The sequence below is a fragment of the Leucoraja erinacea genome, chromosome 23, assembly GCF_028641065.1.
Source record: "Leucoraja erinacea ecotype New England chromosome 23, Leri_hhj_1, whole genome shotgun sequence".
Taxonomy (NCBI): domain Eukaryota; kingdom Metazoa; phylum Chordata; class Chondrichthyes; order Rajiformes; family Rajidae; genus Leucoraja; species Leucoraja erinaceus.
The window spans coordinates 16919844-16991932 of record NC_073399.1 but is presented as its reverse complement, the minus strand read 5'-3'; the positions used below and the strand labels follow the sequence as shown (position 1 = coordinate 16991932).

Genomic DNA, 72089 nt, shown 5'->3' with positions numbered 1-72089 from the left:
AATATGGATAGGTGGCGTTTCAAGCCATGACCCTTCTTCAGATGTGAATGTTTTAAATCTGAAATACAAGCAGAAAGTGGTGGAAGTGTTTGGTAGGTCAGGCACCATCTGTGGAGAGTAGGGTTAATGTTTCACATCAATGAGGTACCATTGGACCTGACCTGCTGACTATTGACAACATTTTACACATTCACTACGCAGTTACGTATCTCTGATGTCAAAAACAAATAATATCATTATCACATTTGTAATCAGGGGAGCACCATAGCACTTTGGGAAATTTCACCAGGAAGAGCTGTTATTTTCTCCTGAATTATTGTTGGGATCTGGCTGAAGGGACATTGCAACTCCAAAGTACCTTAGCTAAATAATTTCCTACTTCTTGGGCAGTATTTGTGAAAAACGAAACAGAGTTCTGAATCGCGAACTGGACCAGAAACACAAACCGTTTCTCTCTCCAGCAAATGCTACCTGACCTGCTGGGTCATCCTTGACTTCACAAGTTAGCTCATGCTGCTCCAGCGGTGTTTGTTTTATGCCTCAGAGTTTCTGAACTAAGGAAAGGAAATACATCATCCTGCTCCTGATTAGCTTTGTGTAGTTCATTTTGGCAGCAGGGATTTCTGATATAACTTGGTCAGGAGAAACTAAAAATACAGGAAACTGAGTATCCCTGCAAGAAAGAAGTTCATATCTGATGAGGAAACTTCATAATTTCAAAGATGGCATTTTTAAATTCCTACATAAAATGGGATGGTTAGCAAAACACTGACCTAATAGGAAATAATCTACGGACCAAACAGAAAATAATTTGCAGAGCTTCTGGGAATGTTCTACAAAGAACCTGCACAGAATTAATCGGCTGAATGACCAAAAAATATCCCATAGCAAACAATAAAATTATTTCTTAAATGTAAACTTTAATGGTTTCTTAGAGATTATGGACCTTCCAAGATATTCAATTACTCTTCAGGTTAATTTTACAGTATTGCAAATGCTCTTCTTAAACATTAAATGTTATTCAAATGTAAATACAAAGATGCAATTAAACTGGAAAGAGTGCAGAGAGAATTTATGAAGATATTGCCAAGACTTGAGGCCCTGAGCTATGGGGAGAGGTTGAGCAACCTAGGACTTTATTCTTTGGATCACTAGGGACTAAGAGGTGATCTTAGAGACAAGTATAACATCATGAAGGGGAATAGATACGGTGAATATGTATCTGGACTTTCAAAAAGCCTTTAATGTATCTGGACTTTCAAAAAGTATTTGATAAGGTCCCACATAAGAGATTAGTGTGCATAATTAGAGCACATGGTATTGGTGCTAGGGTATTGATAGAGAACTGGTTGGCAGACAGGAAGCAAAGAGTAGGAATTAACGGGTCCTTTCAGAATGGCAGGCAGTGACTAATGGGGTGCTGCAAGGCTCAATGCTGGGACCCCAGTTATTTACAATATATATTAACGATTTAGATGAGGGAATTAAATGTAACATCTCCATGTTTGTAGATGACACAAAGCAGGGTGGCAGTGTGATCTGCGAATAGGATGCTATGAGGCTACAAGGTGACATGGATAGGTTGAGTGAGCAGATGCATGGCAGATGCAGTATAATGTGGATAAATGTGAGGTTATCCACTTTGGTGACAAGAACAGGAAGGCAAATTATTATCTACATGGTGTCAGATTAGGAAAAGGGGAGGTGCAACGAGACCTGGGTGCCCTTGTACATGAGTCACTGAAAGTAAGCACACAGGTACAGCAGGCAATGAAGAAAGCTAATGGCATGTTGGCCTTCATTGCGAGAGGATTTGAATTTAGGAGCAAGGAGGTCCTTTTGCAGTTGTACAGGGCCCTGGTGAGACTGCACCTGGAGTATTGTGTGCAGATTTGGTCTCCTAATTAGAGGAAGGACATTATTGCTATTGAGGGAGTGCAGCGTAGGTTCATCAGGTTAATTCCCGGGATGGAGAGACTGACATGTGATGAAAGAATGAGTCGACTGGGCTTGTATTCACTAGCATTTTGAAGCATGAGAGGGGATCTTATAGATAGAAACATAAAACTCTTAAAGGATTAGACAGGCTAGATGCAGGAAAAATGTTCTCGATGTTGGGGGAGTCCAGAACCAGGGTTCACAGTTTAAGAATAAGGGGTAGGCCATTTAGGACTGAAATGAGAAGGAAAAAAAAAATCATCCAGCAAGTTGTGAATCTGTGGAACTCTGCCCCAGAAGGCAGTGGAGGCCAATTCACTGGATGATTTCAAGAGAGAGTGAGATTTAGCTCTTAGGGCTGAAGGAATCAAGTATATGGGGAAAAAGCAGAAACGGAATACTGATATTGGCTGATGAGCCATGATCATATTGAATGGCTGACTCAAAGGGCCAAATGGACCTATTTTCTATGTTGCTATGAATACATACGGTCTTTTATCCAGGGTAAGGGAAACTAGAGGGCATACATTTAAAGTGAGAGGGGAAAGGTTTAACAGGAGCCTGAAAGGCAACTGTGGTAGGTATATGGAACGAGCTGCCAAGGAAGTAGTTAAGGCAGGTACAATAACAGCATTTAAAAGACATTTAGACAGGTACATAGATAAGAAAAGTTCAGAAGAATATGGGCCAAAAAGGAGATAAAGAAGACTAGCTTAGTTGGGGTGTCTTAGTTGGCATAGGCAATATAGCTGAAGATCCTATTTCTTTGCTGTTTGTCTTTATGAGTAATAGTTTTCAGTTAAAGTGATTCAGCACTCCACCATCACTAAAAATATTAATGTATATCAAGAGGAGAATAATCAGAATATTCTTCTATTTTGCCAAATGTGATTTTCTCTTGTTCATTTAACCATTTATTTTCAAAGACAGATTCCAATTTGAATCATTTCCTACCTTTTCACCATGGAGTGTAAATGAAGGTGGGGTTGCCAATGAATTAATCTTGTCATTTGCATTCAAGACATTCATGGCATTTCTGAGATTTTTCCTAACCTTTGAAACGAGGACTTCTTCATTTTCTTAACAATTATTCTCTTGCACGGAATTAGCTGCTTACCTTTGACCTGATTCTACTTACTTTTGATTTGCATTGTCCATACATTCTCCTCACATAAAGTTGTGAGTTTTGAAACATTACTTCTTTAACATGTAAAATTTTCCAAATCAACAACAGATTGGAATAATAAGTAGAATCTCCATTAGGCAACAGGAATGTAACTAAAACTCCCATGAGAGGTAAACCTAAACTAAATCTCCAAAGTGGAAATTCTTTTTCATTATTTTTAATTACCACAAAAATGTGGGCTTCCCCTCGTATTTTTGCACTTCACATATACAGCACTCTCACTTCTGCTTCATTTTTTTAATTGAAATTACATTTGTCACTGACATTCAGAGGTACTAATTTAGCATAAAAACAAACTGTTAGAGGAACCCAGTTGGCCAAGCAACATCTGATGGAATTTTTAAAACATTCAAAATAAAATGTTATTCCAATTAAAAAATAAATATGAAACATAAGCCATACAAAAGTTCCCACATGACTCAGCTCCTCAAAGTTCAGTAGCAAAAATAACCAAGACCATGGACATCCCCAAAAGAGCCTTCACATTGACTGCGGCAAGCTTCAGTGTGCCCGTCAGCATGTACCCCTGCAGTCTAGAATGGAGGGAAATGGACAATCAATGAGACGAGTCAAGACTCTTCCTCTGGATTGAAAGAGTGGAGGGGAGATAGTCAGTATAAAATGGTGAGAGGGGGTGGGGCAGGTCCTGGCAGCCGATAGTTGGATCCAGGTGAGGAGCTGTGGATTGTGGATTGAGTCAGGTGGTGGAGAAAGGAGTGGAGCTAACTACAGAGATGTGATTGGTGGAGGTTACCTTAGGCTGCAGATGATGAAATCCAATGGAAAAGTAGTAATTGTGGGAGGATCTGGAGGGACAGAGGGATCAAAGGGGGAGGTTATCTGAAAATAGAGAATTTAATGTACATGCCATTGGGATGTAGATTACCAAGATGGAATAGCGTGATGTTCCTTTAGTTTGGGTTTGGCTTCACCTTAGTAGAGGAAGAAGCCAAGGACAGACATGTCAGTGAGAAAATGGGGAGGGTAATTAATAGTTTGCAACTCGGAGCTCCAGGATAACTTAATGCTAATTTAGCTTGATGCTTGCTGGCCTTAAATTTTCTTTGTATGGGCATGTGCCCACACCACGATGTTGGATTAATATTGGTATTTGGGGATAAAGCAGAGCCAGGGGATGACTAGGAATCTGTATCTAAATACTAGCCCCTTAGTCAAATAACTAGTTACATTAATTCCTAATAAAACAAGAATTGCATTTTCATACAATTTTATTCAATGGCATTTATAAATGTTCAAAATGCAATTAATGTTTCATTTGGAATTAATGTAGCTCTATATATTTGACTAAGGGGCAAGTGTTTAGCTATTCTTTGACTACGATTATACCACAAATATCAATATTAATCCAAGATGGAGTACAGGAAGGAGATATAAAACTTAGTAACATGGTGTTAGAACAATAGTGTTGGATAAAACACTATCCAAATTGTGAGTCTGTGGAATTCTCTGCCTCAGAGGGGCGGTGGCTGGTTCTCTGGATACTTTCAAGCGAGAGCTAGATAGGGCTCTTAAAGATAGTGGAGTCAGGAGATATGGGGAGAAGGCAGAAACGGGGTACTGATTGGGGATGATCAGCCATGTACACAATGAATGGTGGTGCTGGCTCAAAGGGCCGAATGGCCTACTCCTGCATCTATTGTCATAATGCTATCCAGTCAGTAGATTGTGTATATACACGATAAAGGGAATAACGTTTAGTGCAAGATAAAGTTTAGTAAAGTCCAAATAGTCCAAGAGCCTCTAATGAATTAAATAGTCGATCAGGATCGCTATCCAGTTGGTGACAGGATGGTTCAGTTGCTTGATAACAGCTGGGAAGAAATTGCCTCTGAATCTGGAGGTATGCATTTTCACACTTCTGTTCCTCTTGCCTGATGGGAGAGGGGAGAAGATGGTAGTGTCCACGGTGAGACTTGTCCATGATTACGCTGGTGGCTTTGCCGAGGCAGTGTGAAATGTAGTTGGAGTCAATGGAAGGGAGGTTGGTTTGCCTGATGGTCTGGACTGCGCCCACAATTCTCTGCAATTTCTTATGGTCTTGGATGGAGCCATTTCCCAAGCCATGCTGTGGTGCATCTCGATAAAGGGAATATCTTGCCTTAACAAATCTCAAAAAATACCGATCAATTTGTGTAAATTGCATTATTACGCAACTCTAAATTTACAATACGAGTCATTGTTTGCATGATGTTTTATAGATTTATAACAATTATTTAAAAATCAACTTTTCCAACCACAATATCAATTCACAATTAATGATTGACTGTAACAACTAAAATCTCATTTGCTTTTTTGATGCATGTTAAAGATCTCCTATGATGGTAAGTTCTACCAGTGTCCCAGATGCACAGTCACTGGCTATTCATCTGATTATTGTCAGCGGACTTGAGGGATTGGTATCGACATGGATTGAGAACTGATTATTGACAGCAAGCAAAGAGTGGAATAAACAGATCTTTTTCATGTTGGCGTGTTGTCACATTTGGTGGAGACAGAGCTCGGGGCTTGAGCCCCAGCTATTCACAATTTATATCTATGATCTTGCTGAAAAGATTAAATGCGTAGGTCCAAGTTTTCTGATGATACTAAACTTGGTGTGATTGCGAATACAGAGGAAGATGTAAAGAGGCTTTGAGAAATATGGACAAGCTAAATTACACATTGGGAATATGGCAGATGTAATAGAGAATGGAAAATTGTGAGGTCAGAGAATCATATTGTCATACAGCAAGGAAACAGGCCCTGCGGCCCAACTTGCCCATGCTATCCAGCATGCCCAATTTACATTAATCCCACCTGCCTGCGTTTGACCCATAACCTATCGTGTCCATTTACCTGTCCAAATGTTTCTTAAACGTTGTGATAGTACTTGGCTCAACCAGCTTCTCTGGCAGCTAGTTTAATATATCTCCCACCTTTGTGTAAAATAGTTGCCCCTCAGGTTCTTATTAATTCTTTCCCCCTCATCTTAAACCTATGACCCCTGGGTCTTGGCCAAGTGGGTCATCTACTGTGGGTTAGAAAAGACAGTCTTTATTAAACACTGAGCAAATGGATCATGTTGATGTTCAAAAGAACTATTTGTAATTTTATTCTAGTGAATGAAGACCAATATGCAGGTGTAGCAGATCATTAGGAGGACAAATAGTATGTCAGTCTTTAACATGAGAGTGTTTGAACTCAGGAGTCAAGTCAAGTCAAGTCAAGTTGATTCGTCACATACACATACGAGATGTGCAGTGAAATGAAAAGTGGCAATGCTCGCGGACTTTGTGCTAAAAGACAAACAAACAAACAACCAAACAAACTACAAACAGACAAACAACAAACAACAACAGAATGGAACAGAATTCTAAGGAATTCTTTTTGCAGTGGTATAGAGCCTTGGTGGCAATACACCAGGCAGACTGAACAGTTTTGCTCTCCTTATCTAAGAAGGAATGCATTTGCAATGCAGAGAGTGCAGTGAAGACTCATTATATTGCTTGCAGAGATGTTGGGTTGGCCTTAGGTATAGAAGGAGAGATTGAATAGATATGGTAAGTATTTTTTTAGAATTTAGAAGAATGCGAGGAATTCTCATACAAACATATAAAAAGGGTTTGACAGATTAGATGCAGGGAAGATATCTCCTTAGCCACAAGTGTAAACCAAGGAGGAGAGATAAAGAACTACAGATGTTTGTTTACCAAAATAGACACAAAGTGCTAGAGCAAAGGGCCTGTCCCACTTGGCCGTCATTTGCGCCTCATTTACGCGTCATATGTAAAATAGGTTGACAAGTCGTGACTTGTGGTGGTATCGTGCGGCAGGATTTCGTAGAGTAACAAAATCCTCGCACGCCACCTGCGTGACGTATCGCGTACGCACACTGACGCATTGGGCACGCACGCTGACGCATTGGGTACGCACGCTGATGTATTGGCGTTGCACGCTGGTGTCCCGACGTCTCACGTGGTGATGCATGGTTACGTCACCATGCGTCGCCGCATAGTATTCTAATGGCGCCACGCGCACCAGACGGCATGATGACGCGTGATTTGCTCACGACATCGCACGCAAGGACGCGTCAACCTATTTTACATATGACGCGTAAATGAGGCGCACATGACGGCCATGGGACAGGCCCTTAACTGCATGGGTCACTCAGCATCTGTAAAACATGAATAGGTGATATTTTAGGATGGGATCCAAGGAGGCACAGTTTGAGAATAGGGGGAAAGCTATTAACGAATGTGATGAGGGGAAAATTCTTCATTAAGATTATGATGCACCCTTGGAACTTTCTCCCATGGATAGCTGAAAAGGTTCAGTCATTGAATTTATTCAATATGGAGAATGATGGATTTCTGGATGTTAGTGCTGAGGTAGAAGATGAGCCATGACATTGATGAATGGCAGAGCCGACTCGATGGCCTGGATGACCTACTTCTATACCTATTGTTTTATTATCTTATGCCTGCAATATTATTTCACCATTGAGAACATATTAAAGTAAATCCTTGTATATTACATGCCAATGACATGTTTAGAATAAGCTGGTACTTCAATTTACCTAATGACTCATGGAAATTATTTGCATTGGACATTCAGATTATTTCAAATGTATATATATAAACAAGTATTTCTCACACTTTTGAATAAATTTGAATAATGTATAGGGCATGAACAGAATGAAAAATAAACCAATCTTAGTTGCGTGAAACTCTAACATGAATAAAAACAACTGATGAAATATTGTCTTTTGCAGCATTGTACAGAAGTGATGGATTAAATGCCATATAAATATACCACCAAGCTTTGCATTTCAAGTTCAAGTTGGTTTATTGTCATGTGGCCCTGATGGGACAATGAAATTCTTGCTTTGCTTCAGCATTTACATACAAAATCATGCTAAAGATCAGTTTTGAGGATTTTAACAGGTTGTATCTCAGCTTGGTATGAGAATTGCTCTGCTCTTAACCTCTTGAAACTGCAGAGAGTGAGTGGTGAATACAGCCCAGTCCATCATAGGCTTGTCACTTCCTTCCATCCAGTCCATCTTCACGTTGTGTTGCACTAAGAAGGCTAGAAGCATTGTCAAGGATGTCTGCCATCGTGCCCATTCCGTTATCCCTCTTCTACCTTCTGAAAGAAGATACGAGATACTTGAACATAAGAGATTAGCGTGCAAAATTAGAACACATAGTATTGGGGGTAGGGTATTGACATGGATAGAGAACTGGATGGCAGACAGGAAACAAAGGGTAGGAATTAACGGGTCTTTTTCAAAATGTCAGGCAGTGATTAGTGGTGTGCCGCAAGTCAGACCAGGGACCCCAGTTCTTAACAATATATATCAATGATTTAGACGAGGGAATTAAATGTAACATCTCCAAGTTTGCAGATGACCCAAAGCTGGGTGACAGTGTGAGCTGCGAGGAGGATGCTATGAGGCTGTAGGGTACGTTGGGTGAGTGGGAAGATGCATGGCAGATGCAGTATCATGTACATAAATGTGAGGTTATCCATTTTGGTGGCAAGAACAGGAAGGCAAATTATTATTTGATTGGTGTCAGATTAGGAAAAGGGGAGGTGCAACGAGATCTGGGTGTCCTTGTATATCAGTCACTGAAAGTAAGCACGCAGGTATAGCAGGCAGTGAAGAAAGCATGTTGGCCTTCATGGCGAGAGGATTCGAGTTTAGGAGCAAGGAGGTCCTATTGCAGTTGTACAGGGCCCTGGTGAGACTGCACCTGGAGCATTGTGTGTAGATTTGGTCTCCTAATTTGAAGAAGGACATTATTGCTATTGATGGAGTATGGTGTAGATTCACCAGGTTAATTCCTGGATGGCAGGACTGACATATGATGAAAGAATGGGTCGAGTGGCTTGTATGCACTGGAATTTAGAAGCATGAGAGGGGATCTTATAGAAACATATAATATTCTTAAAGGATTGGACAGGCTAGATGCAGGAAAAATGTTCCCGATGTTGGGGGAGTCCAGAACCAGGGGTCACAGTTTAAATATAAGGGGTAGGCCATTTGAGAAGGTTGTTGGCTGCAAGGGCCAGGAAGCAAGCGGGTAAGATCACAGGGCTGCCAACATTGGTTGAGAGTTGGGAGAGACAAAGCCCGAAGGACCGTGGCGACCGAGGGGGGGGGCTTTAAATTGGATTAGCTATGAATAAGGTTAGGCTAAATTACATTCCACAGTAGAGCCAGGCTCTGATCAACAGGTGCAGCACGTGAATGATCTTCATAGTATATTCATGTATGGAAATCAGATATATAATCAAACACTTGGCCCATGTTGACCAACCTGGGTCTCACTGCACACATGGTACTACTCCTGACCCTAACTCCAGTTGCATACCTTCTCTCATTCCTGACCCTGAGTCCAGCCTTACACCTGGTCCCCTATTCTACCCTGATCATAGCTGCTTACCTGCTTAGGTTCCCAGTGCTGAACACTCCCATTGTCCCAGCTTTGACTGCACACCTAGTACTATTCCAGACCTTGACTCTGGATGCACACTTGGCCTTGCTCCAAGTCCCTCTGCACTGACAATATATCTGGCCCACACATAAAGCCCCATATCTGACCCCCTGGACTTAACCTACTATGTTCAAGTCCACAGGTGCTTATCCAATGAGTAATCTTTTATGGGGCACTTCACACCCAATGGATTCCTTGTTATCTGACATGCTAGTTACTTTGTCAAAGAAGTCGTCAATTGGTTGAACACAATTTCTCATTCATAAAATTATACTCACTCAGCTGTATAAGTATTCTGTTACCATTTCCTTCATTTTCCTAACAAACTGCCCTGAAGTTATTTTCAACCCCAATATTTTCAGTGTTTTGCTGTTTTCCTCTCGGCTGGGACTTTTCCGAAATGCACAGTCCAATAATTATATATTTATGCAATATTATGCTATTAAATGTGATTTTGAGAGTACATAATATTTTCTGTGGTATTCATAACATAACCATGATAAAAAGATCTTTGTTTTGATTGCACCTACCAACATGCATACATTAATATAACACAGTTAATATGTACCAAGGGCAAATTTTTGTTCCAATGCTCCCCATTCCCAATTACTTTTACATTGAAGTGATTGAAATCCAAGTGAAGTTTAAATGGCATCAGAAAAATAAAACCTCCGGAATGGATGATATTCATTACATGGTTGGTTGGAGTCAGTATCAGCACAATTACTATATTAAACTTTGAATCTTCAGATGTCTTGGTTCAAGCTAAAACTAAAGACAAATAATAACATCCTCACACATTCCCCTGCAAATATCTCTCACTCCTTTAAAGTATGCCCCTTCTTTGAACAAGCTCTTAAACATCGCATCTGAATGAGTTTCCATCTGATTACACTCCTTGAGGATGTTCATCTGCATGTTCAATTAATAAAGCAATGAGATGGGGACATTTCTATTCAACCTGTCAAAGGAATTTGGGGAGGGGGAGGGTTTAAAAATAGTCAGTGAGGTAAACAAACATAATAGTTGTGTGGCAAATAACAATAGTACTACTTTCCCCCAACTGAAGGAAATAATGAGTTATTGGGGCTGTACGTTGTGACAGACAGCCTGACACCTTGCATGTCATTTTAATATTACATTTATCCCATCCCCCTGGATATTCCGGACTAATAAATTAAGTTTTTGTCAACTAATTACAAATCAGGCTAATTACAAATCAATAGCATTAGCCAACTTCGAAACACGAAGCGCTGAGCATTGGGATCCAGACATCACGGACAACTGGCCTCAGTTCCCCGCTCACATCTCGCAGTGCTCTCTGTCTGGACCAGGGGCCACGGAGTATTTTTGAAAGTGGGGAGACTGAGCGATCACTGATCACTGGCCTTGGGGGTACCCAGTGAGGGAGTGGAGCAACCAAGTGGGGGGAGCGACATTTTGAAATTTGATGTATTAAAATCATGTTTTAGTGCATTGTAGAAGTATGATTTCAATGTTTTTGGTTTGAAGTATTTTTAAGAGGTAACTTTTTAAGGGGCAACTTTTTCCACACAAAAGGTGGTGGGTGTATGGAACAAGCTGCCAGAGGAGGTAGTTGAGGCAGGGACTTTCCCAACATTTAAGAAACAGTTAGACTGATACATGGATAGGACAGGTTTGGAGGGATATGGACCAAAAGCAGGTAATGTAGCTGGAACATGTTGGCGGGTGTGGACAAGTTGCGCCAAAGGGCCTCACAGTGCATCACTCTATGACTCATTATACCTCCACCATGCATGAATGCTTCAAATAAAGTGGTCGAGTTTTATTGTCATATAGAAACATAGTAAATAGGTGCAGGAATAGGCCATTCGGCCCTTCGAGCCAGCACTGCCATTCAATGTGATCATTGCTGTTCATTTAAAATAAGTACCTCTTTCCTGTTTTTTTCCCCATATCCCTTGATTTTGCTAACCCCAAGAGCTACATGTAACTCTCTCTTGAAAATATCCAGTGAATTGGCCTCCACTGCCTTCTGTGGCAGAGAATTCCACAGATTCACAACTTTCTGCGTGAGGAAAGTTTGTCCTCATCTCAGTCCTAACTGGCCTACCCTTTATTCTTAAACTGTGACCCCTGGTTCTGAACTCCCCCAACATCGGGAACATTTTTCCTGCAGTTACATTAAGTGAAAGTCTAGCAGGCAAGCAGGATGCTTTCTCCAACCACCCCCATTTGAAGGCCACTATCTTCCACCGTTTCTACCCAGTGCTTGGTACTTACTTCCAGCAGCCACTGGTTGTCCTCCAGGATGCACCGAGCTGCAGTCTGATCCACGCCGGTCACCTGGGTAAATTCGGCACAGAGACTCTCACGGCAACGGCGCAACTCTTCCGGCGCCTCCGACGGCCCGGGACTCTTGCACTGTGGCTGCTCCATGGCCGGAGCTGCAGCAAGCGATTCGCCAGCCCGATAAACACTCGCCAGCCCCGGCTCCCCATCCGCATCTGTCTCCACCGCTGCCATATGCTTCCATCCCTCCCTCAGCCCCGGCTCTCCAACACCCGCGGCCCATGCAGTTGATATGAGTTTTGACATTTTTGTTGATCACAGAATTTCTCATGGCAGAGCGTGAGAATTTTGTGATCAGCGTGAGAGCGTGAGAATTTGGCCAAATGCGTGATTCTCACGCTCAATGCGTGAGAGTTGGCAGCCCTGAGATCATCTCTGACCCCTCTCACCCTGCCCACAAACTCTTTGAAGCACCTCCCTCTGGAAGGCAACTCTGGACTGTCAAAGCCGCCACAGCCAGACATAAAAACAGCTTTTTTCCACGAACTGTAGCTCTACTCTATAACCAAAACTCTGTAACCTCCTTTAGCTCTGGTATCTTATTTCATTCACATCTATAAACTATAATGTTTTATTATTATTGTTTAATGGTTTATGTGTCATTCTGAATTGTTACTGTATGTCATGTTCTTATTTGTGAGCGGAGCACCAAGGCAAATTCCTTGTATGTGCACATAATTGGTCAATAAACTTATTCATTCATGAAGAAAAATAATTTCACCCAGAGAGTTGTGAATCTGTGGAATTCTCTGCCCCAGCAGGCCAATTCACTGGATGTTTTCAAGAGAGTTAGATTTAGCTCTTAGGGCCAAAGGAATCAAGGGATATGGGGAAAAAGCAGGAACGGGGTACTGATTTTAGATGATCAGCCATGATCATATTGAATGGCGGTGCTGGCTTGAAGGGCCGAACGGCCTACTCTTGCACCTATTTTTTAATGTTTCTATGAAAGCCCAGTCATCCAGGCATAGAATAATTTCCTCCCACTGCTATCAGACTCCTGAACCAGTCATCTCTTTCACACCACCATCACAAAGTTGTCACATACTTTTATTCTTAACTCTACCTCATTCAGTTATTTTATTGTACTTTGATATTCTTTTTCAGTTTGCACCAAATGTTTTGCACCACCGTACTGTTTTACCCTCACTTTTGTTGCATTTTTCATTACTGTATGTGTACTGTTTACCCTGGGAATTCATGTGAACAAGGAATTTCATTGCAACCTGGTGTATATGACAATAAACAAATCTGGTTTTCGCTTCAACCAATTTGTTTTGGGAACCTCTGGGCAAACAAAGGAACCAGCAATCATTCTGTTCAACCAGGGAACATAAACGCAACACAGATTTGAAATGAAATTATACATGGGATAGATTTTTTTTTTTGGATAACCAAGAAATACATTGACGTTTGCCCATGACTGCCTCCGTGTAAACTGTCCATCTTTTTTTTGTCCCTCAGTGACCTTGTTGGAGTGTGGCATTGGTTCGGCACCATAATCCTCCAGGATAATTGTCACACTTCCGAGTTGTAGCATAGATGGGTCTCCGTGAATTGCTTTGAGGTGCAGGGACCAGAATGTTTTTTGCACATGAGGGATGGGATCTGGTGGCGGACTTCAGTTCTGCAGAGGGTGTCAAACAGTACTTTGCAGCATCGATTGGAATACTCAGGAGGAATAAATGCAGCAGGTAGCGACAGAAAATAACTCTCCACTTTCATTCGCTCATATGGCACCACGGTAAAGTTGCTGCCTCACAGCGCCAGAGACCCGCGTTTTATCCTGACTAGGGTGCTTGCTGTCTGTATAGAGTTTGTATGTTCTCTCCCTGACTGCGTAGGTTTGCTCCGGGTCCTCCGGTTTCTTTCCACATTCCAATGATGTACGGGTGTGTAAGTTTATTGGCTTTTGTAAATTGTCCCTCGTGTGTAGGATAGTGTTAGTGTACGGGGATCGCTGGTCGGTGCAGACGCGAAGTGCCAATGTTTCTGCACTGTATCTCTAAACTAAAGAAACTAGGCTTTCTTTCTGTTCAGATCATAAATAATTTGGTATCCTAGAACAATTCACTTTGCAATTATTTGTTCAGAGCTAAATAATATTTCAAAAATGGATCAGGGAAAATAAACAGAAAATAATAAAATTGGATTAGAAACTGAGGAAGATCATTCCAAAAAAATTTTAAGAAAATGTAATGCAAATAATTTTGTTACACATTACAAATGTGATATTTTAACAATTCATATAATGATATAAATAGTGAAAATCATCCAATGCTATTAATGTTAAACGATTGTAAAAAGATTGTAAAGGTTGGTTATAAATTGAGCACTTTAGCTTTAAATTCCTGTTGCTGCACATTTCCAAGTAATTAACTTTCTGCAATTTCTCCAGTGAGAGAGAGTTGTAACTAATGGAACATGGGAGATCTTTTAGGAGTTTGTCTGGGATATATTTCTGCTGAGATGTCTGGAAAGATTTAGTCCTTAGTGCAGGACTAGAAAGGTAGGAAAAAGTAAAAGTCTATCGAGAAGCCCTAACTTATGAGTATATTTTCTTCTTGTATACGAAGGTGACAAAGAAGATTTTTTTTCCTGCCACCTGGAAATAAGAGGTGCCACACAGCATAAATGTATTACAATTAAGGGTGGGAATAGGTAAAGAATTTTTGTAAAGTTCTATTCATATGAACTAAACAAAACTACTAACTGGAGCCTGAAGAAAGGTCCCAACATGAAACATCACCTATCCTCCTCCAGAGATGCTACCTGACCCGTTGAGATAATCCAGCACTTTGTGTTTTACTCAAGATTCCAGCATTTGTAGTTCCTTTTGTCTATCAATTATCTTTCTCAATTCTTTTTATTTGTCAAGAGCATTGATTGGTATCCATTCCCCAACAAGAGCCAATTGTCATCAGGAGACAGTAGTTTTCCATCAGAGTTCTGTCAGAAGATAGATACAACCTTTAATTTCTTTTGATAAGGGTTTCTAATTACTAAGGTATCAGGAGACAAGCTCGTTTATGTTGGTTAGATTTGTTTTCATGTCCTGTAGCTTTTTGATTGTACTATCTCTAAAATTGATTAGGTAATAGATGCCTGGCTGCAGAAGGGAAGCTAAGTAAAGAAGAGTGCAGTGTGTAAGCAAAACTAATGACATGAGACTCGGTATGAAATAATCATTAGAAACCAATCCACCAAGGCTAGCAGTGTAGCATACATTCCGACACAACCGAAACTTAACCTGCGCTGTTAGTAAAATAGGAACGTGACTAGGAAATCAGAGACTGACCACTACTTTAAAGAGATTAAACACAACAGTAAGTCATGGATTCCTTAAGTAGATATAATGCTTGCTGCACTGCAGAAAAACCTGCAAAATTATACTGCGTTTACCACAAATTCTTAAATCAATGCTCTTATAGGGCAACACAGTGGCACAGTTGGAGTTGCTGCCTTAGAGCGCCCTAGACGTGGGGTTGGTTCTGTCTACGGGTGCTATCTGTACAGAATTTGCACGTTCTCCCTGTGAACACCCAGGTTTTCTCTGGGTGCTCCGGTTTCCTTCCACATTCCAAAGATGTGTAGGTTTGTAGGTTGATTGGCTTGTGTAAATTGTCCTTAGTGTGTAGGATAGAACTGGTGTACAGGTGATCATTGGGAGGGCCTGTTTGCACGCTATATCTCTCAACTAAACTAAACTAAAATATCATTAAAAACAGACATTTTATTGAAAGACGTAAATCATGATATCTTTAATTTTTTTAGCATTATTTTTTCTGCATCCAGTTACTATCTGACTGAGATGGCAGGACAATAATTGTTCAAAGACCTCAACATTCAACAAGCTAATTGGAAATGTGTCCACAGAGGGTAACCAGGACAGCGCAGAGGATCATTGGCTGCCCTCTCCCCTCCCTGATAGACATCTACACCTCCCGCTGCCTTAGCAGGGCAAAGAAGATCATCAAAGACAGCTCCCATCCTGCGTTTGGACTGTTCGACCTGCTGCCCTCTGGAAGGCGCTATAGGTGCATCAAATCCAGGACAAACAGACTCAGGAATAGTTGCTTTCCGAGAATTATATCTACTATAAATTCAAATTCACACATGCACTGACTACACCGCCCAACACGGACTTCCATCTGTATATATGTATATATGTATGTAGCGCCGCAGAATTTGTGTACCTATTCCCCCCCCCATCTCCCTTCTGTTTTTTGTTTTTTCTGTTTCTTGTTTTTTGTGCTAAATTGTATGTATGCACTGAGTACGAGCAGCTTTCAGTTTCACTGTACATGTATAGTGACAATAAATAAATGGCATATCACATGTGTGATCTATGGCAATTTAGTCTCAATTCTCTTTATTTCTTTCCAGGTGGGAAAACCGATATTTTTTTCAGCAAACCAAGAAATGAAACACCACCTTTTGATTAAGCAAATAACATTATTTTTATATTAATGCCCATTAAATTACTACTTCACCCACGTACTGATGCAGCCAACGTCATGAATGATTAAATGAGGAAACCTCATTCTGGAAACCTCTTCCGCACCCGTCACCACACCCTTCCTGTGAGGGGGTGACCAGAACCACAGACATACACACACACACCTAACACACAGTTAACAATGGGCTGTTTTCTTTATCATTGTTACTTTTTTGCATATATTTCATTCATTTCCTCTATATTTCTCCATATCATCGTGCATATCTCTCATTTCCCTTTCAAGTCCAAGTTCACATTTATTGCCACATGCACCAATAAAGGTACTGTTGAATTTGACTTACCATGCAGCCATACAATCAAAAGAGCACAATATACAATAGAATATAACATGAACATCCACCACAGTGCAATTAACATTCTTCATTGAGGTGGAAGGCAGTAACTTTGTCAGTCCTCGTCCCTTGTTCATCCATGGTCAGGGCCATGAACCATCCGCAGTCGCTGCTACAGATGGCCTGATGTACAGGCACTCTCATCGGGACGCTTGAAACTCCGACATCGGGACGGGCGGACACTCCGCGGCTTGGAGGTCCCGAATCGGCCGCTTCCTATTGGAGATCGGAGCTTCATGATGTTATAGGCCGCAGGCTTGCGGTCGGAGCTCTTAAAGTCCACACCGCGCCCGCGGCTAGAAGCTCCGCAGACCACGGCTTCAGGATGTCGTAGTCTGCGGGCCAGCGATCGGAGCACTTCTTCTGGCGACCCCCGGCAAGGGATCGCCCGGCTCCGCGATGGAAAGTCCGCGCTGTAGAAGGGTCTCAACCCGAAATGTCACCTATTCCTTTTCTCCAGAGATGCTGACTGACCCACTGAGTTACTCCAGCTCTTTGTGTCTATTTTTGATTTAAACCAGCATCTGCAGTTCCTTCCTACACAATATTCCAAATGCAGCCTAACCAAACTGCAACATAACTTCCTGACTCTTATACACAATGCCCCGAATGAAAGCAAGCATACTATATGCCTTCATTACCAATCTGTCTACTTATGTTGATGCTGCCTATTACACGGCATCTGACTGACAGTGCTCTGTGGCCTCGGTAGATCACCATCAATACTTTCTGGCCACTAAAGTTGTAAAACCTGAGGCAGGTGCATAGGCAAACAAGATCAAAGCTAAAATGTCCCTGGCAAAGCAGGAATTTTAATGACAAATGCTATGCCCTGACTCAGTTCTGATGAAAGGTCTCAGATCTGAAAAATTAACTCTTTCTCTTTCCATGGATGCTGGGTTTTCTGGATTTTCAGTTTTTATTTCTAGGCCTTAGTTTGTCAATGTGTTTCCTATCTTACATTTGAAATCACTCTCCTCTCCTAAACCAGCAGTGTGTCAAGGCTTTGAGTTAATCACTTGGATTGGATAAATATTACTTAATTTTAGACTAAACAATTAATTGTATCAGAATTCCTTCCACTCTTCTTTCCCCCAAAACTGATCCAATTGCTGTTTGAAAACAAATATGGATGCGTGCCTCAATTAACTTTCGTTTCAGCACCATTTTCTGGGTACTTGTTCAATAACAATAGCATAAATCTTGGAGTGCAAAATAACATTAATGTACCCACAATTAACATGATTTTTACTTGCAACATATAAGTCATGGCAATATTCCTTTGGGTTAAAAAGTTGTGTGAATTGCAGAAACATGGCAGGTACAAATTAGTTTTGGCCCCTCTCCAGGACCAAACTAAATGACATGCTGCAAGAAGTCTGTGGCCCGAAGCAACTAAAGAAATGAACCTTTTAACATTTTTTTAAATTGAGGGCCAATCAAAAAGAGACAAAAGCAAAAAAAATGAAGTTGCTGTAAATCTGAAAGAAAAAAATAATTGGAATGAACAGGTCAGCCAGCATTTGTGAAGTGTCAGAGTTAATGTTTCAGGCCTTCTGATGATATGTCTTTGACCTGAAATGTTATCTCTGTTTCTCTATCCACAGATACTGCATGACAACACCCACTGAATGCTTCCAATATGTTCTGTGTTTATATCAGTTGGTCTTTCATCCATTGGCAGGTTTCCAAAAGTCCTTGATAACAGCTCTGTCTGTCGCCTTGCTGATATACTCCTTGGGGTGGACAAATGGGGGAAGGGAGAGGGCTGGTGACATTGAACACTGCTATCAGAGGTGCCAGATATTGGGTGCATGCTGCAACTTCCGGCTCTGTAATAAAGTGGATGGAGAAGGTCTTGACAGGAGACAGATACTACTGAAGTAAGAGTGATCCTACTCAAATCTGAACCGATCTGTACTTTGGCCTGCTACTTAATGCTAACCAATTCTGCTCAGATATCCGCTGAAGCATAACAAACAGGATGAATCCATTTTTATGCTGACTGGCTGTATAGAATCACAAAATGTCTGGAGCACAGATTGAAGCCATTTGGCCCATTGAGGCAGTGCAGGCTGTATATAAAGCCAGCTCGGCCAATTCCACGTGACACCATGTTTTTGAAAATCCTTTCCTTTTGAAATGCTACTATTGATGTTGCCATCACTACCACATCTGGCAGTGCATTCCAGAACCTATCAGTCATTCCTGGCTCATTTGCCAAACATCTTCATTCTATCCACCCAGGTTCTTGGCTTCTCTGATAAATCAAAGAGTTTCTCTCCTTCTCGTCTAGTCTAATCATATCCTTTCTGATTTTAAACACTTCTGTCATGTCTCCTCGAAACCGCTTTTCTAAGCAGAACAAAGCTGGCTTGTCCAGCAACTCCCATCCTCACCCCTGGAATCATTTTGGTTCTGATCTCTACTGAACCTTCTCCATAGCTTACCCATCTTTGTGACGGCACTGTGGCACAACGGTAGAATTGGTGTCTTACAGAGCCAGGGACCAAGGTTCAATCCTGACTATGGGTGCTGTCTGCTCAGAGTTTGTACATTCTCCCTGTGACTGCCGGGTTCTCTCCGGGTGCTCCAGTTCCTGCTGTAATCTGATAACAAAGGGAATAAAGCTGTTCCTGTATCTGGTTATACATACTTTTAAGCTTTTGTATCTTCTGCCATTGAGAGCCAGGAGAAGAGGAAATGACCAGGATGAAAAAGTCCTTGATTATGTTGGCTGCATTCTCGATGCAGTGTGAAGTGCAGATGAAGATGATGGTGGGAAGGCTGGTTTGCATGATGGTCTAGCTCTAGGCTACATCCACAACTCTCTGCAGTATTTTATGGCCTTGGGCAGAGCTCGAAGGGCCAAATGGCCTCCTCTTGCACCTATTGTCTATGTTCCCAAACCAGGCTGTGGTGCAATCTGATAGTATGCTATTACAGTGCATCTGTAGAAGTTGGTAAGAGATGTTGAAGACTTGCCAAACTTCCTTAGTTTCTTGAGCATGTAGAGGCATTGGTGTGCTTTCTTGGCCTTGGATTCAAAGTAGTTAGACAGATTGTTGGTGATGTTTATGCCTAGAAACCTGAAGCTCTTGTTCATTTCCACTTTGGCACCATTGATGCTGATTGGGGCATGTACTCTATCATCTATATTACTAAAAGTCTGTTCTTGGCCGGTTTTGGCCATCTGTGCTGCGATTTCCGAGAGAACGCCGCCACCTACGGCCGTCATTTTTGGCCACCTCGCTCAGACCCTCCTCCGCCGTATGTGTGCCGAGGATTTTTCCCGTCGATGAAAAATGACAGAGATATTAATGTTTTTACAAAATTCCCCATTCTCTCTGCTGCCCCCGCTGGCGGCAGGGGGGAGGGACTATAAAACCAGGAAGTGGTGTTCCCCAATCAGTCTATTCAAGATGGAGTAAGGCAGAGGGTCACGTTTCTCTGAGCTGTGAATAACATTGAACACATGTCTACTCAAATGTAAGTGCCCTTAGTGGTTCTAAAACGCTTGCAGAATGTGTCTATTGGTTCTAAAATGTTTGCAAAAAGTGTCTCTTTTGGTTCTACAATGCTTGCAGAATGTGTCTCTTTTGGTTCTAAAATGGTTTTTAGGTTCTCCCCCCCCCCCTTTCTTCTCCCCCCCCCCCCCCCCCCCCCCCCCCCCCCCCCCTCTCCTCCCCCCCCCTCCCCCTCTCTCCCTCTCCCCCCCCCTTCTCCCCCCTCTCTCCCCCTCTCTCCTCCCCCCCTCTTCTCCTCCCCCCTCTTCTCCCCCCCCTCTGCTCCCTCCTCTCCCCCCCCTCTTCTCAAAAAATGTTTATTGGTTCCAAAATGTTTGCAAAAAAGTGGTCTTTTTGGTTCCCCCCCCCTCTTCTTCCCCCTCTCCTCTCTTCCCCCTCTCCTCTCCCCCCCCCTCTCCTCTCCCACCCCCTCTCCTCTCCCCCCCCTCCCCTCCCCCACCATTCCTCCCCTAACCCCCGTCCCCTCCACACACCCCTACCCCCTTCCCTCCACCCTCCCCACACACCCCTCCCCTCTCAGCACCCCCCCCTCTCTCTCCCCCTCAGTCTCACCCTCTCTCTCTCCTCCACTCCTGCCCCACCTTTCCCCTCACCCACCCTCCCTCTTCTCCTCTCCACCCCCTCCCTCCCTCTCCTGCCCCCTCTCTCTGTCTCTCTCTCTGTCCCTTCTCTCTCTGCCCTCACTCTCTCACTCCCCCCCCCCCCCCCCCCCTACCCTGGGAGGCTGGAGTTAATGTGTACCATGACCAGGCTCTCAAAACGTCATGATGGTGGGTGTCAGAGCCACTGGCCAGTAGTCTTTAAGGCACTCTACCTTACTTTTATTTGGCATCGGGATGATTGTGGACAGAATGAGAGGTTAAAAATGTCTGTGACTACCTCGACCAGTTTGTCCGCACAGATCCTGAGGACATGACCAGGAACTCCATCCAGGCCAGTGGTTTTCGATGGGTTCACCATCAGGAAGGTTGATCTGACACCTACAACGACAAGAGTGACTGAGGGTGCAGGCACATCCGAGGCTATCGGGGCAGATGACGACATTCCACCAACATTCTGTTCAAAGTGAGCATGGAATGCATTTTACTTGTCTGAAAGGGACCCGTTATCACCAGAGAAACTGCCCAACTTCAGTATGTAGCCGTGTGGTAAGCAATCCTTGCCCCATCAATAGGTGGCTGTGCGGTTATTTATTTCTGTTAGATTAAACATTTATGGATACTAAGGCTTGAGGAACCTGGTAAAATCACCTGTAGAAGTGACTGGGTCTGTCTACTTGACTAATTTGGTCTAATGCAGTCTAATTGGGAAGCTTACAACCCAGTGGTACGAATATTGATTTCACTGATTTCTCACTCATTAACCCTTGTATTCCCTCGCTCCCCGTCACTCCCCACCTTATTCGTCCTGCTAGTTTCACTGTTCATATCCTTTCATTATCACCTCTAATTTCCCTCTTTCCTGACTCTCAGTCTGAAGAAGGGTCTCGACCCGAAATGTCGCCTATTCCATTTCTCCAGAGATGCTGCCTGAGTTACTCCTGCATTTTGTGTCTATCTCCAGTCTACTTGAATTTTGTTTCAGCAGAATTGTTCTACACTGTAACTGCATGAGGGATGTTTTGACCATATAAATAACATTTAGCTTGAGCCTTCATCATCATTGAATGATGGTTTAAGTTGTGAATATTACCACTCATGTTAAAATTAGTGCAAAATCACCACTCATGATTAAAGCTGGTGCAAAATCTCATCAGAGACTAATTTTTCTGGTTGCACTATCATTGTGATCATTTTCGCAAACTGCCACCTGACAGACAACATGAGTGTAAATGAAAAACTTGCACGCAAACTAAAATGATAAACAGTTATTAAAGTTAACTATCGCAGAAATGTGCTCAGAATTGATTAACGCTGCCTTAACGCAACTTTCATCTACTCAACACTTTTTCTGGAATTGTGCCGACAAATTGCAAGCCCATATGTTTTTAGTCAATGGCCACTAAGCATGTTTGGAATTACTTTACTTTCATTTTGAAGTATTTGGTGCTTTTAAGTTTTTCTTTGTTTAAAAAAAAAAGAAGTTATATAGGTTTTCAAATGTTTCTGAATTTCTGAAATGTTCAGTTTATTTTAGCACTTTTACTGCTTTCATAGGATGTGATGTAGCCATTTTTATTTTTATTTTTTTTCGGGAGCAGGTACTCTTTTGCCACGTGTGGTCCTTATTACTGACCAGAAAGCTGTATTATTGAGCAAGGCCGGATCTGTGAGGAAAAGTCCCAGTGAGTCTCATGTGAAAGTTAAAAAACAAACATTATAAATAAATGCACATTTCTTTTTTGATGTAAAATCCTGGGCCGTTTGAACATAGAATAGCACTGTGTTGGACATGCCCATCAGCCCATGATGTCTATGCCAAGCTATACTAATCTACTCTGCCTGCACCCGATCCATATCCTTCCATATCCTGGTGTCTATCCAAAAGCCAACCAAACTCCACTATTTGATATGCCTCCCCCACTACCGTAGGCAAACCATTGTAGACATCCAGTTCTTTCTCTGTCAAAAGCTTAACCCGCACATCTCCCATAAACTTTTCTCCTCTCACCTTAAAGCTCCACCCTGGGAAAAATGTTCTGACTGTACAGTACATTTATATACTTGAGGCAGGTCTCCCTTCAGCCTCCAATGCTCTAGAGAAAATAATCAATGTTTGAATAGTTTCAATAGCCTGATTAGCAAATAAACTGCCTGGTGTAATTTTATACTACGCGGAACAGGCTCAACCTAAATTAATTTCTAGTGCTTTGAAAAGTTAAAATCAGCTGGAGTTACATGGCTGAAAGCTCTCTGTTGTTCTTTCCTGCAGGTTGAGGTGGATGGGAAAGATGCAGGTGTGATTGATGTATTTTATGGATGAATTATTCCTAAAGGCTCAGAGCTGGCCACATTATCAAAGTTGATGTAGTTGCTTCAGTAGAGCTTTGGAGAATATATTAATTGCTTACAAATCATAACAGATTACCCAGATTAACTAAATTAGGTTACAGGTTAAAAGTGGGAAAGACTCATTGTCACACGTTATACAGCATGGAAACAGGTCCCTTAGCCCAACACGTCCATGATGACCAATATGCTCATCTAAACTAGTTCCATATGCCCGTATTTGGCCCATAGCCCTCTAAACCTTTCTTATCCATGTACCTGCCCAAGTGTCCTTTAAATGCTGTTATTGTGCCTGACTCAACTACTTCCTGTGGCAATAGACACAAAAAGCTGCAGTAACTCAGCAGGACAGGCAGCAGAAGGAATGGGTGAAGTTTCGGGTCAAAATCTTTCTTCAGACTGGTTTGGGATAAGGGAAACGAGAGATATAGATGGTGATTTGGAGAGATAAAGAACAATGAATGAAAGATGCTGGTTTACACCGAAGAGAGACAGAAAATGCTGGAGTAACTCAGTGGGCCAGAATGTTTTTACAGCATTCACGATAGGCCACGGATTCTTAATTTGGGTTTGCACAGTAATAGAAACATAGAAACATGGAAATTAGGTGCAGGAGTAGGCCATTCGGCCCTTCGAGCCTGCACCGCCATTCAATATGATCATGGCTGATCAACTCAGTATCCCGTACCTGCCTTCTCTCCATACCCTCTGATCCCCTTAGCCACAAGGGCCACATCTAACTCCCTTTTAAATATAGCCAATTAACTGGCCTCGACTACCCTCTGTGGCAGAGAGTTCCAGAAATTCACCACTCTCTGTGTGAAAAAAGTTCTTCTCATCTCAGTTTTAAAGGATTCCCCCCTTATCCTTAAGCTGTGACCCCTTGTCCTGGACTTCCCCAACACTGGGTGCAATCTTCCTGCATCTAGCCTGTCCAACCCCTTAAGATTTTGGAACCTGTTGCGTATTACTCTTCGAAGGCAGGCAGAGAATCTGCTATGGTGTACATGGAAACATAAAGCATTGTCACCAGGCGCATGGTAGCAGTGTCTAGATGCACACTGCACCCATTCACCAGCCGGAGTCTAGTTTTATAGCTGAGTTCATAGTCATAACATCATGCAGTGATACAGCATAGAAACAGGCCCCTTGGCCCAATTTGTTCACACCTGCCAACATGTCCCAGCTACATTAGTCCCACCTGCCCGTGTTTGGTCCGTATCCTTCCAAACCTGTCCTCTCCATGTACCTGTCTAATTCTTTCTTAAACGTTGGGATAGTCCCTGCCCTACCTACCTCCTCTGGCAGCTTGTTCCATGCACCCAACACCCTTTATGTGAAAAGGTTTCCCCTCAGATTCCTATTAAATATTTTCTCCTTTGCCTTAAACCTGTCCTCTGTCCTTGATTCACCTACTCTGGGCAAGAGACTCTGTGCTTCTACCAGATCTATTCCTCTCATTATTTTATATACCTCTATAAGATTATTCCCTCATCCTGCTGTGTTCCAAGGAATAGAGTCCCAGCCTACTCAACCAGCTCCCTATAGCTCAGACCTTCTGGGCCTGGCAACATTCTGGTGTGTACCCTTTCCAGCCTCATCTTCATTTAGTAATGTTTTATTTTGCCGGGAAAGGAGATAACTGAAGGTAGAGACAGGACAGATGGAGGAAGGTGTTTTGGAATACCACAGGATAAACGGATTAAGACTGAGAAATCGAGGCTCTGAGTTAATTGCAAAGAAGCTTACACTATAACAGAAGCCGGCTGTAGATGACCCGCTGAGAAGGAATCAGAGACCCGGGTAACTCTACCCTCCAGCACAAGAGAAAGAGGACACCAAGCCAACTCTACTGCAGGTAAACGCTATCGTATTTCATCCAAGTTTACACGCTGAAAAAACTGCGCAATAATTCAGAGGGACGGGTAGCCGGTGAGCAAGGTTTGAGAGATGTACTCTGGAGGCTGGAGGTGCCTGTATCTAAAGGTGATCTGAGAGAAGAAAGGACTTTCCAGTCAACCGCATTGAGTCTGAAGAGATATATCCACTGGGACTCAAGGGGAGCGAAGGAAACGTACAAAGGACCACTGTTTGACATAAACCTTCCTTTCGTCGCACTGTCGGGCGCTGCTATTAATGACAGAGCGCTGGCAGTCTATTAAAATTCGTTTGTATAATCCTCGACGTGCAGACTTCAGCAGGCGAGACAAGCAATTTACTTCCCACCAAAAAAAAAAAAATCGACTTGCACAAAAACAGATCTTGAAATCCTAAAGCTTTGAGAATATTTAAATTATTTGCTGAGGTGCTTTTTTTTTGTTAATCGCTATTAAAGGCTTTATAGCGGATAGTGGGAGAGCTAAATGACTGGACATTTAAGCCAACGTCACTGGATGCGTGTGTAGTGTTTGGATGTTTTGTTTTGGCAAGTTTTTGGACCTCTTTAAGTCTTCAAGGAGCAGATCCACACAAAACAAGTGCTTGTATTGTTTCTGAGAACAGCTGGAAGAGCGGGTTGAAGTTCCCCCTGCAAGTTGGAAAAAATAAGTTGAAAGGAAAGAGATGCCCACTAACGGAACCCACCAAGCTTTAAAGATCCAATTTGGACTAATCAACTACAACAACAAATACCTGACGGCAGAAGCGTTTGGTTTCAAGGTGAATGCATCAGGCGCCAGCCTAAAGAAAAAACAGATCTGGACGTTGGAGCAAGACGATGGCAAAAACTCCGTGGTCTTTCTCAGGAGTCACCTTGGGCGCTACCTGTTGGCTAACAAGGATGGCAACGTGTCATGTGAAGCCGAGAAGCCAGACGATGACTGTAGGTTCACGGTCATTGCACATGGCGACGGCAGGTGGACCTTGCAATCTGAACCCCACAAGCGCTACTTTGGTGGAACCGAAGACCATCTCTCGTGTTTTGCCCAGAACATCACCGAGTCTGAATTCTGGTCTATTCACCTGGCCAGCCATCCCCAGGCGAACCTGTTAAGCGTCAATCGGAAAAGATACGCCCATCTCTCGATGCAAGAGGACGAGCTATCCGCTGATAGCAACATTCCCTGGGGGGTGGATGCTCTCATCACCCTGATCTATCAAGATAAGAAGTACAGCATCCAGACCTGCGACAACAGGTTTCTCCGTACCGATGGGAAGCTAGTTAACAAGCGAGATTTGGACACTAGCTACACCTTGGAATTTAAAGCTGGGAAAATCGCCTTCAAGGACCACGAGGGGAAATATCTGAGTGCAATGGGGCCGATTGGCACTCTGAGGTCGGGAAGAAACTCCAAGCCTGGCAAGGATGATCTCTTCGATTTGGAGCAGAGTCACCCCCAAGTGGTTTTACAGGCTTGCAATGACCGCCTGGTATCAATCAGACAAGGTGAGATGCATGTAGAAACAAGGAACTGCAGATGCCGGTTTATACCAGAGATAAAGTACTGGTGTAACTCAGTGGGTCGGGGGATTGAAGGGGTAGGTGGCAGTGAAGAGCTGGAGGGAGTTGAGAAAAAGACCAGGACCATTCAGGGCCAGCAACAAATTACCTCAGGCAGGGTGGAGCTCTTAGTAGGCCCATTGTTGGCTCGGGAAGGTATGATCTCAAGAGGAATATAATATGGTGAATTGTGCAACTGGTTAAGCAATTAGGGTGGAGGAGGGGGGCAGGCAGGGGAGTGTTATTAGAAGCTACTAAAAATTAGAGAATTCAATGGTCATACCAGGTACACAAAAAAGCTGGAGAAACTCAGCGGGTGCAGCAGCATCTATGGAGCGAAGGAAATAGGCAACGTTTCGGGCCGAAACCGTTTGGTTGTAAGCTACCCAAGCAAAATGTGAGGTGCTGTTTCTCCAATTTATGTGTGGCATCAATCTAGCAATGGCGGTGGCCCAGGACAGGATGGTCAGTATAGGAAATGGGTGGGTAGGGGAGTTGAAATGCTTGGCAACCGGGAGACTCGGCGGACTGAGCGGGAAAATGTGAGATCTTTCACTGGTTTACTTGGACAAAGTTAAAACCACATCTTTCAAAACATAATTAATAGTACAGCACAGGTGCGGGTTATTCGGCCCACAATGACCAGAATATTATTCTTGTTACGAAATCATCAAAACTTGTACTGCTAAAGTTAGTTTACTTCCTAAGCAATTGTTGTAGTGTGTCAGGAGAAACCAGCAAATTCATATTCTGATGCAAGAGTCATAGAGTGTGGATACAATGTGGAAACAGCCCTTTGGCCCAACTTGCCCACACCCGCCGACATGTCTCAGCTACACTAGTCCCACTTACCCGGGTTTGGTCCATATTCCTCCAAACCTGTTCTATTTATGTACCTGTGAACTGTGCGGAGGTGTCGGGCGAAGCGATCGCCAAGCCTGCGCTTGGTCTCAACGATGAAGAGCAGTTGACACCTAGACACCGAGGTGTCAACTGCTCTACATCGGTGAGACCAAGCACAGGCTTGGCGATCGCTTCGCCCAACACCTCCGCATAGTTCACATTAACCAACCTGATCTCCCGGTGGCTCAGCAATTCAACTCCCCCTCCCATTCCAAATCCGACCTTTCTGTCCTGGGCCTCCTCCGTGGCCAGAGTGAGTCCCACCGCAAATTGGAGGAGCAGCACCTCATATTTTGCTTGGTTAGTTTACACCCCAGCGGTTTGAACATTGACTTCTCCAATTTCGGGTAGTCCTTGCTTTCTCCTTCCTTCCCCTCCCCTTTCCATCTCTCCCACAGCCCACTGTCTCCACCTCTTCCTTTCTTCTTCCCGCCCCCACCCCACCATCAGTCTGAAGAAGGGTCTCGACCCGAAACATCACCTATTCCTTCGCTCCATGGATGCTGCCTCACCCGCTGAGTTTCTCCAGCATTTTTGTCTACCTTTGATTCTTCCAGCATCTGCAGTTCTTTCCTAAACCATCCAGTGAACAGAAGCTTTCTAAAATATATTAGAAGTAGTTTCGCAAAGCACACATGCAATTAAATATTAAATTCAATTCATAAATCTGTATACAATTCCTAGAAATGAGTGGAGACATTTTATCCATATATATTTCAATAATTATTCATCTCTAGTCAATTGTAAAAGGATCTCTAGATAGTTTTGTTGCTTTTCACTATCAGTTTTGGACATTTCCAAGGTTACCTCATGAAGACAAGCGCAGATTTCAGATTAATCCTACAAATTACACCAGTTACAAGAATAAGTCAAGGTGCAATTTCCAGACTTTTAGTAATAGTTGTTCCAAATATTTTCTGTTATGGCATTTATAAAACTCTTTGCAATGAGGAGTTTAATGCCTTGAATTCATCCCAGGTTGGCAGGAACAACCCCCTGAGTTGGGAATTAAGACAGCTTTTGGACTCAGGCAGGAGGCTTAAGGAACTGAAGAGTAGTCCGTATGGTACTTGATTTTCATGTGCCATTCAGTAAGATCATGGGTTCTTTGCACTCATTCACCAAATCTTCTGATTGCTTTAGTTTTCAAAAATCTTGAGAGAAAGTGCCATTCTGGGAGTTAATGCAGGGTGATATTCACCATATGTCTTGCTGATTGATACTTAATCTGAGAGTGTGTAGGAAGGAACTGCAGATGTTGGTTTAAACCGAAGATAGACATAACATGCTGGAGTAACTCAGTGGGACAGGCAGCATCTCTGGAGAGAAGGAATGGGTGACGTTTCGGGTTGAGACCCTTCTTCAGACTAGTCAGGGGAAAGGCAAACAAGAGATATAGACAGTGATGTAGAGAGGTATAGAACAAATGAATGAAAGATCTGCAGAAAAGTAACTATGATAAAGGAAACTTGCCATTGTTTGCTAGGTGAGAACGGGAACCTGGTGCAATCTGGGTGGGGGACGGATGGTGAGAAAGGGAGTGCAGGGGTTACTTGAAGTTAGAGAAATCAATATTCATAACACTGGGTTGTAACCTGCCCAAGCGAAATATGAGATGCTGTTGGAGTACTTAATTCTGATACATCTGGGCAAAGGAGAAATGGTTGTATATTCCAAGCAGTGAAATCCTTCACATTCCTACATATTTTTCACTTTAGTTTATGCCTGCGAATTAAATTAAACAGAGTGTGGAATTGGTGGACTTATTTCTCTATTCACTTTCAAGATACTGTTTTTCTAAATAGCTTAATTACAGTAAAACCCAATGCTGCCCTTGTGTTAACATCAGGAATGACTGCAGTGAGACAGCAAATGTAGCATCCTTTCTATCTTTCTGTCATTCTGCATGCAGAACTGCTTTTAGGTTAAGGGTAAGCCAGTGATACATGTGTTGATTCCCAGTTTCTTGTTCACAGCAATAAATTATAGTTGACTGGTGCAGAGAATGGATTAGTGGAGCTTTGTGTAATAAAACAGGCATTTAAATCGTCTTCATAAATTTGACTTTTTACAGTCAGAGCAATTTTCCCAGGGTGGAAATAAATGTCAAAGCCTCAAGGGCATAACCGTAAGTTGAGGGAGGCAAAGTCTAAAGGCAATGTGCAAGCAAGTTCTTTACACAGAGAGTGGTGGATGCCTGGAAGACCCAAGGCTCATCGGACCGTGGAACCTGGCCGAAGGCTTGGCGGGCCACCGTACCGGGAGCACGCTAGAAGGCTCGGTGGACCAAGGTACCGGGACAAGCAATGAACATGTCTCTGCTCCCTTCAAACTACTTTGATCCTGTTGCATCAACAATCCAAATGATCTGAAATTAAATTTTCGTGTAGAGCAGATCTGAACCTCTTCAGTTTCAGGAGACATCTCTCGCAGTCAACTAAATGTCGGACAACAATTACTAACAAGAAGAATCCCTATCATAATTATTTTTACCCATTTTTCCATCTAGTCTGCATCTTTATTATCAAATCTAACCTTATTGTTTGCAATTTTATAGTTTACGGAATTCATGAAAAAAATTGTAGACTTTAAAGATCTAGAAGGGTCGAAGCTGAGTTGGCCCACCCTCTCCGCACCGACCAACGATCACCCCATTTAACGCTAGCACTATCCTACACACTAGAGACAATTTATAGTTTTACCGAATAACCTGTACGTCTTTGGAGTGTGAGAGGAAACTGGAGCGCCCGTATAAAATCCACGCGCCAAATAGCACGCATAAACAAACCCTCCATCCTTCTGTCGATTTCACAGATGTACCACAGTCCCTTCTGTACGTCTCGCCCCTGCGTTCCTTCGCTGCTACACTGTGCTTTTATAGCACTTGTATTTAAAAACTGTTTTAGTATATCTTTCTTGTCCTTGTAAATTTGTACCGTGCTCCCCTGATGGCAACAGTTCAAACAGGACAAAATCCATTTTGTTAGCAAAAAGACACTCTGGGATTTTTTGGTGCAGCGGGAACTGTGTAAGTCCTCCAAGGTAAGGAGAGGGCAGCCGACAATCCTCTGGGCGTTGTCCTAAAGGGTCGAAGCTGAGTTGGCCCACCCTCTCCGCACCGACCAACGATCACCCCATACGCTAGCACTATCCTACACACTAGGGACAATTTATAATTTTACCGAATAACCTGTACGTCTTTGGAGTGTGAGAGGAAACCGGAGCGCCCGTAGAAAATCCATGCGGCCACAGGGAGAACGTACAAACTCCATACAGACAACATCCGCAGTCAAGATCGAACCCGGGTCTCTGACGCTGTAAGGCAGCAACTCTACTGCTGACCACTGTGCTGCCCAACACTTGTATTTACAAAGAATTTAATTATATCTTTCAGAAAGATTTCAAAGTGCTCCCCACACTATCACATATCTTGCAGACACAAAATCCATTTTGTTAGCAAAAAGACATCTTGGACAGGAATATAATTAATTGGCTTTTTATAGGTTCATTTCAGGAGGTCTCATTATGTATCGTAAAAAACACTTGTTTTCTTTCTTTCCGATAGTGCCTTTGGGTCTTCGGGTTTTATAGAGGGCAGCTCCAGCAGTGCAGCACTTCATACTTAAGGGCCTATCCCACTTGCATGTCCTTGGCATGCTAATTACGCGACCTCATGGTCGCGTTGAGGCACGACGGTCCCACGAAGGTCGCGCGCGACCTCATTCGATCGCACAGTGTCTGGACCGCGTGACGTCATTTGAAGATGGATGCAAAATGTAGGAGTAACTCAGCGGGACCGGCAGCATCTCTGGAGAGAAGCAATGGGTGATGTTTTGGGTCGAGACCCTTCTTCAGTCTGAAAGAAGGGTCTTGACCCGAAACATCATCCATTCCTTCTCTCCCGAAATGCTGCCGGTCCTGCTGAGTTACTCCAGCATTTTGTGTCTATCTTCAATTTTCTTGGCCCATACTGGGATTAGAAAAACACACATAGTCCGGACCACAAATTTAGTCCCAGGCCGAGTTCAGCGAGTTCACCAAATGCTTCTCACTGCTGTGGAAGGCAAAATCTTAAAGTCTCTGGCTCTTCCCTCTTTGTTCTCCCTCTGCGCCGAGGCGACGGTTCAAACTCCGCGGGTGGTCGCTGCCTCGCCACAGCTCCGAGGCCGAGTCGGGTCTCCGCTCCCCGCTTCTCAGTGGGACCGGCCATACGATGCTCGCGCGCCTCAACGCGACCACGAGATCGCGTAATCTGCTTGCCAAGGACCCGTAAGTGGGACAGGCCCTTTGCAGCAATGATGTTAAATGGGCCTAGTGGATGTTTTCCTGGGTTGTATCACCTTGTGGAATCCACAACCATCTGGGCAAAGAGGCAATTGCTTCAAACTGAATAGATTATCACTTCTTATTCCATTTCCACAATGACGGAGATCATTGAGGCAAGTACCATTGCAACATTTGAGAAACATTTAGAGAGGTACATGTATAGGATAATTTCAGAGGGATATAGGCCAGGTAGGCAGGTGGGAATAATGTAGATGAGACATATTGGTTGGTGTGGGCAAGTCTGTTTCTACGCTGTATGCCTGTGACTTTATGACTCAATGGAGATCGAAAACTGTTATGAACAATCACAAATCACTTAAAGGACAATAAGCTAATTGGCTCAAGAGAGAAAAACAGCACAAAATGGGACCACAGGTATTCTTCTGGCTATGACAAGGAAAGCATTGAATGTGCCTACATAGATCCATATTCCCAGATGTAAGAGACTCAGATAGCACCAGCATCTTGTCCCACTGCCTTCGTATTCTCTTTGGATGGACTTGTGAACATGTCATTTTTTCTTTGGCATCTGACAGAACAGGTAGACTGTCAGAAACGTTCTCCCTGGACGGAGATGTCAAAGACTAGAGGGCATAGCTTTAAGGTGAAAGGGCAGGGTTTTTTTTTTTAACACAGGGTATCTGGTAGGTGCCTGGAATGTGATGCCTGGGTGGTGGTGGAGGCTGATACAATAGTTACGTGGAAGAGGGTTTGAGATATGCAGGGAATGGAGGGGTATGGGTCATGTGCAGGCAGAAGGAGGCTGGCTTAACTTGCCATCATGTTAGCACTGGCATTGTGGGCCAAAGGGCCTGTTCCTATGCCGTACTGTTCTACGTATTATGTTAACATTTCTTAGAATAAAGGGGAGGCCATTTAAGACTGAGGTGAGAAAAAATGTTTTCACCCAGAGAGTTGTGAATTTGTGGAATTCCTTGCCACAAAGGGCAGTGGAGGCCAAATCACTGGATGGATTTAAGAGAGAGTTAGATAGAGCTCTAGGGGCTAGTGGAATCAACGGATATGGGGTGAAGGCAGATACGGGTCTGCCATGATCGCAATGAATGGCGGTGCTGGCTCGAAAGGCTGAATTACCTCCTCCTGCACCTATTTTCTATGTTTCTATGTTTCTATGTAACAAGTGGGAAATTGGCCACATGCATTTAACCAAGGAATAATTAGGTAGACTGGACCTATAATCATCTAATGTAGTTTTGTCCCTATGTATTATGTTCCTATATTCTTTACATAAATGAGCCTTTTATGTTGCAAAAGCCCAGTGCTTTCCATCTATCGATGTTATGACCCAACCCAAAGAATACTGATGTCTTGATTTTCATTCTGAAATTCATTCAGCAATATCTAGCTGTTGAATTCTTGCATAACTGAAAATTTCATCCTTAATTAAATACTCTTAAAATATTCCCTACCACAGTCTTTAAGCTAACAGGTTAAGCTAATATTATTAGGTCTGAATCAGCGAGACCAAGTGTAGACCATGTGGCCGTTTTGTCGAACATTTGCTCTTAGTCCACCAAAGCCGACCAGAGATCCCAGTTGCTAACTGGTTTAGCTCCCCTCCCCATTCTCGCACTGATCTTTCTGTCCTTAGCCTCTTTCACTGACAGAGTGAGGCTACACATAAACTGGAAGAGCAGCACCTCAAATTTCACCTGGATAGACGACAACCCAACAGCACGAATATTGAATGCTCCAATTTTGTAAACCCTCCTGACTTCCTCTTCTTACCCCCCCATTCCCCTCCCCTCATGCACTGGTACGCACACATTTCTCCCACCATCCCCATCACCCTCGGGCTCCTCCTCCTCCTTTTTCCTTTCTTCTCCCCGCCACCCCCCATCAGTCTGAAGAAGGGTTTCAGCCCAAAACTTTATCTATTTCCTTCGCTCCATGGATGCTGCTGCGCCCGCTGAGTTTCTCCAGCATTTTTGTGTACCTTCGATTTTCCAGCATCTGCAGTTCCTTCTTAAACACCCATCACCCTGTTCTTTTCTCTCCTCCTTTCACGCCCTCCACCCCATTTCACTCCGTACTTTGCCATTCTCTGTGTTACTCTCTCTGTGACTGTGTGGGTTTCCTCTGGTTTCCTCCCACAACAGCCATGATCACAATGAATGGCGGTGCTGGCTCGAAGGGCCGAATGGCCTCCTCCTGCATCTATTTTCTATGTTTCTATCCCGAAGACGTGCGGGTCTGTAGGTTAATTGGGCTCTGTAAAATTTCCCCCAATGTGTCGGGAGTGGATGAGAAAGTGGGACAACATAGAGCTAGTATGAACGGGAGATTGATGGTTGATGTGGATTCGATGGGCTGAAGGGCCTGTTTCCATGCTGGATCTCTAAACTAAACTAAGACAAAAATACCTCAGGATTTGTTTTATATCCAAAAGTATTTATTAAAAACAAATAAGAAACCTTAAAGGCTCATTGGCTCTGCATCACTATTGTCTTTTAGAGATATTTGTAAAAAATATCTTTTGATGTTTGTAAAAATATATATTCTCATGCACATTGAATTTTCTCTCATTCTATTCTTAATTTTCATATTTTCCTTTTTGATATAGTGTTGGTAGGTTATATATCAATTTTAATTGGCTTATGTCTTTATTCATCCAGGACATTCTACACCAATTTTTTATCTCTTTAATTTGTTTCTTGAAATATGCTTACAAGTACTGTCACCATCTCTTTGCTAAAAAAAATAATCCCATTTGTTTTTGATTGTTCCTTAAATTTACTGTGCCCAATTCACCCTTTACTATCTTTGCTCTCATTCTATCTGATATTCTATATTTTGTACAGATTATTTACTTCCCATTTGAATCTTAAACCTTATCAAATGAATTCATTAACCTGATTAATCAAAATCACTCTTTAAAAAGTTCACTCCTAATCATCCATCTGATTTGCTTCATTAAATTCAGCAAAGTCTTTGCCCAAAAAAAGTCTCCACTTTGCTCAAGGTTTAGCCAGTAATGCCCTGTCCCAACTTTAGTCAGACCTTCCACTACCTGCAACCTCTGGAAAACACCTTCAACTAGCATCGCAACCGGCCTTGACTGAAAAATTACCGATTTTTAAAACGGCAACCTATATTTAGTCGCGGCTGGTTTTGAATTTTTTTAAATAATCGCCAGAACATAAAAGAAGCGGAAACCACTTTCGACCATTAGGGAGACTGACAAAAACCTCCGGGAACTGCACGGAAACCTTGGGTGGGGCGCAAAGTCTCCAAAGGTTTCCGTTCAGGTTTCCTAAGTGGGACAGGGGCATAACATGCCACAAGCTACTGATCCCTGACAAAGTTGTCAGAGTTTATTATTTCTGCAGTTACCAATTTCTAAATTTGAAAATGAGACAAAACGCAATGAACTGTGAGGAGGGTGTACTACAATGGCAGCACAGCAGGAGAGTTTATGCCTTACAGCGGCAAAGACCCGGATTTGATCCTGACTATGGATGCTGTCTGTACGGAGTTTGGATGTTCTTCCTGTGACCTGGGTGGGTTTTCCCCAGGTGCGCCAGTTTTCTCCCACGTCCCAAAGATGTGCAGGTTTGAAGGTTAATTGGCTTCTGTAAAAATTGTCCCTATGGTGTAGGATAGAACTATTGTACGGGGATTGCTGATCGGCACCGACTTGGGGGACCAAAGGGCCTGTTTCCTAAAATATCTCGAAAATTAAAACTATTGTACACTGAGGAGAAACGGACAGACAGGTGGAATGCATGACTCATGAAATGTAAAGTAAAAAAATGCAAATTTGTTACATCTTGGTAGGAAAAAGAAGTGGCAGAGCAACATAAAAATGATTCGGCAAAAAAGAAATCTGAGGATGTATGTGTGTAAATGTTTGCAAGCGGCAAGGTACTTTGAGAAATAAGTTATAAATAGTATATGGACTCTCAGCTTTATAAGCAGCAGCATGAAGCACAAAACGTAAAAACTCTTGGTTCAAACATACCTGTATTTATATCCATTAGGAAAGATATGAATGCCTTGTGAATGTGCACTCACGTGTTACAAAGATACACTGGCAAATTTGACGTTTTTCTCCATGGAACAGAGGAAGTTGAGAAGGGATCTGATAGATAAAATCCTGAATGGTCTAGACATAGAGAAGATAAAGAAAAAGCTGTTCCCATTGTAGAAGGGGCAAGAACCATAGAACGAAAAGACAAAAATGTGAAGAAGATTTGATGTGTAGGAAGGAATTGCAGGTGTTGGAAACAACTGCAGATGCTGGTTTAAATCGAAGATAGACACAAAATGCTGGAGTAACTCAGCGGGTCAGGCAACCTCTTTGGAGAGAAGGAATGGGTGACATTTCGGGACGAGACCCATCTTCAGACTCATTCCAACCATTCTGAAGAAGGGTCTCGACCCGAAACGTTTAGACATTGGCGATACAGTGTTGAAACGGACCCCACAGCCCACCGAGTCCACGCCGACCAGCGACTAACACAAGATCATTTACAGTTTTACCTACAGATAGCACCCGTAGTCAGTGTCAAACACGGGTCTTTGACGGTGTAAGGCAACAACTCTATCGCTACACCACTGTGCCGCTCTTAAGCTTACATAAGTTTATAAAATTACGAAGAGTATAGATAGCTTAGGTAGTTAGAGTTTTTTTGAACAAGAGGGCAGAAGTTTAAGATAAGATGGGAAGAAATTTAAAGAAGATGGTAATTTTTTCACTCAAGAGAGTGGTGAATATCTGGAACAAGCTGCCAGAGGAGGTGGTGGAAGCAACTACAATTACGATGTTTGAAAGATGTTTAGTCTTGGGTAGGAAAGGCATTGAGAGACAAGGGTCTAATGCAGATAAATGGGATAAGCATGGAGGGCATCACATTCAGCGGGTACAAGATGGGCAGACAAGGACCTATTTCTGTGCTGTACAGTTCTATGATTCTATTGTCAACACTAGTCAACGTGCAAATTCATAGTGCGTATATGAGATTCAAACTTGCAATATTTAACCGATTTATGCTCTTTATAAAATATCAAGGACAATGATTATTTTTGCGGCCTGTATGTGTCTGAACAATAACATCTCATCTAATGTGGTACAAAAGCAGGGCTCAAGCACTGTGCAATTATTTTAGTACAACTGGGAAACTCAAGGAAAACAATCAGCTTTTCCTGCTAACACTCCTAAACTCTTCCTCACAATCCTGAAATAGTTACGCTAAGAAAATATTAGAAAACCTGGGTGAACAAGCCTGTGAGCACAAACAGTTCTTTGTAAAATACATAGCAACACCCTGCTGGGTCACCTTACACTGAATAATTTATCAGTTTATCTACTTGATAAAAACTATTCACATTCCCAAAGAGGGAGTCAGCAATTAAACAGTGGCTGATATGAAGCTCAATATGTATCTGCCCTCTATGAACCCTTCAGCCTATTCATTGCAGAAGTCTCAATCTTAACCATTTTGATAACCTAATTTTTGTCAGTGTGAGACCAAATGCAAACAGCACCTCATGTTTCACTTTGGCAACTCAGTACCCAGTGGTATGAATATTGATTTCTCTGACTTCAAGTAACCCTTACATTCCCTCTCCCTCCTCTCTCCCCCACCTAAGTCGTTGTTCTAGCTTCAAAGTCGTCTTGTTGAGTCTCATTGTCTGTAACTCGTTTTCACCAAGCCCACAACTAACAATGGCCTTTCCTTTACCGTCATTACTTCTTTCCATATCTTTCACTAATTTCTTCTATATCTCTCGTTTCCCTTTGTCTGAAGAAAGGTCAGTCTGAAGACAGGCCTCAACCCGAAACGTAACCAATTCCTTTTCTCCAGAGATGCTGCCTGACTCGCTGAGTTACCTCAGCTTTTTGCGTTTATCCTTGGTACAAAAGCCCCATTTGGGTGAGAGAATTTTGTACAATCTGACCACTATTCTTTGACAATATGAACATAAGGAATAGGACCAGGGATAGACCATAAGAGCCATGGACCTGTTTGGCTTTTCAATAACATCATTCTGACTGATCTTAGTCAAGTCAAGTCAAGTCAAGTCAAGTTTATTTGTCACATACACATACGAGATGTGCAGTGAAATGAAAGTGGCAATGCTCGCGGACTTTTGTGCAAAAGACAAACAACAAAACAACCAAACAAATTACAAACACAATCATAACACACATATTCTTTTACATAATAAACAATAGAAGGAAAAACGTTCTGTAGAGTTAGTCCCTGGTGAGATGGGCGTTTACAGTCCGAATTGCCTCTGGGAAGAAACTCCTTCTCAACCTCTCCGTTCTCACTGCATGGCAATGGAGTCGTTTGCCTGACCGTAGCGGCTGGAACAGTCCGTTGCAGGGGTGGAAGAGGTCTTTCATGATTTTGTTTGCTCTGGAGTTGCACCTCCTGTTGTATAGTTCCTGCAGTGGGGTGAGTGAAGTTCCCATTGTGCGTTCGGCCGAACGCACTACTTTCTGCAGAGCCTTCTTGTCCTTGGCAGAGCAATTCCCAAACCAGATGGTAATGTTCCCGGACAAGATGCTTTCCACCGCCGCTGCGTAGAGGCACTGGAGGATCCTCGGAGACACTCTGAATTTCCTCAATTGCCTGAGGTGGTAAAGGCGCTGCCTTGCCTTACTCACGAGTGCTGAGGCGTGTGATGACCATGTCATATCCTCAGAGATGTGGACTCCCAGATATTTAAAACAGTTCACCCTATCCACAGGATCCCCATTTATACTCAATGGAGTGTACGTCCTCGGATGATGTGCCCTCCTAAAGTCCATGATCAGCTCCTTTGTTTTTTTGATGTTCAAGAGGAGGCTGTTCTCCTGGCACCAGAGTGCTAGATCAGCCACCTCCTCCCGGTAGGCCTTCTCATCATTGTCTGAGATCAGGCCCACCACCACAGTGTCATCAGCAAACTTAATTATTGAATTGGAGCTGAACCTAGCCACACAGTCATGTGTGTACAGGGAGTACAATAGGGGGCTGAGGACGCAACCCTGGGGCGATCCTGTGCTCAGGGTGAGGGACTTCGATGTATTCCCTCCCATCTTGACTACCTGGGGCCTGGCGGTGAGAAAGTCCAGGACCCAGGCACACAGGGAGGTGTTGAGCCCCAATTCCCGTAGCTTCCCGGCCAGTCTGGTGGGGACTATCGTGTTGAAGGCTGAACTGTAGTCTATGAACAGCATCTCACGTAGCCCCCCTTCTGGCTGTCCAGATGGGAGAGAGCGGTGTGCAAGACTTGGGAGACCGCATCGTCCGTGGACCTGTTCGGACGGTATGCAAACTGCAACGGATCCATGTTCCGAGGGAGGAAGGCGCAGATGTGATTCTTCACCAGCCTCTCAAAGCATTTCATGACTACCGAGGTAAGGGCCACCTGACGGTAGTCATTCAGGCAGGCTGAATGACTACCGTCATATATTGACCTTCAATTTTCTTCTTTTCCTTCTTATATTGACCTTCAATTTTCTGTTGGCTTCGGATACATTTGATTCCCGTGTTGATTTACAAATCTATCTCAGCGTTAGGTACATTCAATGTCTACAATGTACTTTGTCCACCAGGGACACCATACGATTGGCAACCCTGCAAATAGTCTGTTTGTTTTTTCGTCTTTTTTTTAATTTGTTAGTGTTCGTGTAAATGTTCTCCAGTTTGTTTTATGTGGGGGGAGGGGGAGGGGGAGGGGAATCTTTTTTTTTCAGTTTCCTACCTTGCCGGAGATGTGATTAATTTTCGGATGGCATTCTCCGTTCGTTCTGCGGCCTACCATTGATGGAGCTGGAGGCTTTATCATGGCATGGACCTACATCGGAGTCGATCCCTTGCCTGGAATCGCTCCGACCGCAGCCTGCCGACTTTACGTCGGGAGCTCACAGTCTCGGGAGAGGCTGTGGATGTCGGGAGCTCCAATGTCGCAGAAGGTTCAACCAGCCCCGACGCGAGGTTTGATCGTCCGGCGCGGAGGAGCTGACATCCGGATTCCTGATGCAGGAGCAGATTGCCTCGATGCGGAGGGCCCTTAAATGAACAACCTCATTTTGGATAGGAACTGCGGATGCTGGTTTATACTGAAAATAGACACAAAATGCTGGAGTAATTCAGCGGGTCAGGCAGCATCTCTGGAGAAAAGGAATAGGTGACATTTTGGGTCAGACCCTTAGAAACATAGAAACATAGAAAATAGGTGCAGGAGGAGGCCATTTGGCTCTTCGAGCAAGCACCGCCATTCATTGCGATCATGGCTGATCGTCCCCAATTAATAACCCGTGCCTGCCTTCTCCCCATATCCCTTGATTCCACTAGGCCCTAGAGCTCTAACTCTCTCTTAAATCCATCCAGTGATTGCCCTCTGTGGCAGGGAATTCCACAAATTCACAACTCTCTGGGTGAAAAAGTTTTTTCTCACCTCAGTCTTAAATGGCCTCCCCTTTATTCAAAGACTGTGGCCCCTGGTTCTGGACTCGGCCAACATTGGGAACATTTTTCCTGCATCTAGCTTGTCCAGTCATTTTATAATTTTATATGCTTCTATAAGATATCCCCTCATCCTTCTAAACTCCAGTGAATACAAGCCCAGTCTTTTCAATCTTTCCTCATATGACAGTCCTACCATCCCAGGGATCAATCTCGTGAACCTACGCTGCACTGCCTCAATCACAAGGATGTCCTTCCTCAAATTAGGAGACCAAAACTGTACGCAATACTCCAGATGTGGTCTTACCAGAGCCCTATACAACTGCAAAAGAACCTCTCTACTCCTATACTGAAATCCTCGTGTTATGAAGGCCAACATTCCATTAGCTTTCTTCACTGCCTGCTGTACCTGCACGCCAACCTTCAGTGACTGGTGTACAAGGACGCCCAGGTCTTGCTGTACCTCACCCTTGCCTAACCTAACCCCATTGAGATAATAATATGCCCCCTTGTTTTTGCCACCAAAGTGGATAACTTCATATTTATCTATATTATACTGCCACGCATCTGCCACCCTTCTTCAGACTGAGTACAAACTTCATTTATGCAACCTGGCTAAGATCAAAATACATTGCCAGTGTAGCTAATGTTGTTCCCGTGTTTAATGCTAGGGATAATTTACAAACTTTACCAAAGCCAATTAACCTACAAACAAGTTCAAGTTCAAGTTCACATTTATTTGTCACATGCACCAATTACCTGTATGTCTTTGGAGTGTTGGTGGAAGCTGGAGCACCTGGAGAAAGCCCACGCGATCATGGGGAGAACAAACTCTGTACAGTCAGCACCAGCAATCAGGATCGACCCAGGATCTCTGGCTCTGTAAGGCTCTGAGTTGGGCCTGCCCTGCTTAGGATTCATCTGTAGCAGATGTGGATTCCCAAAGACATCAAAACAAAATACATTTATTAAATTAATTAGAAAAATTAGTTTCCATTTGAGCCAAGTTGAGTGGAGCTCGTGGTAACTTCTGAATGTCCACGAGGGTTTTTGTCTCCTGCCCAAATTATTACTGATTGCACATTATTCCAAATACACAAGACAATGGTTTAGTGTAACACTGGGTTTTTCCTTTTAATTCAGATCAGCTTGTATCCTGAACTTCAATAGTAACAAAAGTAACTGTTGGCATTCCTGCAAGAAGCACGCGGAATTGTTGTTTCATGGTCAAGGTCGGGCAGTGCTGCTATCTCAGGGACTTAGAGCTCTGCTTGCAAATTGCTGAATTTGTGAGTTTAAGTCGCCGGCAAATCTGGCAGCCAACGAGATAATGAGTTCTGTCAACACTCAGCTGGGCTCCCAGCAGGTATAAAGCCAGGCTAGAGTTCAGGATAGGACAAGATGCACATATTTAGGGATGGGGAGCAGATTACACTAATCACCATAATAACTTGCGTCCAGCCCTGAAGCACAGTTTTTTGCATCATAGGTTATATGTTGTTTCAAAGCAACAAGCTTGCTTGCCATGTGTTTTACAGTAATCCACTTGTTACCCATGAGTTATGATGTCTTCCTTATCCATCAAATATGTTTTTCTTCTCACTGTTCTCAATCGCTATATAATGGGCTTATACTCTCTCTCCTTCCCCCCTGCACCCCACATATAACTGATAACTTCCTGATCACTTCTGGTTATCTGTTCACCAGTCACCTGAGTATTTCCTCTGGCCATGCCAATGTTGATTTTCTGATAACTTCTCTGTTGCTTTGACTGTGCTCCATATTTGTCCTATTTTTATTTCAAGTGTGTAGTGGGTTTTTTTTCTGTTTTATTTTCGAGATACAATGTGGAAACGGGCCCTTCGTCCCACCGAATCCACGACGACCATCAATCACCTACACGCCAGTTTTAATGTTATATCACTTTCTCCTCCTACACACTAACGGCAATTTACAGAAACCAATGAATCTACAAACCTGCACGTCTTTGGAATTGGGATGGCAGAAGTGGGAAGTAACTCACTGATTTACTAGCCTGTATTTAGAAGAGAGATTTCCTGCATCAACAGCTTTCTCCTGTAGCATGGTGATTTGCAGACCAACACTGCCTAGCGTAGGAAAGTAGCTAATCCAGTCCCGTGACAAAGATGATTATAATTTTGCATTGCACATCAGATTCTGTCCGAAGGTAATGGGCTTACAAACATTCGCACGCATACACGGATAAACGGGACCTCTGCTAACTAATAGCGTTACTGCATGGATTTACAACTCTTACCTAATCAACTGCTCTACTTAACCTTTAGACAAAGTTTAAAAAAATACCACTGAACCTATCAACATCAATCTTTATTATTCTAATTGTAGTGTTTGTGGATAAAAATCCTTTAACCTATGAGCTGGAGGAGGTATAACATTCATCACAAAGTGAATCTGCTGAGAAAACAAAGTCTGTGTAAAGAACGGTGAGGGAGAAATGACAGCAACCTATCTCGATTACACCAGGCTAATTTCTCCATTGAGGTGCAGTAAAGAGGACATTAAATACTGACATGGGTGAAATGCAGCATTTTTGGAATATCAACATAGTAATATGTCATATTTTGCGATTTGAAGGCAGCACAGTGGCGAAGCTGGTGGAACCGCTGCCACTCGGCATCAGAGACCCGGGTTCAATCCTGACCTCGGGTGCGATCTGTGCGGAGTTTGTGACATTCTCCACTTGGGTTTCCTCCGGGTGCTGTACCTTATACCACATCCCAAAAGATGTGCATGTTTTCAGGTTAAATGGCCTCTGAAAATTGCCCCGAATGTATAAGGAGTGGATGAGAAAGTGAGATTACAAAGAACCAGTGTCAATGAGTGATCAATACTCAGTGTGGACACAGTGGGCCAAAGGGTGTGTTTGCATGCTGTATCTCTAAACTAAAAAAATGTTCTCCCTATGACTGCATCGGTTTCCTCTGGGTTCTCTGTTTTTTCCACATATTTCAAAAGACATGAGGGAGTTTAGTGTGTAGGGAGTGGATGCAAAAGGTGGGGCATTCTGTATCTTTCAATCGATCAGTCAACTAAGGATTGGATACGATCAAAGGCAGGGCACTGAAATGTTGATGAATAGAGAGACTGAGGAGTTTGTCCATTGTTTCCAGAAAGATGCAATGTAGGAAGATAAGGTGGTGAGGAGGGAAACTGGAGCACCCGACAAAACCCACATGGTCACAGGGAGAATGTATAGGTTTGTTGGATAATTGGCTTCTGTAAATTGTAAATTGTCCCTAGTGTGTAGGATCTTGCTAGTGTATGGGGTGATCGCTGGTCGGCGTGGACTTGGTGGGCGGAAGAGCCTGTTTTCTTTATCTGTATCTTTAAAATCTAAAGTCCAAAGTACAGCTGCTGCCTCGCAGCGCCAGTTCGGATCCGATCCTGACCTTGGGTACTCTCTGTGTGGAGTCTGCACGTTCTCCCTGCGACTGCATGGATTTCCTCCAGGCGCTCCGTTTCCCTCCCACATCGCAAAATCTTGTGGGTTTGTAGGATAGTTGGCCCAAGTGTGTAGGAAGTGAAAGAGAATTTGGGATAACATGGAACTTGTGTGAATGGGTGATTGATGGTCAGGGTGGGCCGAAGGGCCTATTTCGATGCTGTATCTCTATAGTAAACCAAACAGCTCGGAGGAATAGGGAGAAACACTAATGTCCAGATCCAAGTCTTTCAAGAAGGATGATACTGAGCAAGTAGGACATGTATCGCCGAACATCAAGGCCCAAAGCTCAGACTTTCAGCTTCTTCCTCGATGCTTTTTAGTTTAGTTCGGTTTAGAGATACAGCACGGATAAAGAACCTTCGGCCCACCGAGTCCGCGCCGACCTGTGCTCTCCACATGCCAGCACTATCCTCAATGTCCCTACTAATTGCAGGGACAATTTTACAATTTTTTTTACTGAAGCCAATTAGCCTACAAATCTTTGGAGTACGTCTTTGGAGCGAGGGAGGAAGCCAGAGCACACGGTGAAAACCCACGCAGGACACAGGGGGAACGTACAAACTCCACACAGACAGCAGCCGTAGTCAGGATCAAACCCGGGCACTGGCACTGTGAGGCAGCAACTCTATCGCTGAGCCACCATGCCCCTGAACCATTATCTTTCACACCTCATATCTGAGGTGCAGTCACGTACTCTTACTCTTAACATTGTTCCCGATGTTGGGGAAGTCCAGAACAAGGGGTCACAGTTTAAGGATAAAGGGGAATTCTTTTAGGACCGAGATGAGGAAAACTTTTTTCACACAGAGAGTGGTGAATCTCTGGAATTCTCTGGTGCAGAAGGTAGTTGAGGCCAGTTCATTGGCTATATTTAAGAGGGAGTTAGATGTGGCCCTTGTGGCTAAAGGGATCAGGGGGTATGGAGAGAAGGCAGGTACAGGATACTGAGTTGGATGATCAGCCATGATCATATTGAATGGCGGTGCAGGCTCGAAGAGCCGAATGGCCTACTCCTGCACCTATTTTCTGTTTCTATGTTTAACTCTACCTCATTCAGTTATCCTGTTATGATCCTTTAATATACTTTAACTTTACAAGGATTTTGCACCATTCTGCTGTTTAGCACTAATGATTGTATTTATTTATCATTACTGTACATATACTACTTTGTGAGCTTCATGGGAACAAGGAATTTCATTGTACCCTAGTGCATCTGACAATAACCTAATCTAATCTAAATCCTGCACTGAAAATCATTCTCAGGCAAATGGTTTGGAAGAACAATGTTCATTCAGATTTCTCAGCTGAATTGCTCTCTAGATGGACATTAATTTACAGGCCAGCCCAACAGGAGGCACAAGATGGATAAACAAGTACTGTATCTATTGTTGACAATCTTCAGAATAATCCTGCTTCAATTTCAGAGCTGCAGTGTCCGTGAGCCCAGTAAATTGGTGGCAATACAAACTATTCCAACTACATCAATTGAATCTTGCACAGCAAAAAGTTGAATAACAGCAAGGATCTTGATCAATCGGCCAAGTGTGCTGAGGAATGGTTGATGGAATTTAATAGTGAAAAATGTGAGATGTTGCCAGTCCAACATGGCCCGGACCTACACAGTGAATGGTAGGGCTCTGGGTAGTGTTGTGGAGCAGATGGATCTAGGAGTGCAGATGCATAGCTCCCTGAAGGTGGAGTCACAAGTAGATCGGGGGGTCAAAATGGCTTTTGGCACATTGGCCTTCATCAGCCAGAGTATTGAGTATAGAAGTTGGGAGGTCATACTGCAGTTGTATAAGACGTTGGTGAGGCCACATTTCGAGTGTTGTGTTCCGTTCTGGGCACCGTTTTATAGGAATGATAGGAAAGAGAGAAGGTTTATGAGGATGTTGCTGGGACTAGAGGGTGTGAGCTATATGCAGTGGTTGACTAGGCTGGGACTCTATTCCTTGGAATGCAGGAGGATGAGGGGTGATCTTATAGAGGTGTATAAGATCATGAGAGGAACAGATGGGTAGATGCACAGAGTCTCTTGCCCAGAATACGTGAATCGAGGACCAGAGGTGAAGTACGCTTAAAGTGAAGGGGAAAATATTTAATCGGAATCTGAGGGGTAACTTTTTCACAGAGAATAGTGGAGGTATGGAACAAGCTGCCAAAGGAGGTAGTTGAGGCTGGGACTATCACAAAATTTAAGAAGTAGTTATACAGGTACATGGATAGGACAGGTTTGGAGGGATATGGACCAAATGCCGGCAGGTGGGACTAGTGTAGCTGGGACATGTTGGTCGAAGGGCCTGTTTCCACACTGTATCACTCTATGACTCTATAAACTAAACTAAGTTTCAACCATGACCCGACTTTATTCAACAGGTTGTCCCATATCTGGTCCTTTATGTGATAAAATGATTGGTTTGATTGGATCAACAATTGGCTCCCCTCCCCCCCCACCAACCCCATCCCTACCCCTGAACCCACCCAAGGACCTATGTTTACCGCAGGTCTCCATTTATTGTTGCAATGCTCCCACTCTGCACATCTACAAAAATATATAAATTCACTGCAAATTTGTTTTGCTGCTGGCTGCCTTTTTATTAACACTTCATTTTTGGAAATACTGCTTTTCTAAAACTATTGCTATGATTTTTGAATTGTGAATGCTAGAACTATGGCTGTTTAATCTCCACCAAATTAGATTAGAAAAACTAGATTAGAAACAAAATGAGGGTGCAGCAGTCCATATAATTGCCACTTAATATACCTGTTCCGTGAATTTGCCCACAACAAATCTAGTGCTTCCTCCCTTGCGGACTTTACTGAACTGATAAGTGGCAAGAAATGTTGACCTGGAGTGACTATTGCAGTGGGAATGGTCAGGAAGAGTTTATGCTTTATTGTCACATGTGGCATGTCACGGTGATATTCTTTGTCAATAGTCAATAGTCTATTTAATTGTCATTTGGACCCCTGGAGGTCCAAATGAAATGCCGTTTCTGCAGCCATACATTACACACAAATAGACCCCAGACACAACATAATTTACATTTTACATAAACATCCATCACATAGTTGTGATGGAAGGCCAAAAAAAACTTATCTCTCCACTGCACTCTCCCCACCCCGATGTCAGAGTCAAAGTCAAAGCCCCCGGCTGGCGATGGCGATTGTCCCGCGGCCATTAAAGCCACGCCGGGTGGTGCGAGGTCGCACACCGGGTCTTGATGTTAGAGACCCCGGCGTGCGCTCGCAGAGTCCCGCGGCCATTCCGAGCCGCGCGGGGCAGTGATGTAGGCCCCGCTCCAGGAGCTCTTCGACCCCGCAACTCGGGCGGGAGAAGTCGCCGTTGCAGGAGCCCTGAAAAGCGGTCTCCCTCCAGGGACCCGCGGGCTCCCGGTGCCGCCGTCCGCAGACCCGCAGTAGCAGCCTCCGCATCAGCAGCAGCAGCAGCGGCAGCGCTCCGCCACCGCTCCACCCGCTCCGGTCTCGGCCAGCTCCGCGACGGTGAGGTGAGTCGGCACCTGAGTCCCCGGCCTCTTCTGTTGGAGGCCGCTCCTCGTTGCAGCCTCAACGACAACTGAGACCCGACGAAAAAAAAAGGTCGGGTCTCCAGTGCAGGGAGAGATTTAAAAGTTTCCCCCTCCCTCCCACCCCACCCGCACCCCCCCACACCACACCCCAACATAAAATAACAAAAACTACATATAAACATAGACAAAAAATAATAAAAACGCGGACACCATGCACAAATTATGCAAAGAGTCGCCATGTATTGGACTCCGACAAAGTTACAAGTGTTCAATGTGGTCCCCAATGGTCTCCCTTTGTTCTCTCGGCACCTAACACCCCCCCACCCATGCTGGGTCCCTTTTTGTTCACAGCGACCCCTCCCCAATGCCAGGTCCCTCTTTGTTCTGGCGCCGTATCCTCGACCAACCTCCGGCGCCCACTTCAGAACAGAATGCAAAAGATTTGTAACCTCTGACAGACTCTGAAGTGGACTGTAATTATACTCCAGTTAGGAAGTGGTGTCCTGTTCCGTACATCCTTGGGAATGTTGGCAAGCCCATTGTCTTCGGCAAAATGAAAAACAATTCCACTTGAATTAGGCTGGTATTAGTCAGCAAGATGGTGCAACAGTGAGTGCTGCTGTCTAAATGTTCCGGGGACTGTGGTTTGATCCTGACCTCAGGAGCTATCTGTGCAGTTTGCACATTTGCTCCGTAACCGCATTGGTTTCCTCTGGGTGTTCTGGTTTCCTCCCACAGCCCATAGACATGCTGGTAGGTTCATCAGCTGACGTAAGCATCGGTGAGAGGCAGCAAGAATCGAAGGGCAGGTTTGAGAGAGAAAGTTGCACGGATGGAGGGTTATAAGTGGAGGTAGAATGGATGGATCATTGTAAATGGAAGATAGACAGATAAAGCTGGAGTAACTCAGCATTTTTGGAGAGAAGGAATGCATGACTTTTTGGGTCGCGACCCTTGTAAATATATAATGACATAACACATTGGACAAAAATGTGCAATGCATGGCTGGGAGTTGGCATTTCATAGTTTAGGTGGCACACCCCTTGAAGGTTTTCTGTTTTTTTGTTTTAACATTTATTTTTTATTTACACCCCTATTTTCCCCCTTCTTTCTTTGAGGTTTTGTTCATTTCTGTGCTACAGTTCTTCCAAACCGTTTCTCAGAGAAGTATTTTCAGGCGTAAGATATTGATTGGATAAGGATTTGTGGGGAGGGGGGGATGGGGGTGGAATGGTGGAATGGTGGAGTGAGCTCTTCTTCACATTCACCATTTATTCCTCTTCCTTTTAGTCATAGTCACACAGCGAGGAAACAGGCCCTTCGACCCAACTTGCCCAAACCAACCAACACACCCCATCTGCACTGGTCCAATCTACCTGCATTTGACCCATATGCCGCTAAACCTGTCCTACCCATGTACCCATCCAAATGTTTTTTTAAACATGTGATTGTACCTGCCTTTTCTCCCTCTTCAGACAGCTTGTACCACCCATTCTGTAAGGAAGTTGCCCCTCAGGTTGCTATTAAATCTTTCCCCCCACCCTCACCTTAAACTCTGGGTAAAAGACTCTGCGCATTTACCCTATCTATTCCTCTCATGATCTTATCTTTTCCTCTCTTCATCTTATCTATCCCTCTCATAACCTTATCTTTTCTTCTCCAGATTGTGTTAAACTTAAGTCCTGCCCATAGATTTTATATCCACGTGGCAGGTTTAACATTTTAACTGAAAGTATCTCCAACAATAGTGCAGGATGGTGAATCTGTGGAATTCATTGCCACAGACGGCCGTGGAGACAAAGTCAATGGATATTTTGACGGCAGAGTTTGATAGATTCTGGATTAGTACGGGTGTCAGGGGTTATGGGGAGAAGGCAGGAGAGTGGGGTTGAGAGGGAAAGATAGATCAGCCATGATTGAATGGCATAGATTTGATGGGCCGAATAGCCTAACTCTGCTCCTATCACTTATGAACTTATGAGCACCCCGTCAATATGAAGCTTCTGAAGTCTGCTGAATGGATTAGTGCCAAAGACTTTCTTGCTCGGGTGAAGGTGCTACTATGGAGCAAATGTTGAAGTGGAGCAGTGAGGCCAGTTGTGCTCACCCCAGGCTCACCCCAGCTGAGACCGGTCAAGTGTGAGCCTGGATAAGTGTTGTCTGTCTGATTCTTCCACTCACTTGGCGACATCTCGTTGAATAATCTGGAACCATGAAGATGATTGTGAGATACAAATTGAACGTGAACAGTAGCAGTGAAGCAATGCTACAAAGCTCCCTCCCGCTGCTCTATGCTATGAAAGCCTATGAGACTGACCACAGAACAAAGAGTAAAATGAACCTGTCCCACTTACGCGACTGTTTCGGCGACTGCCGGCACCCGTCATAGGCTGTTGCAGGTCGCCAAAAGTTTTCAACGTTGAAAATCCAGCGGCAACCAGAGAGACGCTAAGACTCTTTGGGCGACTGAGGAGACTATTCACGACCATACAGGCGACACCCTGGGGACATGTCGCGGGTTGAAGCCTGAATGGTCGTGAGTAGTTGCACAAAGAGTCCTAACTTGTTCTGGTCGACGCTGGATGTTCAACATTATTGAACATTTTTGGCGACCTGCAACGACCTATGACGGGTGCCGGCAGTCGACGAAAGAGTTGCGCAAGTGGGACAGCCCCATAACAGGAACCAATGCATCATCAGACACTTATGGATCCCAAAGACAAATTTTACTCTTCAATTGGTAATTACTTTAGTGTTTAGAGATAGTGTTCAAGATCAAACCCAGGTCTCTGGCCCTGCGAGGCAACAACTCGAGTGCTGTGCTACTGTGCCACCCTAAATATGAGACTAGCTTAGATGGGTCATCTTAATGATCAGCATGAATGAATTGGGCTGAAGGGCCTGTTTCCATTCTGTATAAGTCTTTGGCTACAGTATATCATTGTTGAAGTAATGCTCAAAATAGTTTCTTAAAAAACTGTGAATATTTTTATAATGGCAGATGAGGTGCGATTAATACAGTCAAACGTACATTGATCATGTTTGTGCCCCAATTAATCAGTGAATTAAACCATAGGTGATCTGGTTTCCTCCCATACCCCAAACGATGTGCTGGGAGATTAAAATACTACTGCAAGTTGCCCCTTAGTGTAAGTTAATTGCAAGAGAATCAAAAAGGAGTTGATGGGCACATGTGAAAGAAAGTAATTTATACAGGTACAGAAAAACGTTGAGAAATGGAATGGAACTGTACTTTACTTTACATCAGACTTTAGAGATACAGCGCGGAAACAGATCCTTGGGCCCTCCGAGTCCGCGCTGATCAGCAATCTATCTAACGCACGATGAACAATTTTTACAACTTACCTAAGCCAATTAACCTACAAACCTGCACGTCCTTGGAGTGTGGGAGGAAATCGGAGCACCCGGAGAAAACCCACACAGTCCCAAGGAGAACATACAAACTCCATACAGACAGCACCGTAGTCAGTATTTGGTGCTTTGAGGCTGCAACTCTACTGTGCCACCCTGCATGCCAGCATGGATCGGATGGGCTGAATGGCCTTTCTTTAGTGCTGTAAGATAATCAAACGTGTACTCTGCTTGACTATTGTTGAATCAAATTGCTCTGCCCTTGACCCTGTAACGTAAACCCTTGTGGAGAGATGGCTTTGTGTGTCGTGACACAGGGTGCAACAAAATCATTTCATTATTTAAGCTTTACTGTGTTTACTGATATTTCAGCATCAAAATACGGAGATATAATGGCGCCTTCCTAGGTCTAAAGCTTTACAATAACAGTAAATATTGGGAACTGTTGTCAGGCTCTATTGCGTTTGTACGTGAATAGTAGGGAGGATTCTTAGTGAGGACCTGGTTATAGGTTTAGTACTCGGCTCCAGTCTAGTGAGAGAACCAGGTGAGGTGACACAATCTCTGCTGCAGCTCATAGAGCCATAGAGTGACCCGGTACGGAAACTGACCCCTTGGCCCAACTTGCCCACATCGGCCAACATATCCCAGCAACACTAGTCCCACCTGCCCGCGTTTGGTCCATATCCCTCCAAACCTGTCCTATCCATGTACCAGTCTACCTGTTTCTTAAATGTTGCGATAGTCCTTCTTGCCCTGGCAACTTCCTTCTAAATCTTCTCTGTATCCTTTCCAGCTTGACAACATCTTTTCTATAACACGGTGCCCAGAACTGAACACAATACTCTAAATCACCAACGTCTTATACAACTGCAACATGACCTCCCAACTTCTATACTCAATACTCTGGCTGATGAAGGCCAATGTGCCACACGCCTTGTTGACCACCCTATCTACCTGAGGCTCTACCTTCAAGAAACCATGCACCTGCACTCCTAGATCCCCACCTGCTCTACAACACTCTCCGGAGCACTACCATTCCCTGTGTAGGTCCTGTCCATGTTAGACTTTCCAAAATGGAACACCTCACATTTCTCTGTAGTAAATTCCCAGCCCACTTAGCCAATTGATCAAGATCCTGCTGCAATTTTTCATAACCATCTTCACTATCTGCAAAACCACCCACTTTTGTATCATTGCCAACTTGCTAATCTTGCTGTATATGTTCTCATCCAAATCATTGATATAGATGACAAACAGTAATGGGCCTAGCACCAAACCGTGAAGGGCCTGTCCCACGAGCATGCAACTGCATGCGGCAAACGCGACCTAACGTGGTCGCTTGAGCCTTACGGCCTCGCGGGGCCGGTCCCACTTCGGTCGCCGGGCCGTATCGAGTTGTGCGGAGCTGGTCCCGACATCGCGCAGGGCTCCGAAAAACTGACAGTGTTCAAAAATTCTGCGCGGCAACGGCCTGCCGGCTCGCAGCCGCCTCAGCGCCTTACGCACCACCTCGATGGGCATACGCAGCGTCTCGACGCCGTACGCACGTCTTGATGCCTTACGTCACTCGCGAACTTCCCGCGGACTTCGCTCAAACTTCACGTCACTCACTTGACCTCCGCGCGGCCTCCGCTTCCGGTTTGGTCCCGCTCGCCGCATGCAGTCGCATGCTGGTGGGACCGGCCCTGTACGGGGATCACTCGACCTCCGCTTCCGGTTTGGTCGCGCTTGCTGCATGCAGTCGCATGCTCGTGTGACAGGGCCTTTAGGCACACCACTAGTCACAGGCCTCCAGTCCGACTGAGCGGCTGGGCTGCTGAAAGGAATGGAAGTCTGAGACTAGTTTATCCATGCTTCTGTCCACAGCCTAAGGACCGATCAGGGGCGACACGGTGGCGCAGCGGTACAGTTGCTTCCTCGCAATGCCAGAGACCCGGTTTCGATCCTGACTACGGGTGCCGTCTATACTGAGTTTGTACGTTCTCCCTGTGACCACGTGGGTTTTCTCCAGGTTCTCCCGTTTCCTCCCACACTCCAAAAAGATGCAGGTTCGTAGGTTAATTGGCCACTGTAAATTGTCGTTAGTGTGTAGGATAGTGCAAGTGTACGGGGTGATTGATGATCTGCACAGACTCGGTGGGAAAATAAGTTTGTTTCTGCGCTGTGTCTAAAAATCTAAAGTTCTAGATCTAAATCAGAACCTTACATGGCTGGGAAAATTGCCTTTGCTGAAGAATTATTGACTACAGTGGGATAGACAGGAATGGTTAATTAGTTTTAAAGACCCACTCTTCAGGTGAGAAATTCTAAAGGCTTCTCTCACTTTGTGACATTGTTTCCTAAAACCTTGTTTGTAATACCAGACTCTTGTGCCTAGTCTGCTGCTATGACTACTCATTGACTTAACCAGTGCAGCCATCTGTAAGCCTTGAAGAATGAACTCGTAACAGAGTCAGCAAAGAAAAGTCTCCAACTCCTGTAGGAGAGCTGAACCAGATTTTTAAAGAATGATGTCTTTAAAAAAAGATTTAACCCATAAATATAACTAAGAACCTACCAAACCTTTCTTTGAAGGTAGATAAAAATGCTGGAGAAACTCAGCGGGTGAGGCAGCATCTCTGGAGAGAAGGAATGGGTGATGTTATGGGTCGAGACCTTTCTTCAGACCTGGAGAGAAGGAATGGGTGACTTTTGTTACTTTGTCAATTGACTTTTGTTGGTCGACACAAAATGCTGGAGTAACTCAGTGGGACAGGCAGCATCTGGATAGTAGGAATGGGTGACGTTTCGGGTCGAGACCCTTCTTGAAACTCTTTGTGATTACAAGATACAGAGATTGAATGACATCCGCTAAATACCCCGGTGGTGCCAATGTGATGTTATTTTAATTTAGGTACACAAGGAACTGCAGATGCTGAAATCCTGAACAAAACACAAAATGCTGGGGTAACTCAGCAGGTCAGGCAGAACCTGTGGAGGGAATTAGATTAGAAAGACTCCTAATCTAATTTAATCATTGTTTTCTTGCTAGGCGTGAATATCTCCGCCAACCAGGATGAAGAAACACATCAGGAAACGTATCAGATGGAAATTGATAAAGAGACTAAGAAGTGTATCTTACGTACACACACGGGCAACTTCTGGACATTGGTGGCTCATGGAGGGATCCAATCCACAGCTACTGAAGTGTGAGTTATCTCCTTCTCTGAGAGAGTTTAGGAATTATGTAAACTGGTCACTGTGTTAATACCATCAGCTGGCACAATGGTGGCATAGTGGCTCAGTATTAGAGTTGCTTCCTTGCAGCGCCTGTGACCTAGGTTCAATCCTGACTACACGCGCTGTTGATGTTGAGTTTGTACATTCTTGTGTTCGTGTTTTTATCCGGATGCTCTTGTTTCCTCCCACATCCCCGATCCGTGCAGGTTTGTAGGTTATTTGGTCTCGGTAAATTGTCCCCAGTGTGTAGGGTAATGCAGTGTATGGGGATCGATGGTCGGCGTTGACTCGTTTAGCAAAAGGGCCTGTTTCCTCTCTGTATGTGTAAACTAACCTAAATTGCCAGCTAAAGATAGACACAAAATGCTGGTGTAACTCAGCGGGTGAGGCGGCATTTCTGGAGAAACGGAATAGGTGATATTTTGGGTCGGAACCCTTCGTCAGGCAAGTTCCTCAGACCCCTTCAGTCTGAAGAAGAGTTCTGACCTGAAACGTCATCTATTCCTTCTCTCCAGAGTTGCTGTCTGACCCGCTGAGTTACTCCAGCATTTTGTTCCTAGCCTTTAGTTGACAATTTAGTTAGTTCTGGGTTTGCACGCTGTCTGTACGGAGTTTGCATGTTCTCCCTATGACCGTGTGGGTTTTTGTATCGGATGTTCCGGTTTGAAGTTAATTAGCTTCGGTGAAAATAAAACTGTAAATGATTCCTATTGTGTAGGATTGTGCTGGTGTACGGGATGATCACTTTTTTGGCACGGATCCGGTGGGCCGAAAGGCCTGTTTCCACACTGTATCTCTTTCACTGGATCTTTAGAGATACAGCGTGGGACACAGGCCCTCCGGCCCACCGAGTCCGTGCCAACTAGTGAGCACCCTGTACAATAACACTATCCTACACACTAGGAATAATTGTCAATTAAAAAAAATATATATCAAGTCTAAAAGCCTGAACACATGGATCTGGTGAAAGATGGAGGTCAGACAGCTTTTGAATGGATTTTTTACGCTTTCAATTCCAGAGATGCCGACTGTATGTTTGAAATAGTGTGGCGTGGGAGAAGAATCGCACTCAAGGCCAACAATGGCAAATACGTATGTACAAAGAAAAACGGACAGCTGGCATCTGTGAGCGATTCAGCTGGTGAGTTATGCAAGGAGAATCTCCTTAAGAAAATTATAAATGAAGGAATGAGAATTATTATGTCATTTTCACTCATTGTGAACACCAATTCCTAAATCAATCTATTCTAACAATGGCTGTAGCCTTGATCAGGTTAATTGCCTCAATCAAATCATAGATTAGAATTCATGAATATGCAATTACATTTGGTAATAATATGATGCTGTACAATTTGACAGAAAAATGTTAAGTACAGTACTAAATATTTGGAAGGTCGTAGTTAAAATTGTAGGTTGAAAATGTGCTTGTGGCATACCGAAGAAAACCATCGAAGCTGATCTTCTAGTGCAGCGGGACAGGAATGCCACAGTGTCAAAGGTGCTAACTTTTGGATGGTTCATTAAACTAAACTCCATGTCCTCTCTCAAATGGATGTCAAATATTCCATGGCACTACTTACAAGAAAAGCAGGCTTCTGAATGGTCCTTCCATAAGCTAGAGTCCTGTCCGATTCGCCTCTAGACCATGCGGACATTGAACATGGACTCTGTAATTTAGACTTTTAGACTTTAGACTTCGGAGATGCAGTGAGGAAACAGACCCTTTGGCCCACCAAGTCTGTGCCCACCAGCCTTTACCCCGTACACTAGCACTATCCTGCACACTTGCGCCAATTCACAATTTCCAGAAGCCAATTAACCTACAAACTGTACGTCCTTGGAGTATGGAGGGATACCGGATCACCCGGAGAAAACTTGCAAGGTCACAGGGAGAACGTACAAACTCCTTGCAGGTAGCACCCGTAGTCAGGATTGAACCCGGGTCTCTGGCCACTGTAAGGCAGCAACTATACCACAGTGCCACCCCTGTGCCGAACGAGTTTGGCTTGATTGTATCTATGTATAGTATTATCTGATTTGACTGGATTGCATGCAAAATGAAACCTTTCACTGAACATGTGACAATAATAAACCTAAAGTATGATCTAAAAAGCAGGGGAATAGTGGCTGGTATCCCGGGCAACGGGTATCTCTCCATCAACATCATTAAAACCGTTCATCCAGTTATTGCTGTCTGTTGGGGCTTGCCGTTGTTAGCTGTCCGCCTTCCTAAATTACAACGGTGACAACATTTCAAAAGGATTAATTGGTTCCAAAATGCTTTGGGAAGTTCTCAAAGGGACATGAAAGGCATTACATACATATAAAAGTTTCTTTAAATTACTGCTTCATAATATATCATTAATTGAGTCACTAAAGAACACAATTTCAATGGAAAAAAAACCTTCAAGCTCGCTAACTCTCTACCTACAATCTGTAAATTGCCCGCAGTGCATGAATCAAGGAGAAACTATTTCTCATGGCAACAAAATGCATTGAGCACATCCAACCTACATATATTTCATGAGCTATTCCTTTCGAGATCACAATCAATATGCGGTCTCATGCATGGCTAAATGGTCACTGTTACTAATTAAGCCTATAGGTCTTTAGCTTAATTTTTTGTCTTTCTAAGCAAGAAGCTCATTAAACTAAATGTTTTAGCAAGTGACTTATGCTAAACCGCCTCACATTTATCTTCAGGAAAATTGTTAATTAAGGAGCAAATGAAGCGAACAAGAAATACATTTTGTGAGCCATGTATTGACAGACAAGTTATTTTATATCGAATGATTACAGTAGAAAATCCATCAGATGTTTTACAGCTGGGAAATCGAGCAACACAGCAAGGTGTGACATTGGCTCTCCAAGCTTCTTTCCAAGTCTCATTCCTGAACAATTTTGAGCTTTAAGTTGTTCAGCGTTATATTTGTGACAAACATATTTCTCCGAGAACTCATGTCGTCTTTGATAAAATGAGGAGGAATTTGAAATAGTCAGCGGGTCAGGCAGCATCCCTGGAGAATATGGATAGGTTCGGGTCAGGACCTGTCGTTAGATTGATCGGTGATGGGAGGTGGGGGGGGGGTGCGGAATCTTTTCAAACACTTTGTGTCTATTTTTGATCTCGACCCGAAACGTCACCCATTCGTTCTCTCTGGAGATACTCCAACTATTTGTGTCTCTCTTCGGTTTAAACCAGCATCTGCAGTTCCTTCTTATATATCTGCAGTTTCTTGTTTTGGCGAGGAATTTCAAATGATAATTAACTATACAATCTGGAATCCTCTAATATTCTGCTCAGATGCTAAATTGATGATGAAAAGTTCCAATCGGTAAAGCAGTGATAAGACTATTTCCACCATTTTTAGGGCAGCACAGTGACACAGCTGGTAGAGCTGCTGATTCACAGCGCCAGAGACCCGGGTTCGATCCTGGCCGTAGGTGCTGTCTGTGTGGAGTTTCACGTTCTCCCAGTGACCACGTGGGTTTCCTCCGGGTGATCTGGTTTCCTCCCACATTCCAAAGACATGCGATTTTGTAGGTTAATTGGCCTCTGTAAAAAATACCCCTAATGTGCATGGAATATACATGGAAACTGGGATAACGTAGAACTTGTGCGGTCGGCGTGAACTCGTTGGTTTATAGACAATAGACAATAGGTGCAGGAGTAGGCCATTTGGCCCTTCGAGCCAGCACCGCCATTCAATGTGATCATGGCTGATCATCCCCAATCAGTACCCCGTTCCTGCCTTCTCCCCATATCCCTTGACTCTGCCATCTTTAAGAGCCCTATCTAGGTCTCTCTTGAAAGGTTCAGAGAACCGGCCTCCACCACCCTCTGAGGCAGAGAATTCCACAGACTCACAACTCTCTGTGAGAAAAAGTGTTTCCTCGACTCCGTTCTAAATGGCTTACCCCTTATTCTTAAACTGTGGCCCCTGGTTCTGGACTCCTCCAACATCAGGAACATGTGTCCAAACCCTTAATAAACATATGACTCAATAAGATACCCTTTAACTTCTAAACTCCAGAGTATACAAGCCCAGCCTCTCCATTCTCTCGGCATATGGCAGTCCCGCCATCCCGGGAATTAACTTTGTGAAGCTACACTACACTCCCTTTTTGAAGTTTGAAGGACTTGTTTCCATGCTGTATCTTTCAATCGTAGTTTTATTTAGTTTCTTATTGGCATGTGTACCAAGGTACTGTGAAAAGCTTTTTGCATGCTAAACGGTCAGCGAAAAGACTATACATGAATAAAAGCAAGCGTGGTGTACCATGGTGTACAGATATGGGATAAAAGGTATAACATTTATCACATGGGCAGTCAGGACCGCTCTGTAGTTGGTGATAGGATGGTTCAGTCGCATGATAACAGCTTAGAAGAAACTGTTCCTGAATCCGGAGGTATGCGTTTTCAAACCTCCGTACCTCTTGCCCGATGGGAGAGGGGAGAAGAGGGAGTAACAGGGGTGAGACTGGTCCTTGGTTATGCTGCTGGCCTTGCCGAGGCAACGTGAAGGGTAGACGGAGCCAATGGAATGGTTGATTAGTATGATGCTCTAGGCTACGTCAATTCCCCTCAGAATCAATTTCCCTCAGAATGATTGGCAGCACTTCACTGCTGAATAGGGGTCAAGGAAAGAGCATTCACGTTGCGGCCCCGTTTTCACAAATCTTTCCACCACCACGCACAAGAGGCACAAGGAATGCAAGACAGACACCTTGTATGCGGATGCCGACATGTGTGTTCAGCTCTGGCTGAACAACTTCGAATCTTGTGTGTGGACTCCATAAGTAGAAGACTGCTGCATGGCAAGATGGCAGACCACTGATATTGTCTTGTCTTTGGCATCAGGTGAAGATGAAGAGTTTACACTGAGACTGATTAACAGGCCTATCCTGGTTCTACGAGGAGATCATGGATTTGTCTCCCACCACAAAAGCTCCAGAACACTCGATGCCAACCGGTCGGCTTATGATGTCTTTCAGCTCGATTTTGAAAATGGAGCCTATCAGATTAAAGGTGAGCACCTGGATTCTAGGAACATGTGTTGGATACACTTTTACTTGAGCTTAACATTCCACTCCTATCCCTTCCTCTGGATTTACATTTCACTCCTCCCTTTCTTTCCTAATTTGTCTCCTTTTTACGTCTGCCCTCCGTCACGTACTCCACCCTCTGCCAATCAAACCCCCCCTCACCTGTATCCACCTATCGCTCACCAGACATGTGTGTGTACATGATCCATATTACTCCATTTGCTGTTTATCTATATTCCCTTCTAAAAGCCTCTTAAATGCCATTATCATATCTGCCTGATTTGTTTAGTGTAGTTCAGGTAAACCTTTGTCCCGCTGTAGAAACAAAGAACTGCAGACCTGCAGAAGCTGGTCGACACAAGGTGCTGGAGTAACTCACCAGATCAGGCATCATCTCTGGAGAAAAAGGGCGGTTGAAGTTTTGGGTCCCGAAACGTTACTCCAGCACTTTGTGTCTACCTTTGGCCCACTGAGTCCACATCGACTTTTGATCATCCGTAACACACTAGATCTGTTATTCTACCATCCTATCCACTCCCTATACATTGGGGGTAATGTATAGAGACAACTTTAGATAACTCAGGACTTATGGGGATCACCCCATACACTAGCACTATCCTACACACTAGGGACAATTTATTGACATTTTTTACCTACTGTAAGCCAATTAACCTACGAACCTGTAGGGCTTTGGAATGTGGGAGGAAACCAGAGCACCTGGAGGAAACCTGCGCAGTCACAGGGAGAAGGTACAAACTCCATACATACAGCCTCCATAGTCAGGATGGAACCCCGGTCTCTGGCGCCGTACGGCAGCAACCCTACCGCTGCGCCACCGTGCCGCCCCAATGTATCAAATAAATTCCTGGGGAAAAAAACATTCATATTGAGCAACAAATGTGTAAAATGATGTGAAGTGCGAAGGGTTGGCTATGTGTAGTTGGCTTTATATTCGAATCTTCGACACGGCATTTATCCCATCACAGCTTTAAACTTATCTTCCTTCTCCACAGGCTCAGATGGCAAGTTCTGGTGCGTATCCAGTAGCGGCACTATCTGCACTGACAGCACCACTCCTGAAGACTTTTACTTGGAGTTTCGAGATCACGGTCGACTGGCCATCAAAGGAAAGAACGAAAAATATCTGCGAGGAAACCAAGCAGGCACACTTAGAGCAGACGCAGATGAAGTAGACAGTTCCACATTGTGGGAATATTAAAGAATGGACAGTCCCAGTAGACCGTGTGAATTAGAGATGCATTCTATGTATGATGTGATGGATATGTAGGGAAAGATCAAAGGACAATCTGCAAAGATTAATATTAAATGTTAAATTAGGCCCTTTGTTAAGAATCCACCATTTCATAAAATCATAACATCATAAGTGATAGGAGCAGAATTAGGCCAATTGGCCCATCACGTTTACTCCGCCATTCAATCATGGCTGATCTATCTCTCCCTCCTAACCTCATTCTCCTGCCTTCTCTCCATAACCTCTGACACCCGTACTAATCAATTTCAATTTTGGGCAGCTTACAACCCAGTGGTAGGAAGATTGATTTCTCCAACTTCAAGTAACCCTGGCATCCCCTCTCTCTCCATCCCTCCCACACCCAATTTGTTGTACTAGATTTAAAGTCGGCTTGTTGTCTCATAATCTGTCACTCAATTTCACCTCGCCCATAGCTAACAATGTTTCCTTTATCATCGTTACTTTTTTGCATATCTTTAATTCATTTGTTCTATATCTCTCTATATCACCGTCTATATCTCTCGTTTCACTTTCCCCTGATTCTCAGTCTGAAGAAGGGTCTCGACCCGAAACGTCACCCATTCCTTTTCTCCAGAGATGCTATATGACCTTCTGAGTTACTCCAACTTTTTGTGTCTATCTTCTGTTTAAACCAGCATCTGCAGTTCCTTGCTACACATTTGAATTTGTCATCTGATCTGTGGAGCCCATTTAACACTCACAACATATACAGGTACTTTGGAGATAATGATTGCATGATATGCTTGGCATTTCAGTCTCATTCAGGACAAGAGTAAGCTACGTATTGTCTTTTAGGCTACAGTTTCTCGCATTTATTGCAGGAAAATATTTCATGAAACTCATTCTAGTTAGGTGCTAACTGATTGCTTTGTATATATGGTGAGGTTTTATTTCATCCTTGATTAGATAATCTGTACTTCTGCTAGTATAGCACGGAGACTGGGAACAAGTGAAAAACAACTGTATATATTGTAGATCTCGGCCTCAGTTATGATGCTTATTATACAGCAAGCATGTGTTTTAACAATACAGCATGGAAACAGGCCTTTCGGCCCACCGAGTCCATGCTGTTCATCGTCACCCTTTCCCACTAGTTCTATGTTATTCCACTTTTGCATCCACTCCCAATACTCTGGGGACAATTTACAGAGGCCAATGAACCTACAAACCCGCATGTCTTTATAATGTGGGAGGAAACTGGGGCACCTGGAGGAAATCTACGCGGTCATAGGGAGAACATGCAAACTCAACACAGACAGCACCTGAGATCAGGATCGAACCCGGGTCTCTGGCGCTGTGAGGCAGCAGCTCTACCAGCTGCATCAGTGTGTTGTATGGTAAGTAAACACATCAGCCAGGCACAGCAGAAACCCCATGTACATAAAACCTGCCATTATTATGAGTCTCCAAACAGTGATATGTTAAAAGTTTTGCATGTGGCTCAAATTTCTTATGATTCATTTCCTACCACATTGCCTCTGTCATATTTAGTTGATGATCCCTCCACTGTTACAAAAAATGTCTTCTGATTGCAGTGACTAATGCCATAGGAGACCTGCCAGTAATCTGGCGACTCAAAGCATGCATTAAGCGGGTTTGGCACTGAACAGCTTCACGTACAAATAATTTTCCTTGTACATTTGTATTTTAATTGGATATGTAGATTGTTCACACACTGAACCTACTAGGATACACTCGGTGACACAGTTAACTTTGTAATGGTCATATATATTGTCTGAGTAACAGTTATTTAGGGTGTTTCAAATATATATATTATTTAGTGCATACACTGTTGTCATAAAGTCTGTTCCTGTTTTGTTAGTAAATTAATACAGTCTAATCCTGAGAAATTACTTTAAGATTTGTGTTAATTTGGAACATAAACATTTTACATTTATAACTCTATTTATAATAAACTAGCAACGGGTGGCTGTCTTAACAACGGGACCAAGGGATATTGTGGATCATTTTAGTGGTTTGAATTTTCAGCATTGACATTATGGGCCTGTTTCTGTGCTGTACTGTTCTAAATCTGCAAGCCGTTATTACTGGTGAATGGAAGTTCATTCTTAATGTTCTTAGTGAGGTTCAGCGGCTATCAAGGATGACTATGTTGTCCTCTGATTGGTGTTAAAACACATGCCACGACTTCACACATTCACAACCATTGCAGGAAGTCTACACCACTCTCTCTACAATGACAAGCGTGGGTGAAAAGTTTAGAGCATTGATACTAATGTTCAGGTAAGTGCCAAGGTTCAATTTATACGTATACCAGTTAGCTGATGCCTCTTCCTTGAAGGTGGGTGAATAAGTAATGTTGGTGGGGAGTTTGGGGAATGGTGCATGTCTAGCACCAGTTGTTTCTGAGACATATTATTAAGCAGTACTATTAGGCTTGGATTGTTTTCTGGACTCTGATTGTTTCCTATGGAATGTTAGAGGTTGAGGGGACACATGATAGAAATATATTAAATGATGATAGGGATGGATAGGGTAAACAATCAGAACTGTTTTTCCCAGGGTGGACATGACCAACACTAGAAGGCATGAAAAGGCAACAAGGTGAGAAGGGGAACGTTTAACGGAGGTGTATGGGGCAAGTATTTTACACAGATAGTTGTGGGGGCCTTGAATGTATTGCCAGGGGTGGCGATGAAGGCGGATGCGATAGTGGTGTTTAAGAGGCACATGCAACTGCAGGGAATAGAGCGATATTGATCATGTACAGGCAGATGAGATCAGTTTAACTAGACCATGTTTGGCACTGGAATTGTGTGCCGAAGGACCCTTCCCTGTGCTGTACTGTTCTATATTCTATGTTTTATGTTAAACACTTTGCCACCAGGTGAATATGGCGAGAAGCTTTGTCCGATTATTCCAAATATCCTGCTGCTCTGAAACGTACTAATTAAAATGTACTATATTTCCCAAGGGCTTCACGATTGTGCCGGTAGAGTTGCTGCCTTACAGCACCAGAGACCCGGGTTCTACCCTGACTACGGCTGCTGTCAGTACGGAGTTTGTACGTTCTCCCAGCAACCACGTGGGTTTTCTCCAAAGATTTACAGGTTTGTAGGTTAATTGACTTGGTATAAATGTGAATTGTTCACATTTGTGTTAGAAACATAGAAACATAGAAATTAGGTGCAGGAGTAGGCCATTCGGCCCTTCGAGCCTGCACCGCCATTCAATATGATCATGGCTGATCATCAACTCAGTATCCCGTACCTGCCTTCTCTCCATACCCCCTGATCCCCTTGGCCACAAGGGCCACATCTAACTCCCTCTTAAATATAGCCAATGAACTGGCCTCAACTACCCTCTGTGGCAGAGAGTTCCAGAGATTCACCACTCTCTGTGTGAAAAAAAGTTCTCCTCATCTCGGTTTTAAAGGATTTCCCCCTTATCCTTAAGCTGTGACCCCTTGTCCTGGACTTCCCCAACATCAGGAACAATCTTCCTGCATCTAGCCTGTCCAACCCCTTAAGAATTTTGTAAGTTTCTATAAGATCCCCTCTCAATCTCCTAAATTCTAGAGAGTATAAACCAAGTCTATCCAGTCTTTCTTCATAAGACAGTCCTGACATCCCAGGAATCAGTCTGGTGAACCTTCTCTGCACTCCCTCTATGGCAATAATGTCCTTCCTCATATTTGGAGACCAAAACTGCACGCAATACTCCAGGTGTGGTCTCACCAAGACCCTGTACAACTGCAGTAGAACCTCCCTGCTCCTATACTCAAATCCTCTTGCTATGAAAGCCAACATACCATTCGCTTTCTTTACTGCCTGCTGCACCTGCATGCCTACCTTCAATGACTGGTGTACCATGACACCCAGGTCTCGCTGCATCTCCCCCTTTCCCAATCGGCCACCATTTAGATAATAGTCTGCTTTCCCGTTTTTGCCACCAAAATGGATAACCTCACACTTATCCACATTATACTGCATAGTTGAATAGTGTTAATGTGCTGGGATCACAGGTCGGTGCGGACTCGGACTTGGTGGGCCGAAGTGCCTGTTTCCACGCTGTATCTATAAACTAAACAAAACTAAACTAACCATTTTTGTAGAAATCTCAGTACATCTTGGAAGGTGAATTTTAGATCTCTTCAGATATAACCCTATTAGGCGATTACCTTTTCTTCCATTCAGACACAGAGGAGCCGTACTGTCTTAAAAAAAATCAAATTGGGTCATCGATTTGATATTGGTGCACTGGTTACCTTGTTGTCTTGGCAGCAAATGAGCTTGTCACAAGAAATACCATTGAGGTCCTGCTGCGTGTATTTTGGTGGGGAGAGGGCGACGAGGGAAGAGGCCAAAATTAATTGTAAATTATCCATAGGATAGTGTGGGATAGTGCTAGTGTACGGGGATCGCTGGTCGGCACGGACTCGGTGGGCCGAAGGGCCTGTTTCCGCAGTGTATCTCTAAACTAAACATGTACTGAGGCACAATGCAGAAAGGAACTGCAGATGTTAGTTTAAACTGAAGATTGACACAGAAAGCTGGAGTAACTCAGTGGGTCAGACAGCATCTCTGGAGAAAAGGAAAAAGTGATGTTTCTGGTCGAGGCTGAAGAAGGGTCTCGACCCAAGACGTCACCTATTCCTTTTCTGTGTCTTTCTGTGTCTACCTACTGAGGTACAGTGCTTTGTTCTGCATAGAAACATAGAAACATAGAAATTAGGTGCAGGAGTAGGCCATTCGGCCCTTCGAGCCTGCACCGCCATTCAATATGATCATGGCTGATCATCCAACTCAGTATCCCATACCTGCCTTCTCTCCATACCCCCTGATCCCCTTAGCCACAATTGGCCACATCTAACTCCCTCTTAAATATAGCCAATGAACTGGCCTCAACTACCCTCTGTGGCAGAGAGTTCCAGAGATTCACCACTCTCTGTGTGAAAAAAGTTCTTCTCATCTCGGTTTTAAAGGATTTCCCCCTTATCCTTAAGCTGTGACCCCTTGTCCTGGACTTCCCTAACATCGGGAACAATCTTCCTGCATCTAGCCTGTCCAACCCCTTAAGAATTTTGTAAGTTTCTATATAAGAGAGAGTATAAACCAAGTCTATCCAGTCTTTCTTCATAAGACAGTCCTGACATCCCAGGAATCAGTCTGGTGAACCGTCTCTGCACTCCCTCTATGGCATGCATGCTGTCCAATCGAATCGAATAATATTATACATAATTTATTATACATAAATACAATAATGCCAAACTCAAGTACAATAGGTAGGGCAAAATGAAAGATACAGAGTGTAGAATGTAAGTTTCAGCATTGCAGCGCACCAGTTCCAGAGACAAAGTCAGTAGAAATCAGTTCCTCCTATGTTTTGCTAAGGCTGAACAATTTAATCCAAAAGCCTTCTTTTAGTCATTCAGCAGTTCTTGTCACTTGTTGATTGTTTTAGATTGAATGTGGCAATGCAAAACATTCTCCAGGGTGCCCTTTTTGTTGCATTTGGCTCATGGTCTGCATTCTTCTGTCAGATCGCCTGGACTCGTTGAACAGGAACAAATACTCAGCTGGCAAAGTCCAAATAAGGAAGACCACTTCTGTAAATTGTGCAATCACACAGTGAGTTAATTGGTTTGCACGTTGGTCGGTAATTACTAATCCAATTCATACGTTGTACAGAGATCAGTTTGGACAAACGGTCTGATGAAGGGTCGCGAAGATTAGTGAATCTTTTAAACACTGTAACATTCCTGTATCAGATGTTGTGCTCTGCAATTTTACAGCACAGGATTATAGTTTTACTCCCAGATAGTTTCAGCAGCATTCACTAGTTCAGAGTTTCCAATTTTCTGCCCTGCCCTTTGATAAATGTATTGTTAAATTCTTCATTCTTGAGATCGTGGAGAGGCTTGAAAACGTTGCATTTCTTGTACCTGCTGAATCCAAGAATGCAATTATAAATGACAAATTTGAGTGCTTTTTATTTGATCACTAAAAGCAGTCTTGATAGTACGATATTTCCCTTTAATTTTGAAAGATTCAATGAAAGATTATCAATTTAATAAGTGCCAGTTGAATGTTTTAGTTTTAGAGATACAGCATAGAAACTGGCCCTTCGGTCCACCAAGTCCACAATGACTCGCAACCCCCCCATAAACTAGTTCTATCCTACACACTGGGGACAATTTTCAGAAGCCACAAAATTCCCAATGATGGAGAAGTCCAAAACCAGGGGCCACCATCTTAGAATAAAGGAGAGGCCATTTAAAACTGAGATGAGAAAACACGTTTTCTCCCAGAGAGTTGGGAATTTGTGGAATTCTCTGCCACAGAAGGCAGTGGAGGCCAATTCACTGGATGAATTTAAGAGCTAGATAGAGCTCTAGGGGCTAACGGAATCAAGGGATATGTGGAGAAGGCAGGCACGGGTTACTGATTGTGGATGATCAGCCATGATCACAATGAATGGCGGTGCAGGCTCGCAGGGCCAAATGGCCTCATCCTGCACCTATTTTCTATGTTTCTAAAGTACAAACATTACGGAGGGTTAAAAGCAGAGATCCAGGTGACATATTCATACTGCTGCTACAGAGGCCCTGCTCGGACACAGTGGTCTGAATGGCTTCCTTCCACATTGTAAACCTCTATATCGAATGCAGCTGTACAATTATTTGTTTAAACATGCTCGCTGTAATTAGATTGTACACTTGACAAAGAAAAATGGTCCTCTTTCGAAATGATAATATTTCCAGATCTGATAGCATGGGTGTCATTTCATTTAAAGTTTATCTCAATATTGTTCTTTGTGATTCAATTGATTAAAAGATACAGCATGGAAACTGGCCCTTCGGCCCACCATGTCCATGCCAACCATTGATCACCTAGTTCCCTGTGATCCCACCTTTGCATCCACTCCTGACACAATAGGGGCAATTTACAGAGGCCAATTATCCTACAAACCCGCACGTCTTTGGGATGTTCAGTGTTTCGAGATACAGCATGGAAACAGGCCCTTTGGCCCACTGAGTCCACGCCGATCTGCCTACACATTTATTTTGCTCAGTCCAATTATCCTACAAACCCGCGCGTCTTTGGGATGTTGGAAGAAACTGAAGCACTCGGAGGAGGCTCACGCAGTCACGGGGAGAAATTGCAAACTCCACACAGACAGCACCCGAGGTCTGAAACCCACCCGGGTTCTGGCGCTGTGAGGCAGCAACTCTACCAGTTGTGCCACTGTACATAAATTAGAGTAAATGATGAATAATCGGCTTTCAACTGTTTCAACAACTAAATACCACACTCTGAAGATGGCTCGGCATCAGATCGCATTTCACCTGGGTTCCACAAGCAAAAGCTGGAACCAAGTAGAAAGGACCTTGGTATAGAAAGGTTCAATGGGGCTCTATTTGTCACAAATGCAACTGCACAGTGATTTTTTTTGTGCATATATTACAAATGCAGGCACCACCTTGTTTGGACACAATTCCAAAGTCCAGTCAACCCGCGCACTCGATGTACTGGAGCAGTTGCCGTGGACCGACGTTCCTCGTCTGACCATCTTTGTATTCCAGGGTCACCTCCTGCAGCCGACCTTGAAGGCATTACCCCGGTTCACCCCCTGACCGGCCCCGGCTCCTCCCGTCAGATGTCTGCAGCATCTCCCAGCTCCGCGATCCGTCGAGACTTCGGGCAGGCGCACCAAATGTGTTTATGCCTGTACACCTTGAATGTACACCTTGAAACCAGAGACATACTAGACTAGAACATACTAGATTTTAGGTCTGAGGGCAGGAGCAATTAAAGTTGTAATAAGATGCGTTAGATATTTTCAAAATGAATAGATTTTTATTAATATAATTTCTCAAAGTCTATTCCCACAAGGGTCAACAAATAGGCATCATACCTTTAAGATAATTGAACTGAAAAATGCTGCATATCTTGCATTTATATAGTTTCAAATCAATGAAGCATTTTTAAAAATGTAGTCATTGGTGTAATGCAGGAAACAGCCAACTCTTGCATACGCACAACTTGTTGGAAGAATTATCACAATGACACATAACCAGCTTTATTAATATAGATTGTTGATTAATATTTCCAGTGCACTGATGAGAACGTCTCTGTTTTTCAAACTCTCACCAACAAATTTTTGGTATTAAGGCCAATCAGACCATTAAGTCCGTGTTGGCTCCTAGAAGAACAATCCCATCAAGACTACTGGAGCTTTAGGGAGAGAAATCTAAGGGGCAACTTTTTTACTCCAAGGATACAGTATATGGAATGTGTATATGGAATAAACTACCAGAGGAGATAGTTGAGGCATGTACAACAAGAACACTTAAAAGACAGCAGGTAGATAGGAAGGATTTAGAGAGATATGGACCAAATGCTGGCAAATGGGACTGGCTCAGATGGTGCATCGAGGTCGGTATGGACGAGTTGGGCTGAAGAGGCTGTTTCCGTGCTATATCACTATGACTCTAACAGTCAAGGGTGTTCATTTGTCATATGTATCGCACCAGAGCGATGAAATTCTTCCTTAGAGCAGATTTACGGGCTCATTAAATGCTTCGACACAACAGATATATACAGTAAATTATCAGTTCTACTTGGATAACCAGACCATAATAGTGGAAGCTAAAGTACATCAGTCCCATTATTCCACATATTTCTCTACAACTACTCTTTTCCCTGTTGCATGCTATTCAACTCCCATGGATTCCTTTGTTACTTGCCTACAATAAGGAAAAAAAAAATCAGAAACCAATTGCAAAGTCAATGGGACCTCGTTAATATCCTAATGGTGCAACACTCACACAGTAATAGTCTAAAGATTCATGTGGATTTAATCAGTTTGAAGGGAGAGATCAGGAAAATGTTTTGTTTAGTACCCATACAGAAAAATATCTCAATGTGTGAATATCAGCACCGACACTAGGGACGCTGTTCTGGGCAAATGGTAAAGCAACAGAAAAATCAGGTTGCAAATAATTCTCTCTGCAGGCTTGATGGACCAAATGGTCCCCTGCGATGTGGAAGAAGCTAGCAGACAATGAAGGTTACACAAAAAAGCTGGAGAAACTCAGCGGGTGCAGCAGCATCTATGGAGCGAAGGAAATAGGCAACGTTTTGGGCCGAAACCAAAAGGTTTCGGCCCGAAACGTTGCCTATTTCCTTCGCTCCATAGATGCTGCTGCACCCGCTGAGTTTCTCCAGCTTTTTTGTGTAACCTTCGATTCTCCAGCATCTGCAGTTTCCTCTTAAACAGCAGACAATGAACCCTGACTGCTGGTCCTTATTACCCTAAACCCCCTTCCCAAAGCAAGGGTTAAGCTAGGAACTCGTGTAATAGTACACAGGCTTAACACTTAGGTTAATTCAAAATCTGGAACTTCTTTTCATTTGTGTTACAATTTAGAATCATGACGTCAAAGAGTTTTACTGTGTGGAAACATGCCCTTCGGCCCAACTTGCCCACACCGGCCAACATGTCCTATCTACACTAGTCCCACCAGCCTGCAGCAGTTACTTTGGTGTTTTTGGAATGGTGGAAGAGACACATGAGAGTGCCATGTTAATTGATATGACTTGGCCCACTCAATGTCACCCAATCTGCTACATTCACTGTCGCATTGCTAAAAAGGAAGATTCACTTTGACAGGAGCTAAGACAAGAATCCATTCACCTGAATTGAGTATGGTTCACTTTACACATCATTCCTTTTTTTGCTGAGAATTTGCTTCACATATCTCAGCACCATCGTTTTCAGTGCAACAAAATGATGCTACTTCCATACGAGCGAGAATTCTGAGTGCTGCCAAACAATGAAAGCGAGCTTATAGACTCCATATTTTTTCGCACTTTGGTCTTACTAACACTGTTTCAAAAAATTCCAATAGAGGCTGCAATGTTGCACAATGCAGTTTAGAAAAGTGTTGACAGACTCCCCTGAGTAGCACCGTGCTGTTTCACAGACAGTCGACACTATCGAAACATTGCAGTTTAACTTCTTGCAGCTGCTGGCAGTCAGCCATGCAGCTATGACTTCATCAGCCATCTCTTAAAGGCACACACGCATACACCAAACACCACCAGCACTCTTCCAGCTACTGGAGATTGCTGTTGCTTTGCAGGTGGCTGCTCCAATGGTACCTGATGGCAGGGACCATGCGCCAAGCTTCGATGAGGGGGAAGCAGGTTAATCATGATGCTTGGTGGAAGGAAATACTTGTGTTCATAAGTGAAAGGGGCAAAATTACGACATTCGGCCCATCAAGTCTACTCTGCCATTCAATCATGGCTGATCTATCTTTTCCTCTCAACCCCATTCCCCTGCCTTCTCCCCATAACCCCAGTCACCCATACTAATCAAGAATCTATCAATCTCCACCTTAAAAATATCCATTGACATGGCCTCTACAGCCTTCTGTGGCAATGAATTCCACAGATTCACCATTCTCTGGCTCCTCGTGTATTCGAGGGAACCACCCAAACCAACAAGACCACTTACAGGTGATGTTGGCAGGACATTACCAAAAAGGTCTCCATTAGGTCAACATTAAATGTATTACCACCCGATGTCACCAAAAAACATAATCGCACAAGGTTTTCTCTAATGAGCTAAAACTTAAGATTTCTCCTTTACCTCTATTTAGATTCTGCCCACATTGCTCCTTACAATAGATTGATACACAAATAATGTAGGTGTCCCAACAGCCAGTGGAAGGTAGAGAAACACATAAGTACATAGATTATGGAAAGATTTTAAAGAAACTAGGTTGTCGTATTGGGTGACTTTAACTTCCCAAAAATGGATACAAAATGCTCGCGTAACTCAGTGAGACAGGCAGCATCTCTGGAGCGATGGAATGGGCTCAACATTTTGTGTCTATCTTCAGTTTAAACCAGCATCTGCAGTTCCTTTCTAACTTAATTTCCCCAATATTGACTAGGACTACCTTGGTGCAAGAAGCAAAATTCGTTAGGTGTATTCAAGAGGATTTTGTGATCATCCAACTATAGGAAGAACCTTGTTGGACTTTGTACCGGGAAATGAGCCTGGTCAGATGACTAACGTTTCAGTGGGAGAGTATTTTGGAAACAGTGATCACAACTTCTTAAGATTTGAGATAGTTATGAATAAGGATACGTCTGGATCTTGGAGGAAATTACTAAATTGAGGGTGGGTAGATTGTAACCTAATTAGGCAGGAATTAGGGAGCGTGAACTGGGAGTAAGTCATCATCTAATATGTGGGAGCTGTTTAGAGATCAGAGTTCATGACCAACATGTTCTAGTAAAGAGGAGAGATAAGGATGACAAGGCAAGTGAACTTTGGATGAGAAGAGGGGTTGTGAATTAAGTCACTAAGAAAAAAAGGGAAGTATCTGTAAGGTTTTTGAAGATGAAATCAGACAGGCACTTTGAGGAATGTAAAGAAAGCAGGAAATAACTCAATCTTGGAATTTGGGGGGACAATATGGGTTATGAAATATCTTTTGCAAGTAGGATTCAAGAGAATCTCAAGACATTGTACACACATGAACAACAAAAGAGATATGGGTAGAGGAATTGCTTCAGTAAAAATTGTAAATTGTCCCTAGTGAGTAAGATAGTGCCAGTGATCGCTGGTCAATCACTGGTCAACGGACTCAGTGGGTCGAAGGCCCTGTTTCAGCGCTTTATCTCTGGTGAAAAGTAAAGAATGATTAGTATGTCATTTGATGCACTGGACATAATGAGAGGGACCTCATCTACTTGTTCGAAAACACATTTAATTACAGTGTAAAACAAATACCAAATATGAAAA

General features: G+C 43.5%; 1 protein-coding gene across 1 annotated transcript; it reads left to right on the top strand.

Annotated features, from left to right (window-relative positions):
- The first annotated feature begins 25722 nt into the window (after positions 1-25722).
- Positions 25723-62092, top strand: fscn2b (fascin actin-bundling protein 2b, retinal). The gene is made up of 5 exons (XM_055653975.1): positions 25723-26669; positions 53799-53955; positions 55006-55127; positions 58848-59015; positions 60046-62092. Exons 1-5 carry the CDS (start codon positions 25847-25849, stop codon positions 60249-60251), a joined length of 1476 nt encoding a protein of 491 aa, XP_055509950.1. The 5' UTR covers positions 25723-25846; the 3' UTR covers positions 60252-62092.
- Positions 62093-72089: the final 9997 nt, after the last annotated feature.

Coding starts and splice junctions, on each gene's coding strand:
- fscn2b (XM_055653975.1), top strand. CDS start 25,847: ATGCCCACTAACGGAACCCACCAAGCTTTAAAGATCCAATTTGGACTA. Junction 53,956..55,005: donor CAATCCACAGCTACTGAAGT/GTGAGTTATCTC, acceptor TTTCAATTCCAG/AGATGCCGACTGTATGTTTG. Junction 55,128..58,847: donor ATCTGTGAGCGATTCAGCTG/GTGAGTTATGCA, acceptor CTTTGGCATCAG/GTGAAGATGAAGAGTTTACA.